Source organism: Lepidochelys olivacea, assembly GCF_965140295.1.
Source record: "Lepidochelys olivacea isolate rLepOli2 genome assembly, chromosome: 9".
In the NCBI taxonomy this organism is placed as follows: domain Eukaryota; kingdom Metazoa; phylum Chordata; order Testudines; family Cheloniidae; genus Lepidochelys; species Lepidochelys olivacea.
Genome location: NC_140419.1, coordinates 25585777 through 25654063, shown reverse-complemented (window position 1 = coordinate 25654063; position 68287 = coordinate 25585777). Strand labels below are relative to the sequence as shown.

The window sequence follows — 68287 nt, the reverse complement described above, 5'->3', positions numbered from 1 at the left end:
GATGGGCAATAGTAGCAAGAGCTTTTCCTGCCTCACTACAGAACTGGAGGCAGCCAGCTCTCTCAGACTTTAACACAGATTTGTAGGGGTAGGGATGGAGGGTGTCTTTGCTGACCCTGCCTCTGAAGATTGTATTCGGGGAGGGACCAGCCAGTCACCCTAAAAGCATCATACAGGAGGGGATGTACAACTACAAGCCTACACTTCCCACCTCTCAAAATCCACCGTAAGCTAAGAAGTGGGGTACAGGGAGAAGTCTACCCCTTAGGACAGTGTCAAGCAGGATTTTTTGTTCGTTTTTGTACAGCAACAGAGGGCATGCAAGGACTGAAAACCTGGAAGCATGCATAGTAGCTGAAAATATTAATTCATATATGGGTATCTGACATTCATCCTTTTTAAGTAATCCAGTAGTCATAGGTTGGGGGATCAGGTTAGACAGCAGATGCTTTTAGATGACCAAGTAGCATCTGTGATCAGGACAGATTTTCTTTCATCTGTACTTAGCCAGAAGATTGCAGGCTCCCCGCACCCCCCTTTTCTTTTTTCTTCTTCCGCCAGATGCTGCTCTTGCTACCATCATCCATATCTCTGTCACTTCAAGATTAGATTACTGCTATGAGCTCCCCGTAGAGCTACATTGTAAGACTATTCAGAAGCTCGCCTGGTAAGTGGAGTGTCCTACTGGGAGTTCTGGATGCCATAAATACCTGTCATGAGTTCTCTGTGATGTGTTCCGGTTTCCAAGTAGAAATTAAGGTGTTATCATTTGTATTACCATAGCACCTAGGAGACCTAGAAATGGACCTGGACCCTATTGTGGTAGGCACGGTACAAAATACAGAGCCTAAAATGGCCTGGGACATGTCTATATGAGAAATCACTTTCCCATGCTATCCTGTGAGAGCTGACTTCAAACTATATGTTCAAACTCGGTCCCTTAGTATATAAGGGAGAGGCATCTGCAGGCAGGGCTCCTCAGCTTTGGAATTCACTCCCCAGCTTGATCTGAAAAAGCCCAGATATGTTGACAGTGAGGGCACGTGTGTCTCTGGGAGCCACTCGATACTAACTGATAGAGGGCACACCATACTGTTACTCACATCTGGACTGACCCACTCATTTCCCCAACACACTGTTGTCATAATGTGTATCTTAAAGGTGTCATGTAAGGGATCTTATGCAAACTGGTAACACGCTGGTCCTAAACTTAGGGTTCAGTGCTCTCTGAAAGGTGGATCATCTTGGCCTGGGAGGCAAGCGTAGCTGGAAACTGCATATAGGTGAGAAACCTGCTAAGACAAAAATAAAAACTTGCTGAAATTACGTTTTAGTCACCAGAAAGCATGTTTTGTTTTACTTGTAACCACACCTATTTCTTTTATTCTTCCTTATTATCACTTAAACCTTTCTTCTTTGTTAATAAACTTATTCTTGTTTCTTTACAAAACCATCACAGGGCTCTGTATTACAGTGAAGTGTGAGTCTTCAGCTAACCTAACGGGCTGGTGTGTGCTCTGTCTCTTTGAAGGCAACAAACTTAATAACTTCTGAGAGTGTCCAGTTGGAGGGACTGGACACTGCAGGCAGACATCTCTGGGGAACTCAGGAATTGGGATTCACTGATTGTTAACTGCAAGGCAAGGTTTGGACTGGCAGAGTCCTGAAGAGTTTGCTGGAAAGACAGATGGGCTAGTGCAGGGGTGGGCGAACTACGTCCTGTGAGCCGTTTTAAGCCAGCCCCTGAGCTGCACCAAGCGGCTTGGCTCTGCTCCAGCGCTCTGGCTGGGGTGCTGGGTTGGGAGCCAAGCGAGTGGTGCGGCCCTGCTCTGGCCGCGGGTCTGGGTCTGGGTCTGCACCGTGTAGCTTGGCCCTGCTCTGGAGCTCCGGCTGGGGTGCTGGGTCTGGGGCTACACCACGTGGCTTGGCCCCGCTCCAGCCGGGGCGCTGGGTCCGGGGCCGCACCATGCGGCTCAGCCCCGCTCCGGCTGGGGAGCAGGATTGGGGCCACACCACGCGGCTCGGCCCCACTCTGGGGGGCGCTGGGTTGGGGGCCACACCCCTTAGTCTCTCCCCATGCCCTAACCCTTTGCCCCAGCCCTGATCCACCTCCCACTCTCCAAACCCCTCGATCCCATCCCGGAGCACCCTCCTGCACCCCAAACCTCTCATCCCCAGCCCCATCCCAGAGCCCACACCCCCTCCCACACCCCAATCCCAATTTTGTGAGCATTCATGGCCCTCCCTACAATTTCTATTCCCCGATGTGGCCCTTGGGCCAAAAAGTTTGCCCACCCCTGAACTAGTGTGTCAGAGAGCTGACACATAGCTTAGCAGCAGCAAAGCTCTCATTTGGTGAGACTGTGGGGACGGTAACATAGTGGCTCACAGTTCTGGATACCCAAGCAGGATGTCACAGCATGTTGCAGGATTCCTTTGTTTTCTGGGGCTTGAGAGAGGCTCATGGATATAGAGAACAGGGTAGGAGCTGAGGTGGTATGGTTGTTTTAGTACGGCTGGATTTTGTTAAGATGCAAAGCTGAGTGAGGTGTATTACTGTATGATTTTTTTTAAATGTCATTTTAGGAGCTTGCAGGGTGCCTAGAACTTTGGACAGGTGTATTTTTGTTTGAGAAATCAAATTAAGTAAATAAATACTAGATTTTGCTACGAACCACTGTGAAGATGCTTCATTTACCTTTGCTTAAATCTGGCATAAAGTCATCAATTTTTAGCTTCATAAAACTTTTTTAGCTAGTTATCTGACTGTCACTTTATAAAATTAAAGATGGCAGAAGAAACCAAATAACACAGTAGGTGGTTGTTTGAAGCTCCATAAAAATGAATCATGACCTAATGCAGTGTGCTGTGTTTTCTTTGTGGTAAATAATTTAAAATATTTTAGCATACTTCAAATGCCCTGGATTCACATCCAGACATTATTCTTTCTAGGGCATTTTGATTTTACAAACATTCAGCTCATGTAAATGAGTAGCAGTAATATTAGCAATACAGCATAGCTCTATCTCTTGTGAGCAATATTGGATTAAAATTGGTCACATCCTGTTTTAATGCAAATTTGAATGTCAGCCTCCTGCTTTTCTTCTCTCTATTTCCTTTGTTAGTGTAGATCGTTACCTGCCCGTGTTTGAGAAAGTGCTCTTAATTTTTAAAATAGCGGAACACAGAGGTGTTCTTCATAGATAGAAGAAAGATGATAATATTCTAACAGGAGGGGGAGTTGAAGGAATGGAAGTGAGAGCACATTATTTAAAAATCCAACTAATTTTAATATAGCCAGAGCCCTGACACTGCAGCATTTTCCTTCCCTAAAGCTGACAACAGTCAGCATCCACCACCACAACAGCACTTTATTTCAAATCCTATTCCACCTGCCTCTCTCAAGCCACACACATTTTCAACCCAGCTAATGGGTATGGCATTGGGAATGTGCCTTTAGGAGCTGAGATTCCCTGACAGAGAGGCTGTGAAGCTCATGCACAGCCAGCTGGAACTGGACACAGAATAAAACAGAGCTCTTGCAAGTACCTTAAGCACTGTGTGATCACTGAACACCAGGGGGAGCTCATTACACTGCAACTCTCAGCCACCTTCATCTTCAACTGTGCTGTGCTCTCCTCCCACACTAGAGTTAGAACTTGTCTACACTTACCGGAGGATAGACGCTGCAGCGATCAATGCATAGGCAGTCGATTTAGCAGACATCCCTCGGCCCGCGCCGCTTCCCGCAGCCCCCATTGTCCTGGAAGGGTGAACCGCTGTCAGTGGGAGCTGTGATCGGCTGAGCCTGCGGATGTGCCAAAGGTTGCCGATCCCCGGTTTAGCAGAGCACAATGTAGAGCAGTCTTTCCTCAAGACTGTGGGAATGCAAAGATGCACAAAGCCCCTTTCCCAACATGTACAGTGCTCAAACTAAAGAATCTGAGACAGAATGTCCAGTTTTCTGTAGAATTCAGAACTGAGGTGCCATGGAAACAGGGGACACGCTACACAGTTTAGGTCCATCTTGGCATAGATTACACAGGTCTAGTCCATACTGTACCTGTTCAGTTGATAGCCACTGGACTGTAGTTTCCAGCACTGCCAATCTGGTGTCCCTCATGAACACTACATTTGTAGATTTAATAAGAGGAGAAAATTAGAAAAAAGATTTATTTTAAATCTGTACATGTTCTTCCAATGTACGATCATAAGATTGGCTATAGAAACAACAAAGCTTTCTGCTTATAATTAATGGGAGAGAAATTTTCAAAGTGGTGCCTAGGAGGAAGTATGTTCAAACACAATCAAGCACTAATAGAATTTTTCCCAAAGCTGAAACTGTGCCAAAAATAATATAGCACCGTGATGTCCATGATTTGGAGCGTCATCATGCTTTGCAAATTGTACTAAGTAATTTCCCACTTACCTATTGGCCATTTTCTTTTTTCACCTAGATGCACAAAAATCCGTGTAGTATCAAATCATTCTTTGGAGATATTGAGATAGCTGGTAATTTGGTAAAATTTTACAAGGGAGCAAGTTCATCGTTATCAGGGGGATGATACGGTGTCCCTATCTCCCATTCTGAGATGGACAAATGAATTTGCCAAATGCAAATATGTTCTATAGCGTGAATATGTAATAGTTGTTAAGTGCTCATGTGTGAGGCTTTTGTGTGGTTCAGTACAAATTCAATCTATTAAGCCTGTGAGTGTTGAATGTCCTCTATTCCCACTGAAATCAATGGGAGCTGGGGGGGCTCAGCATTATTCAGGAGGCACTCATCACCTCACAGCAAATTTATGATGAATACACTGAATTCTTGAAAAAAGAAAAGGAGTACTTGTGGCACCTTAGAGACTAACCAATTTATTAACCAAATAAATTGGTTAGTCTCTAAGGTGCCACAAGAACTCCTTTTCTTTTTGCGAATACAGACTAACACGGCTGTTACTCTGAAACCTGAATTCTTGAAAGAATCCCCAACTGGCCACAAATTCTGGAGGGAATAGATTGCCAATTTTTTTTAAAAAGGCACACTGAATAGACATGCAGAAAATAGCCAAATAAAATCACACAAAATAAACACTGAGAATTCTTAAAAGGAATTTTAAAAAGTTTAGGGCTCATTTGTGAAACACGCCACCAACATGGTTATGTGTTTAGTGAAAGAGAATTCCACAGCTGCATTCTCCTGAGAGGAAGAGAAAGAAGGGATGAGACAGAGAGAAAGGGATCTGTATACCCCATCTTCTCCAGCTTGTTTGTGCAGTGCGACAGTTTGCAGTTCCAACCCTATGACAAAGAGGAAGTTCTCTTGCTTCTTCTAATACAGTGCAGCTATGACCTTTCAACAGCTATTTAGCTAATCTGAGATCTCAGGCAGTGGAGAGTCCCTCAGGTAGCTACAGTATCAAGTAAGAATTTTCATGCCCTTGTAATGTTGGTCTTGCTTCCCAACCCTCATCCTCTTAAAACTAATGAGCTGATGGACGTGAAAGTGATTTTTTGGACTGGATTTAAGCCTTTTGATGAATATAAGCCAAAACAATTAGTGCATCTCTAATTTAGAAGCCAGTGATTTAAATCAATCGACATAGCCTACAGGAGAAGTGCCCTACAATAGTCTGAAACCAGTGGGGGACTAAAAGGAAATGATTTATCATAATTCGATGGACATTTGTAGCACTTACCACCATTCGGTGCTTAAATTGTTTGTCCCTGTAGCAATGTTCAGTTCAGTATACTAGTAAGAGCTGAGGTTGGGTTATGGGTTGGGTTAAAATCCCATTGAGGTTGATACGTGTGAACTCACCCTTCAGTTAACATAACCGTAAATATGAGTCTCCCTTAAAACAAAAAGGTGTATGTCTACCTGCCCAGGAGCTTTTGGGCTGAGTATTAAGTTGGGTAACTGTGTGTTGGAGTGTGAGAAAACAAGCAGATACTGAAGTCACAGACAAGAACAGAGAGAGGCAGAAGAAAAGAGACAAGAAAAAGCCAAGCTGGAGCTTGTAAGCACAGTGTGACCCTGGGAAAAGCTTTTGGGCCTAGGGTTGCCAGGTGCCCGGTTTTTGACTGGAAAGTCTGGTCAAAAGGGGACCTGAAGGATGTCTGCTCAGAACTGACTGGATACCAAAAGTCCGGTTACTGCCTGCAGGGGTGCTGAAACGGGGGTCACTGCCTGGAAATGCCATTGCCAGCCTGCCCCCTGCCCGGGGGTGAGTGGTCATCAACCCATGCCAGCCCCTTCTCAGTCCGAATCCACCTCCTACCTGCTTCTCATGGGCAGGCAGGCTCCATGTCAGCTCCCAGCCCAGCTCTGCAGGCAGCAGGTGAGTCCCGGGGGCGGGGGGAACAATCAAGCAACTGGGGGAGTGGGAGCAGCCAAGCAACGGGGCACAGGGGGGAGTGAGCGACCCAGGGGTTGGGGGCTGTAGTGTCTGGTTTTAAGAAATTTGAAAGTTGGCAACCCTATTTGGACCTGTTGGCTGAAGAGACTTTCGACTGTAAGCGAAGAAATTGCTCCTTTTGTTCTTGGGTCCTGCTGCATTCAGAGACAGAGGACTTGGTACATTCTTTGTAAATAAAGAAAACTGCACCAGGGAAATACATGACTATCACCAATTTCTACTTCTAAGAGGAACATCCTCAGGGCCCCAAACCTTGACTAGTTGCTCAATTGAAAAGGGGCAACAATACGTTTCTTGAATGCTGCTTGACTTATAGCCACATCTTGCATAAACATCTATGTGCATGTTTAAGCCTTTGGAAACCTATTTGTTTTTGTTTTTATATTTCTTTCACATCATTCAAAGAAAGTTCCTCAGGATCTGCTTAAATCAGAAGTCACAGGTTCCAGTTTTTGAAGGAAAAGGAACAGAGAAATCACCTTTGATTTTAAGAAAAAAGTAATTCTGTTTATGGGAGGCAAACAAAACTAGATTGTTTTTCACATGCAAGTATTCATCTGGCCTGTTATGATGTCAGCCAGTGATGTCCTCAGGTACTGATACCAAATTTTTTTAATCATAACCCTATAAATAAGACTTGAATACGGGGATTCTTCTATTCCTTCCAGGTTTTTAAACAATTGTTGGCAGCCTCCAAGGTGCAATTAATTACTGCTGGCTCAAAGACTCATTAGACTTCACAATGATTCTAAGGCCTGGTCTACACTTAAAAATTGGATTAACCTAGCTACATAGCTCAGGACTGGGAAAAATTTTGCACCCTGAGTGCTGTAGTTTGACTCTGATATAGATATGGCTTGGGCGACAGAAGAATTCTTCCGTTGACCTAGCCACCACCTCTCGGAGAGAAGGGTTAGGTACACTGATGGGAAAGCCCTTTCTGTCAACATGGGAAGTGTCTACACTATGGCACAACGGCTACAGATTCATAGCAGTGCCACTGTAGCATAGACATGCTCCAGGAGAGGACAACCTAACTCTCTTGGAAAGAGGTGAAGGGCTGGGACAAACAGGGTCTAGAGGGAGGAAACCTAGGTGTGGCCAAGCCAGGACAGGAGGTCTAGGCTGGGGTTTATGTCATGTTTGTTTGAATTACTTTTATTAATACAACTAAATCCAGGAGAGGAGGACTTTTTGACTCTTTACAATGAATATGTTGACTGTATGGAGCTGAATGGGTACTCCACCAGGTTACAAGGACTTACCTTATCTCCCCATCTGTTTCTGAAATAGATATCTCGATGACAAATCAGAATGCCCAGAAAATAGAACCAAACTTCATTATTCTCAAAACACAGTGTGACAAAGTTCCTGCTCTACCTTGGCGGGTCTTGCGCTTATTGGCGGATTTGCTCGCCTTGGAGCTTCACGGCAGCCCTCAGCTTGGCCGTTTTTCTGAACCCACAGTCCAGGTCGACTCCTCCTGTGTCTGACCAGGAGTTGGGAGGATTTGGGGGGAACCCGGGCCCGCCCTCTACTCCGGGTTCCAGCCCAGGGCCCTCTGGAATGCAGCTGTCTAGAGTGCCTCCTGGAACAGCTGTGCGACAGCTACAACTCCCTGGGCTATTTCCTCATGGCCTCCTCCCAACACCTTCTTTATCCTCAGCATAGGAGCTTCCTCTTGGTGTCTGATAATGTTTGTACACCTCAGTCCTACAACAGTCTGCGTTCTCACTCTCAGCTTCTAGTGCCTCTTGCTCCCAGCTCCTCACACGCACACCACAAACTGAAGTGAGCTCCTTTTTAAAACCCAGGTGCCCTGATTAGCCTGCCTTAATTGATTCTAGCAGCTTCTTGATTGGCTTCCGGTATTCTAATCAGCCTGTCTTAATGGTCTCCAGAAGGTTCCTGATTGTTCTGGAACCTTCCCTGTTACCTTACCCAGGGAAAGGGGACCTACTTAGCCTAGGGCTAATATATCTGCCTTTTATTACTCTCCTATAGTCGTCTGGCCCGACCATGTCACAACAGAAAATATTGATTAATAGCTGAATTCATTTATATAAATAAATACCACATAGATTTATATTTACAAGCCAGGCAAATGTGATACTTAACCTCTCCATGTAAGCAGATGCAAGGGAAGAGTCAAAGCTAATAATTTTAAAAAATCCGATTTTTCAGATTTCATCACCACCTTGCAGGAAGAATGGTCATATAACTTCACTGGAGTTGCTCCATTTGGCCCAATATTTCCACATGATTATCCCCTGGGTCATTTGGAATAAATCAGTACTGTTAGCAGAAAAATCTGTCTAATAGTTTCATGTCTTTTCAACATGCACTGAGAGAACATGGGCATTTCTAAGCATTGCAGTGGCAATATCCCAGTCCTGGTTATAATAAGATCACTTGTAATACCACTCCATCAGCATGGTACTGCTACTCAGTTTACCTTTACGCTCCTAGACCACTTAGCTCTTATTTTGCGCTAATTTATTCCACCTCCAGAGACAGTACTTAAGACCAGAAAATTCTCTACCATTTGAGGCCCTTTGTAGTTTTTGTAATTTCAATTAATCAAACACGTTTCAGTGATAATTTGTATGTATCCAAGGGTATGTTTACACTGCCAGCAAAGGTGTGATCATAGCATGGGTAGGCATACCTGCACTAACTTTAATTTAGCTAAGGCAGGTAACAATGGCAGCGTGCACGTGGCAGCACCGACTTCAGCATGAGCTAGCAACCCCAGTATTTACCCAGGCTTCCTAGTGGGCTTCTCTGGTGTGGCTAGTTCACTCTGAAGTTTGTGCTGCCACATCTACACCACTACTATTACTTGTGCTAGCTAGATTAAAACTAGTAGCATGCCTACTAGTGCTACAATCCCATCTTCATTTGCATTGTAGACATACCCTAAAGTTACCAAAGTATGAACCACCCAGGAAGACTGAAGTCTAGCGGTTAGGGGAGTGGATTTGGGAATCCTAGTTTATATTCTTTGGTCTGCCACAGATTCACTAGCCTAGATTTTCCACTGAATTCTTCTGTTACATGAATGGCAGATATTTTTCATTATTAGCTGATGTTTTAGATGAATATAGGCCCCACTTCAGCAAAGCATCTAAGCACATGCTTGAAATCAATGGGATTTAAACCCACACTGGAAATTATGCAAGATTGAAGGCTTCATACAGAAAATTGCTACATTTCAATCAGGTTTTTTTAAAAGTAGGATAATGCACATTTTTAAAAAAAGTAATGAAATAAAAATGCAAAGACTTTTAGTGTGGTTAAAATTATAATAACATGTACACATAAGTGGCATTTATAATCTGAATAAAATTAGACATTTCTTAGTATAATCTTAGTGAGTTGAAAAATTGCCATGCTTTTCCCAGCCCCTTTTTTTGGGTGCTGTTCATATTAATTTTGTGTCCAACTCAATAGTACATTATCTTGATGTAAAAGAATGAACCCCTACAGGATGGATTCTGGCATAGTAGCATATTCTAAAAAGATGAAAGATAATACATTCCTTTCGGTAGTTTAAAGTGAGAGGTAGAGCCTCTTTTGCCTCGTGGCGTTTGTGCCATTTGTAATGGAATAAAGTGGCATTTGTAATGAAAAAATACTTAACCATTATAATGTGAAAAGACATAATTTTACATACAAGTCTATATAGTAGAACCTCAGAGTTACGAACACCTTAGGAATGGAGGTTGTTCATAACTTTGAAATATTCATAACTCCGAACAAAATGTTATGGTGGTTCTTTCAAAAGTTTACAACTGAACATTGACTTAATACAGCTTTGAAACTTTACTATGCAGAAGAAAAATGCTGCTTTTAACCATCTTAATTTCAGTGAGGCAAGCACAGAAACAGTTTCCTTGCCTTGTCAAATCTTTTTTTTTTAATTTCCCTTTTTTTTTTAGTACTTTATGTTTAACACAGGACTGTACTATGTTTGCTTTTTTTAATCTCTGCTGCTGCCTGATGATGTACTTCCAGTTCCAAATGAGGTGTATGGTTCACTGGTCAATCTGGAACTCTGGTGTTTGTAACTCTGAGGTTCTACTATAGTACAATGAAGATGCTAGCTCAGATGCGATTGAAAATGAGGAGGTATGACAATAAACGGCCTAACTGTACAATTACAACGAGTAATCCTTACTAATGCAGGTAGCAATGCAAGTAGTCAGTGGGACTACTTCTGTGAATAAAGATTATGTGTATAAGGATTATCCCTATAAGGATTTGAAGGCCTTATTAGATTTTCTCAAAATCAACAAGAGTTATACATAGATGTTGTAATTCATATGAAAAGCTTTTGTTTGAGTCTGAGAAAGCAAAATTTAGTCTGCCTGCAAGAGTTGTCTAATGCCATAAAATACATTATGGCAGTGAAACAATACATTAACATGTACCCTCATCTTTGATTTCATTATATTGATAAATGTCGGGAAGTTCTATTGTACGCCAGTTCTAGAAGTCACCCATTAACACAAAACCTATAAACATAAAATATTTGCAGTTATCATTTAATTACCAATTTACAGGAAATAAATGTTAAAATAATGTGAAATTGTAAAAATACCTGACATCATTATGATTGATACCTTTAAAAAAAACCAAACATATTCCTCTGAGCTAGGTCATACAGGACCTGGTTCTGGACTTACATGCATCAACTTCACCTTTGCTGTTAACTTAGAGTTACTCCCGTTTTAGGCTGGTGTTGTTGGAGAAGAACCTGGCCCAGTGAATATACTGTTTATCAGAAATTGCCCTGCATATTTTTTCCTCAGCTTCCAATGCAATATGCTTTACATTATTCAGTAGTTAAAGTTACAAACAGGTGCTCAGGTGCTAGACACACATCATATTTTTCAAGGAATTTTTTTTTCTGTTTCAGTTTATTGGGTTTCTGTTCAGAGACAGAGCTCTTCTCTTTGAAGTCACCTTCTAAAGGTCACTTTGACAACCATCCCTCTGCCCACAAATGTCAAGCTGTTGTTGAAAGATGCACGAAAGGTCAGCCGGAAAAAAAATTCAAACTGGAAAGGGATATGAATATTTTTTACTAGTTATTACAAGAGGGTTTTAAAAAATTAAATCCACCTAGGTTTCTAGAAGTGATAAGTGAGCCCAATGTACAGTGTTTACTAGGCCATGTCTATGCTACAACCTTTGGTCGATGCATGTGACATCGGCATAAAGCCACTGCAGTTAATATATATATATACCTTGGGTGCATGTATATTTGGCTCCTGGCGTCAGTGCTGCGCATACTCCCTATAAGTGCTTGTGTCAATGCACAGTGTGGTGCACCATGGGTAGATATCCCCGTGTGAAACCCAGCATCGTCCAGCACGCTGTCTTTTGGGAAGTTTTGGCACTACATGAGTCGTACTGGGATGACTGGGAGCAAGGGAGTCAACTTCCCAGCATGCAACTGTCTCTATCCCATTATGTCATCTATATCCCATAACCTTCATACCTTTTTTAAAAATCCCACGAACCTGCACAGCCTTCCTCGTTGTCCACCATCCCTGACAGAAGCATGGTGCCTGCAGAGCTCTGCACTATTGTAATAAGCATTGCACACACAGGACGCATGATCCTTTAGTATTTGCAGAGCCATAAGAAGAACTGACTCAGTGAGTAATGTGATCATTTCTTGGAGAACAGATTTCTGTGGGGCATAGGGGGAAACAGGTCAGGGTTGTTGGTGGCATTCACAGAGCAGCTGCAGACAGTGGAGCACCACTTCTGGGCCCAAGAAACGAGCACTGACTGGTGGGATAGAATCATAATGCAGGCTTGGGATGATGAGCAGAGGCTGCAGAACTTTTCTGCCACATTCCCGGATCTGTGTGCTGAGCGCATCCCAGCCCTCCAGCGCAGGGACATCAGAATGAGAGCTGCCATGACAGTGGGCAAGTGAGTGGTGATCACTGTGTGGAAACTTGCAATGCCAAACTGCTACTGGTCAGCGAGAAATCATTTTTAGAGTTGGAAAATCTCCTGTGGAATCACTGTCATACAAGTGTGCAGGGGCATTAATTGCCTTCTGATATGCAGCACTGTGACTCTCGGCAATGTGCAGAACACACTGGATGGATTTGCAGGAATGGGGTTCCCGAACTGCGGTGGAGCAATAGACGGCACATGTATCTCTATTTTGGCATCAGACAACCTTGCAACAGAGTATATCAACAGAATGAGCTCCTTTTCTCTGGTTTTGCATGTGTTGGTGAATCACTGGGGACGCTTCACTGACATCAGTGTTGGCTGGTCAGGGAAGGTGCATGACTCTCACAGCTTTAAGAACACAGGACTGTTCAGAAAACTAAAAGCAGGGACTTTCTTTCCCAACTGGCAGGTTACCACTGATGATGTTGAAATGCCAATAGTGATCCTGGGGGAACCTGCCTACTCCTTGCTCCCCTGGCTCATGAAGCCGTACACCGACCACCTTGACATCCCCAAGGAAAGATTCAGCTACTGGTTCAGAGGTGCAGAATGACAGTTGAATGCGCTTTTGATAGAAGGGACGCTGGCATGGTTTACTCACAAGATTGGATCTCACTGAAAAAAACATCCGAACGGTTATAGCTGACTGCTATGTCCTGCATAATATATTCGAAGCAAAGGGGGAAAAGTTGCTGCGAGGGTGGAGTTGGAATGGCTGTCTGAGATTGAACAGCCAGACACAAGTGCTATTAGAAGAGCTCAACTTGGAGCTCAGGGAGATTTTCAAAGAGCATTTTGACAGTGAGCGACAGTACTGCATCGTTGTGGTCTGTGCTCTACCTGGCCCTTTTGCTTTGGGGCCAGTTAGGAACTGTGTGGTGCTTTACGTACATCTATGAATATAACAGTGTCAATGCATCTATTAATTTTGTAGTGCTTGCTGTACATTTATGATTACTACACTGTTTTTTCACTGATTCTATGAGTTGTCACATTGTAGAATAACAAGTGGGTGTTTTCACAACTGCTTAGCACTCTGCAGCATATGTTGTAAACTAATAAAGATGAATTATTTTCCAAATAATAGAATTTTATTCATAATAAAACCAGTACAAAGAAAAAGTGGTGTAATTTAAAAGCAAATACATTAAAAATGTAATAAATTAATGGAACAGAAATTTACAAGGAGAAAGAAAATTTTACCTACTCGTACTGTAACTGTGGCTTTCCCAGGTCAGTGCATGTGAAGCTGTGGTTGTCCTTAATGTCCCCTGGGATGGAGTGGCAGGGGAAGGGATGTGGCCCCTGATGCCATGTGGAATGTTGGGTGGGATGTAAGGAGATGCTGTGCTGGAGTTCTCTATGGATTGCCAAGGGAGGCGAGTCCATGATTGTAGAACCTGCAGATCCACAAGTGTCTGCAGCATCTATATTTGCTGCCAGAGAAGCCCCCTTATGTCCTGGTGCATCTCCCTCTCCTTTTTCTGCTGGGACTCCTGGGCCTCTCTCCTGTCCACTCTTTCCCTCTCCAGGGTGTATGCAGTGTTCACCCTCCAGACCCATTTCTCACGGTCTGATGCAGCACTGGCTTGCAGAGTCTCATTGAACACGTCACCCCCAGTCCTCTTCTTTCTTCTCTTCCCCCCTGCCCTGCCCCCCGCCCCACCCCGCTCAGGTGTTCCACAGTGTGGAGGGGTACCACTCAAGGCTGCAATGGGAGTGGCTGCAGATAAAACACAGAATTACCACTGTCAGTATAGTCACACTGGAAAGCAAAAGTTAAGATTCAGATCTCTCTTCCCTTGCTCCCCTAAAGTGTAAACAAGACATGCCTATTGACATTTCTGCTTCAGAGTGCTTGTGCACAGCACCACTCACAGAACCAGCCGTGGAGAGTATTCCGGCTGGGGTAATGACAAGGGAATTGCTCAGCTGCATGAAATGGCACTGAATACTGGCATCTTTTTCCACAGGTGGTGGTGATTTTAGCTGATATCTCACTCCTGAGGGTAACAAAAGCACAGAGAGCACAGCGGCTGCTCGCATCCCGAAGCCATCCGGGCCCATATGCTGCTAGCCTGTTTATTGCAATGGTGTCACCTGAAGTTATCACTAACTGGCATGCGAAAGTGTCCTACCACAGAGGAAGAAATAAGGTTGCCATCCCTAAAAGCCTTAGGGAGAGGATTGCAGAGTAATGAAAGGCTCATTGTGATCTCTCAGGAGGATTCCAGGGACATCTCTGCACATAAACAAAATGCTCCACATGACCTCCCCTGCCTAACTCTACAGAGGCATGAACGGAAGATAACTCCACCTCTGGCTGCATTGCTACCTCTTCTAGTATGAGTAAATTAATGAAAAGTCAGCTGTGTCCTGCTGAGTTGGGGAGATGGGGTACCATCAGTACATACAGCATTGTAATGGGAAATACAATTACACAATTACCTTAGGTTCCTTCCCCTGCATCAGGCTCACCCATGTTTGACTGTCAGGACTGACCAGACTGCAGTAAAGTCTCAGCAGGTCCTGGTTCATGACACAGTGGGACCTCCTAGTCGTATGTCTCCCATCCTCCTCCTCTTACTTCTCCACTTCATCCTCGCTGTTCATGCCAGGGGCCTGTGACTTGTGCTTCTCCGAGGTATCCACGGTGGTCTGTGGGGCGGTGGTGGGGCCTCCGCCAAGTAGGGCATGCAACTCTTCGTGAAAAGCAGCAGGTCTGAAGCTTGCCACTGGATTAACTGTTCGCCTCCCTGGCCTTCTGCTATGCCTGCTACAGTCCCTTTGCTTTCACGCGGCGCTGCTGCCGCTGGTTCCCGTCGTGCCCCTTCTCCTGCATCCCCCGAGCAATCTGCTCGTAGGTGTCCACGTTTCTACAGCTGGTCCGTAGCTGCGCCTGCACAGCCGCTTCTCTCCACAGGCCCAGAAGATCCAATAGCTCCTGTCTGCTCCAAGCCAGAGCGCATCTGGAGCGCGTGGTCAGCGGGACAGTTGCAGAACAATGGAGACCTGCTGTGTGGGGGCTTGCCAGGATGGAGAATCACAAAAGGCATTTCAAAAATTCACTGGGCTTTAAAGGGGAGGGAGGGACTTTCAGTGTCTGTGACCTTCTAAGCAATGGAGTTCACAACTGTGACCAGGGCAGGCAGTGTTGGGCCTTGTGGGGCAGCTGCTGGAGACTGTTTGGGTTGCCACAAGTAACACAGTGTCTACACTTATGCTGTGTCAACCTCACTACATCAACCATGGCTCAGTGCTGCTCAGGGATGTTGCCGGCACCCAGTGCCGAGAGGCTGAACAACAGCTTGAGTGGTTCGTTACCCGGTGTGCAACACCCAATAATCACAACGGGGTAGAGAAGCAGAAAAGTTTATTTGCAGCTGCAAAAAGGTACAGGGAGAATAAAATCTCAAATCCTGCACAACAGAGCAGGAAGTTACACAGGCTTTTATACATCCTTTTTCCCAGCATACTTATCCAATAGCAAGCTGCCCCAAGTATCCATATAGCCAGCCAATCCAGTTCCCAGCTAGTTTCCTGATTCTCTGTATCATTTGTTAAACTATACATAAAGCTGCTTTATTCAGCATTGTTCTTCCATATCTCCCCTGTTTGGCCTTGCTTAGTTTCAGGCAGTCTGACTCTGCAACATACTGTTGCAGATTCTCAGCATAACTGCTGTGTGTGCCTCCAGGCTGGGGGGGCCAAGGATGCTTGGGCCTAGTACGCAGAGCTGCTGCGAGTGCCTCCAGGCAGGAGGGGGGGCCAAGGACACCTGGGCCTAGTGCGAGGGGGCTTTATCGACACTCGTGGTCTTCCATCCCCTCGAGTTACCTAGCGGCCATGCCCCAGTGTCCCCAACAGGGAGGTGATGTTACTGTGTCACTGTAACAGGGAACCTATATCGGTGGGAGACAAGTTAAGTGTAGACACATGCACAACTAGGTCTGTGCAAGGCAGCTTACAGCAGCCTAACTCTGTAGTGTAGACAAGTCCTAATATATGAACCAGGAGAAAATGAAGCAAGTTTTCTGGAGCACTTTGCAAATGGCTCGTGTCTGTTGAATAATTAAGACATGGGTGTTCACACTGTTTCAAATGTTTAATTGTAGCAACCATTTTAAAACAAAACATAAAATAGATGTTTAATACATTACCAAATTATTTACAGAATCGTCACTGAAGAAAATGTATTTATTATAGACCAGTAAGATAGTACTTTACAGTTAGGTCAAGTTGAGGGCTGCATCTAGATTGCATTTGAATCCCTCCTAAATACAATCAGATGTTAACACACCATCAGTTAATATTTTTCCTATACACAGTACTAATCTCTCTTGGGGAGGGGGAGGAGGTGGTAAAAAGAACCAATCAACAAAGAAGACTCCAAGGTAATGATGGATTAACCCTTTTTGGTGCCCTGGGGGGAAGATGTTGCCCCTCTAGCCCACTCTCCCTATGGGTATGTTGCCCCAATTGGGACACTACCTAGGATATGGGTGCTGAATTTAGCCAATAAATAAAACTTTAAAATATATCCAGGAACACATTGGACACATGTTCAAGTAATCAGATGGCATCCAGTGGGCAAGAGCAAAACATACCAACAAGTCAAAGCAAAAGGAAAGTGGAGCCACGTTAAGAGAACTTCATCTGTGTATTGCTTTTCAATCTTGGCTACTGGATTTCACCCTTCATTTCCTGTTGTCCTGGGCTTGGGGTAATGTGGCCCATAGATTAATAAATGGCTGCTCTGAGGAAAGCACTTGCTTAAATTTAGTTTGGATTTTTTTCCTGCGCTGAACAAGGCTGTGAGAAAAGTTGCCATCTCATTTTTGAGCCAAGCATTCCAGTTTTAAAGAATGCCATGTCTTCTTGTTGGGCCCCAAGACTTGCATCTAGCAAGATGTTTACAATCTTTTGATCTGGTGCTTTAGACTGGAATTCAACTGAGAAGGGCTTATCAGATCAAACTGTGCTCCTACACTGCCTTCTACCTGCTTTCTGTAGAAGACAGCAGAAAGCAGTAATTTCAGAAATAGCAGGGTGCCTATTCACAATTTGTAGAAAAAATATAGTTGAATAGATCTTAGAATGGATTTTTCTTAACAATATAGTTTCTAGTTAAATCTGAAATGAAGAAGCAGCTATAGTGTTACCACCCTCAATTTCAGTGTAGAAGGGCAGCACATTAAACCACGACTCATAGCACAGTGTGATCCATCTCTATCTTAGCAACCTCCAGTCTTTGGGCCTCATTCTCCTCAGATTTACACCAGTGTAAACCCAGTGATTTCAATTGAATTATTTCTAACTTACACTGGTGTAACTGAGAGGGGAATCAGGTCATTTGAGTTCACACCTCAATATTGAGGGTTAACTGCAAAGAAAAATAAAGTCAGCCCATGTTTTGTTTTGCTTCTTTGTGGTCTCTAAATAAGGTCTGAAAGGGTTTCTGCTTATTTCCCCCCCATCCCCTAGAAATTCAGGCCTTTTCTAGACTTCTCTCCTGGAAAATTTGGGATCATTCTAGCTCTATAAGGGATTAGGGCATCACATATACCATGAAAATGAAAGCTGATTGAGAGGGAATGTGATTTTTGTTTAAAACTCTTAATTTTGTTCATCCCTATTTAACTGAAATGCCTGACAAACAGATGGAAGAAAAGGGCTTGATGCATCATTTTGCTACAGTCCATTTGCTAGACTGATACAAAGGGGTCAAAGAACAAGTGTAACCCCTCCCTTCCGGCTCTACCAGCTCTGCAGCAGGCTCCTCCCTCCGGTAGCACTGGGGGCTGTGGAGGGAGGGATAACAGACCTCTTGAAGGAGGATGTGTGGCTGGGACAGACCTTCACCTCAGCCATACTGTGACCCTGCAATGGCATGTAGGGACTATCGCAGCAAAGGTGCAAGTTAGGGCAACTCTCAGGGTTGTGCCATGGGTTGCACCATCCCTGGCAGCCTCTGCAGAGGTGGAGTGCATGTCACCTACACTTTCTATGCTAGCGCTTGCATGGGGATGACTCTGGCCTTGATAACCTTTAAAGATGAAGGCAGCTGCATTTTATGCAAATTAAGCATGATGGGATGGCTCCTGGCATGCTGCCAACATGACCCTTGTTTGGATCAAGTATGGACACCCTGTAAGATTGGAAAGCTTCTTTTTCTTACATGGGAAGAGAAGGTGGGGGCAGGAAGCGGGTTCCTTAGATTCCATGGGATAAGTAAACTGAACATTGATACACGTGTACACAGGAATGTTGAGCAATTAGAACCTTGTTGAAATACATGTTACCATATCTACAGAATGTGCATGCTTACATTTCAGCTACCCAGATTCAAAAGTTGATATTATAATGGTTAGTTACTTATGTGGTACATTGGAATTGTGTACATAACAGTGGAAACTTAAAGCACTTAGGCCTCTTTTAATCCTGTATTTAACCAAATCCTGTATTCAGCTTTTGACTTTAGCTACTGTTTTCTGATAAATACTTCAGGCACAAGACATCAGTCATAGCAGAATTGTGACAGAAGCACAAAAAATGTTAAGAATCTTTCCTTGGATGGGAATGGTTTGATCATTCAGTTTTCACAGGTTTCCATGGGTAGATTGCCCAGTGCCAACAAGCAACCAAAGCAGCTTCTAAGCTTCTATTCAGAAAAGGTTTTAGAAATTATAGTAACAAAAACCAAAAGCTAAAACACAACCACCACCAGTGTTGCAATTCTCTAATCAATATTATAAAAGCAATTAACTATTTGATGTTTTCCCACCCATACATTTTAAAAAACCTACTTATTGGTATAGTCCAGTGGTTCTCAACCTATTTACCATTGTGGGCCATGTATGCAGCTCTCTGTTATTTGGGCCTCATCCATACAGTGTATCTGTATGGCCCTGAGGATGTCACATGAGCAAGCAGCCCATTGGTCGCAGGTTGGGAACCATTGGTATAGCCAAACAAAATAAAATTTCATGTTACAGAAGAGAAAAGTCATTGTGTTTGATAGATCAATTGAATGAGAGGAGGAGTGTCAGTCAAATCAGATTTACTACTCTAAGTGTCTTTTAATTGCTGTTGCCATCTTCTTCCCTTTTTCTGTATGCTTTATTTAACAATTGTATTTCTTCCTGATAACCATCTCTCTCCATATGCTGCTTTTTACTATTCCGCCTATGAGCTTCAACGGTATCTGGAATTGATATGTTAATATCGCTGTCAGGATTGTTTGATGGTATAAAGAGAGAGTAGGAAGCAGTTTCTCCTAAATCACATGAAACAAACCTGTTTTCTTTCCGTGAATAACGCAAGGACGGGGATCTGACCTGGGTAGAGGACTGGCTGATATTACTGATGATTGATACAGTATCCATGGCCTCTTCATTGTCGCAAATTTCAAGAACTTCTAAATGAATTTTAACATTTGTGTCTGCAAATGTAGTAGGAGAATCCTCAGGGTTTGGCTCATGACCAACACTCTTGGATCGATATACTTCAATTTTCTTTGATGTGGGTGTTATTTTTTGCCCTTCAGTGCTTACCTCGTAGGTAGATAAAGAGAGAGTTTTTCCCGTGGGTGCATGGAGAGATACAGTCCCTTGAAATGCACATAAAGGAATAGCTAAGGCCCCACCTGAGCGCTGGAAAGAAACAGAATTGCCATTATTTAATGTTCATTTCTGAAGTCAAAATCCATTATAAACAAGCCAATTATGCCTAGTTTATTAGCTTGCTTTCACTACTGTGAACATGAGAAGCCTGGTATTTAAATCAACAGTATGACTTTTTTAAAGGGTGAAAACAATAGGTGCTTTAAAGTGAGCAAGGCTCTTTATGATGCATTTTAATATAAAAGGCAAGATTATTATTATAAAAGTGACTATGACTCAGTTATATGCATGGTCACAAAGGTCTTAATTATAAGATTTCTATAGGATTCAAATTTCATCAAAGCCTGGTCCACATGAGGATCAGGACTGAGCTAGCTATGAACATATTTAAAGCACAGTTGGTAATGGGAGGTTCTGTCAGTTTCCCAAGCCAGTATGGGCCGAGGGGGAAGGAGAGGGAATGGTCAGAAGGGTGCTAGATAAATTTTGCCAATCTGTAGCACAGATTTATAACAGAACTAACTTGGTTACAGATAAATTGTGTTAGAACCCTGCTAGCAACTACCATGCTTCAACGTGGTTGTACAGTAACGACCACTGTTCTGCTCCCAGAGCAAGACAGGATTTTAAAGGGTTGCAATCCCCCCTGCAACAGAGGAACAGTCATGATGTTAAAACCATTTGAAAATAAACTCCATTGCAGTCCTGAGGTACCCTGTGTAAAGCTGCAGCTAGGAATTCTTAGCATTTGTATTTGAGTTTACACAGAGAAAAGTCTCTCCAAAGGTTACATTCCTCCCAAAAAACATGTTAGAAAAGGTACAGGCATTACAAAGAGAGTCATTGAAAGAATCTGCATGAAAAGCACTAGAAGAAATTGAGCACTTCTATATGGACGGAAGTAGCACAGCCTCCTGGGGTTCGTCTGTATATTTTGTGTCCCCCTCTGTGCCTGATCCACAGAGAAGGATCATCGATTACAGCTCCTTGCTTCAGAGCCTGGGACTTTAGCTCAAACTGCGAAGACTCAGTCTTTTAACTCTGGAGGTCTCCAGTTCAATCCCTGGTATTGGGCATGCTGGCAACTGTGACAGTAGTAACTGTACTCCTTGCAAAGCTACAGATGACTGAACTACCTGGAACACAGGGATTGGAGAGTTGCCCCTGCCTGCAGGGCTTCTCTACCTCCTGCTCTCCAGCAGATCTGCTACAGTTTGCACCTGGAGTGTCCCCAGGGGGGCAGTGGTCAGCATCTCTAATTAGCCTTATTCCAAGGCAGGAGGAGCTTTGCCCAAGGCAGACTGTCTCAGGCAGATGAATACTTGGGAATTTTGCAGTGGGCCACCCTGGGAGGAGGTGCCAGAATAGTTAAGAGGAGGGATGCAGGGCAGAGGAGAAGATCTCTGTGACTCTGGAAAGCTGCAGAGCGCAAATCCACACCCCCAGACACTTAGGTATGTCTACATTGGAGCTGGAAGGTATAATTTCCAGCCCAAGCAAATGTACCTGCAGCAGCTTTGATTGAGCTAGCACCCTAAAAACAGACGTATAACCCTGGTAGCGGGAGCAGTGAGAGGAACTAGTCACCCTGAGTATGTATCTAGGGTCCTGGATGGGACTGTACTAGGGGTGGCTAGTCCCTCTCGCCACAATGGCTACCCCTTCTATTTTTAGCATGCTAGCTCAGTCAGAACCAGTGCGGGTATTTCTACTTGTGCTGGAAATTACACCTTCCAGTTGCAGTGAAGACAGACCTTAAGGGTCTGCCCCCTCTGCAGGTAAGGCCTCAGGTAGCTCTTTGAGAGTCACCCAGCTTTCCTCCCTGCTCATGTTATGGGTCCAACATAGCTGGCTACAGGAGCAGCTGCTGTACACAAGGCTGAAGGTTCAAGAATCAACCACCAGCCCCAGTGTCTCTTCTCTGGACCCCTTCCCCTCCCGCCACTCCAATGCAGTAGTCTTAGCTTTTTGGTAAACTGGGGGATGAGGAGGGGAATGAAGTAACCAGAGGAGGAAGGGAGAGGAGAAGAATCAGCCAAAAGGGGGCTGGCAATAAACAGAAAGAAAAAAGATGTCAAGAAGGGAAAAACCTGCAAACAAACAGACAACCAGGACTGGAGGGAGAAAATGGACAGAAAGAAATGGACAGAAAAAGAGCGATGTCAGCAAATTTGTTAAGACGTGGAACAAGTTTATAAGGCAGGCAGAGTGGGGGCAGCACCTACTAGCCCTCTAACCCTTCCCAAGGGAGGGCTTTAAAAAGGGACTGGATGGAAAGGCTCCAAGGTCAGCAGAATTTCCCTCTGATTTGTGCTACTGTTGTGATGAAGCCACGTACAGCTGGCAGACATGAATATTGGATAAATCCTACACTGTGGAGAGGTCAGAGTAAAACCCTAGTTCCTCAGTTCCAAAAACCACAAGCCTTCACTGCTTGAGTCAAAGGGACACTCTCTCAGCTAATGCTAGCAGAGGGGCCATATTCTGTCTAATGGCTAACTACTAGAAAGGAACCAGGTAAAATAAATGGAAGCAGGGATGTGTATTGGGATTACTTGGGAACTGAAAGAGGGTTCCTCCATTTTGACTGGCCTTGATTTTCATCTTCTTTCACAGTCAAGCTGAGCAAATCTTTAGTATCAAAGCAGCTTAGCCCATTGACATGAAAGGTAAATTTGCTCTTGAGAGGGCAAGGAAGGCAATTATTTGCTGGTTGTTAAGGAAAAGATCTTGTGATGCAACCTGGTAGAATGAGTCAGGAGTTTTACAGGGCTGCCATGCTGATAATCAAGTTGTATGAATCCTTAACACAGATATGAAAAGGCTGCACTTGCAAAGAAAAATGGGATCCTATTATGCAAGAGAATCTTATTAGACTCAGGCCTAGTCTGGTGCTTGGACAAAGCAACTAGCCTGAAAAGAAGTTGATTTGCCCTGCCAGAAATTGGCCTACCCTGCTGGAAGGAAATAAAAATAATATTTGCCTTCTTTATAGATTTGTCAGAGAAAGAATTTGTCAAGAATTCATCCAGTTTAAATTAAGTAACAGAGGCAGCTTATGTTCTGTGTCTGGGTCCAACTTTTAGTTCTGTCTATAAGTGTGTGAAAGCCAGATTCAATTCACAGTGTAAAACTGAATTCATAGGGAGGGCAGAAACGGTGTGCCTTGCAGCAGTGGACGATAGTAGGACAGAGAGTGAAGTAGTTCATAAATTAATTTCCAAATAACTGATAAGACCTAGGACTCAATTCTCAGCCCTGGCTCTAGCTACTTTCTTTGTGCTGTGCAAGCTCCTAGTCCGCACCATTTGAAGTTCTCTGTTCAAGGGTCTATTAGTGTCTGCATTTCTGGCAGCTAATCTGGTTCAGAGTCTGGAGTACTTTCTAAAAAACACACTTAGGTTGTGAAGGACATCTGGAGTGTATGAAAAAACAAGATCAATAAGGACTGAACATGCTAGCACCTATTAAGTGTAAGGTTAGATTCTCGTTTAAGATATTACTAATTTGTAAAATTGGATGTCTTAAAGACAGAGTAAATCTGAGGCCTTCAGAGTGAATTCTTTCTTGAACAGAATGAGTAATTGCCACTGCCATAGTTCTCGCTGCTCTTTCTGCATAGTTTATTTTTGAGTAAGAGATCAACATCCATCTTAAGTAGCCAAATGTTCATGCCAAATTTATGTTTTTCCAGTGTTCAATGAACTATATAATTTCAATAGTTACATCATAATTTACCTGTGTATTAATGGCCAATAAATATTATTAATCGTTATAGCCATTACAGCTGTAGCAGACACAGAATTTAAAGCATAAACTCACAAACTGCCACTTAAATGGCCAGTAATCTATCCCCTGCATGCTTTAACAGAGCAAATGCTATTGAAACAAACATGTTAAAAATGCAAAATATTATGACAAAACTCCAAATCAACCTAGTACTAAATAAAGTTAATAGGCCTTATATTGTCCCATAGTGTTTACTAATAGAGCTGGGGAGAGAATGGCTCTCCCATCCCAGGAACATTTTTGAGATTTCAAACTTTTTTCCCTTTCCCAAATTGGGATGAAATATTGAAATCTCAAAAAATGTTGTGAAGTGAAAAAAACTTTAAAATAAGTTGGATTTGGATCAATTGAAAATATTTCATTCTGATAATTCTGAAATGTTTAATTTTGATGTTGACTTTAAAACTATCTCTATAATTCACTCACATTTCAAAATGAAAAGCCATTGTGAACCAAAATCCAGAATTTATTTTGAAATGTTGAAGTGGGATGTGCTGTCAGTTTCAAAACATTTTTCCCAATTTTTTCAGAACTGATCTTTCTCATGAAGTTTCAGTTTTGACAAATTGTAATTTTTTTTCAACAAAACAGAAAAAAAATTTCAGCCAGCTCTGGTTACTAACTGCATCCCAGAGCATTCTGGGCTCTCTCTCCCTCTCTATAATATACATATAAAAGCAATACCTGTTACTGCACTAGGAGATGAAGTGAGAGCTAGGACAGAGATCTGAGTATTGATATTCCATATTCATACTGGCCGACCACATTAAAAAGTAGTGCTTCTGCGCTCTACTCTAGTGAAACTTGGTCAGCTCTAATTTGAATGTATTACTGTAGTCTTGCCTGGAAGTGACAGGGCTATGAAGGAAAATGGGGTCCCCTGGAGTGGTTTCAGCCTCCTGGCTAGCCAGAGATGAAAACCCTCTAAGCAGCTGACCTTCTTTGAACACTTGCGGAATCTAGTACCCTATTAACCTACTGAGTTAGCACAAGGCCATTAGTCCTCTATTTAGATCTCAGTAATGCAAACAAGATCTGACACTCCTTCATGTAGAGTTTGTAACTGAAAATGCACTGAACAACGTGAGCCAAAGGTTAAGGTCTATTGTGGATTCACATCTCTTACCTAGGTTGGTTTGCTTGTGTTGCAAATCTCATGCATGAATGAAACAGCCTAAGTAGAAACTGTATCTGACATATCATATTTAATATAAGGGAGAATGGACTTGGAAGAGGAAGAACTTTGTTCGTTCTGCAAGAGAGCAGACCAGATACAGGTCTTTTCTACACCCATGAAACCTGGAGTAACTCCATTGACTTCTGTGGAGTTACTTTGGATGTAAACTGATATGAATAAGAGCAAAGTGTGACCTTGGATTCTATTAAGCTTGATTATCTTTATAAAATAAGGTATTGTTTGCCTACAAGGATATAACAATAAATAGTGCGTCTTGTCATTGTTTGTCTACATCAGAGCTGGCTGTTCTTTTTATTTCTCTAAAGATGTCCATTATGGGTCTACTATTTCTACTTCAGCACCTCTAACTAATCCAATATTAAGTACAGCATTTGGAGTATGACTTCTGTCCAAAACAAGCCTGATTCTGGTACATTCCATGAGGCAGAATTTTGCCTTCTGTATCTTCGTAAACCTGATTTTATGTTTTGATTATAAATCTTTGAATGCAATTTGAATTTAAAAACATTAAGAGCAGGAAGCTGTCTGAGTAATTCAGTGATGGACTCCCATTTATTCTAGTCAGGTTCATTTACCACCCGCAGTGTAATCTAAGTGAAACAATGGTATCTGCAGATGTAGCAGGGATAGGATTCATTCTTAATACAATTAAATTTGAAAGCAATCAGCTGTTCTCTTTTTGAATAATCTACAAGGGCACTCTTCACAAGCCCAAAATGTTTTTGGAGGAAGACTCCATCCTTTCGTCTCTTTCAACATTGCTCCCTCCCTGCGCCTTATATTACAATGGTACACTTAAAAAACAACAACAACAAAAAGAGTATGATTTCTAAAATAAATTTAAAATTCAGACTGCTCCCACACAGTATATACTACAGCTCCTCTTTTAAAAGCATAATTATAAAGGTTCTTTAACTGAGGAATAGGAAGCCTACTGATAGTCTGATTCTCTTGATCACCTTCGGAGAGCGAGAATTTTGAAGATGTCTTGACTTAATGCATCATCCATTTGAATGCATCAGGGAATTATGCATTTGCATGGGGTGAACAGCTATTAGAAATAAAAAAAGCTCTCTCTTCCTAGTGAAAATGCTTTTTAGTATCCATGATATACGGGCAGTCTAGCAGTATATTAGATTTGCATATTAAAGTAGCATAGTCTGCTAGAGTAAGATTTAGAATATTGCTTCCAAATTCTTTAAGTCTAACACTGTGTTGGTTCTATGATGACTTGTTATAGTTTCATGGAGGCAGGCCACAGCAGCCCGATCTGCATGTGTTCTTAACAAATGCTGCCACTACCAGTCTTTTTTTTATTGTAACTCTTCAGGCCAAATGGACACTTGAATTCATTTCAGAAGAGCTAGTCCCTGTGTGGTAACGAGTAGCTCTTTCAAGAGCTTCTCATCACCTTCAACTCCCACTGTCACTGATGGGAACAAAGGATGTTCAGGCCTTTGAGGATCAGACACATACAGCATAGTGTCTCACGAGAGCTGTAGAATGGGGCCTAGGATCTGACCCTTGCTTCACAAAGAACAATTTGACTAGCAGTATGTACAGTGCACCTTAGATCAGTCAAGTTTGTTTTCGACTAAAATGTAAGTGCTTCGATCTGAGAAAAATAAAAAAATTGTTAATATTTTTAAAGATGTTTAAACATGTTATTTCTGCATCTGTGATGCCACGCCAGAAACATACGATTTAGTAAAAAATAAAGATTTGGGCCCCAATTCCATGTGCACAAGTCACACTAACTTCCCTAGGAGTTCCTTGCACTCAGTGTGTATGCAGAATCAAGCCCTTTATTTTCTATTTTATTGTGTGAACAGTGTGTACTTCCATCATGTCTTACCACAGGGCTCTTCATCTGTATGAATTCCTGTCTGGAATAGCTGAAGGCAATCCTGTCTGTTAGAATCTAGGATGTTGTTTTCACTGGAGGACTACATATACCAGTACATTCATTTTTTAACACGAAGAAATGAAAAGTTACAGTGGAATAAATAACAGATGTATTCATACCTCACATACATCATTCATACCTCAATGGAAGTCATTCCGAGCAAAGCAATCTCTGCACAATCCCTGCAGCAAATCCTTTTTTGTTCATGTAAGTCACACACTGTAGCCTATTATGACTGTGGAGAATCGAAAATACTCCTCCTTTTATGAGGCAGGTATGACCCTCCCCCCACTCACACATACAGAGTGAGTTAGATTCTCCCTCCTTTTCTGGCTACTTTGTGCTGCTGAGGCAGAATCTGAGCCTAGCTCACCAGCTGAGAATTCCCCCATGTTGTAGAGCTCTCAGCTGGTGAGAGACATAGCCAGCTCCTATGCCCACCTGGCCAAGGAGCCATGGCAAAGGCAGTGAACAAGGGGGGCAGCTGTGGTCTACCAATACAGCCAACTGGCACATGGCCAAGCTGTTGGTATAAGTTAGAGCTTCTCTACCACCAATAGTCTAGGACTGGTTCAGATTCACCATAAGAAACATGGAGACATGGCTCGCTCTCTGATGGCTTCCTCTTGCTCCTGTGCAGAGCCAATCACAGTGCAGGAAAGAGTCCAGGGCCGTGCCTTATCCATAAGATTTCATATCCAAAGGAAGCCAAGATAGAAAGAATGCTGGTGTGTGCAGCGTATAGCTTGTTTCCAGTGAAGCTAAAGTACAATGGCAAATTCTACAGCCTGACTCATGAGTAACTTGACTGAAATCACAAGAGAAAGGGCTGCAATATAAACCCCAGAGTCTTAGATGCATCCGGACACGTAAACTGCAATTCTTGTTATAACAAAGCTCTATTTATGGAGCCTAGTCTCTCTGCAGCCCGAACTCACTAGAAATGTTGCCTGAGTAGAAACTGATGGATCTGACCCATAATAAAGGTGTTCCGTGAGGAAAAAAAAGCTTTAGAATCTTCTGCTATATTTCCCTTTGCAAACTGGCAAAAAACTACTACTCGATCCACGTTTGCAAGAAATGTTGGTTATGCACACATGAAAGAGTAATAAAGTGATTTTAACTTGCAAGTACATAGTTAAGGGAAGTCGTAACATCATCACCTGCTGAAATAGAGCTTGCTCCTGCAAAGTGTCAGACACCACCTAAAAAGGTACCATATGCCTTTAACTTCCATTGATTTAAATAAGTGTTGCTGAGCACCTTGGGACCTCATGGTGAGGCCATTAATGTTGTGCTCCTCAGCTGGATCTCACTATAATCAATTATGTATTCTGCTTCCTGTGGGAATTATACTTCATGTGCAAAATACTTTTGGTTAGAAGTGTGGGTTGGGAGGAGATGAAGTATTTATTTCGCTAGAGGGAGCCTAGAAAATGAGGCAAAAAGTGTTGTTTGAGGATGATTTATTAATATACCTCAATTTCACCAGGGAAACTTTTCTATGCATATTTGACATTTTATACTGAACACAACTGACCTTATTCTATTCACACATGTGGAACCTGAACTCAGCGGGTATGAGTCTCCACTGCCTTGCACCCTGTGCAGTCATTTAAGCACATGCTTAACTCCTACTAAGCAGCATTTTAGGAAAGATTTGTTAGCAGGAACTACATAGTGGCAAAGGAAAAAATCCAGCTCCGTTCTCTGAATGTCCTTATTGATTATTAAAACACTCTATCCAGAGAATAAAGTCAAATCTGCTCCAAGAGTGTCTTCCGCCAGATAATACTTGTGTTAGCCTTGTGCTAAAAGCAGAGAAAAAGTGCTCTGCAACAAAACAGAGGTTGAACGATGGCTCAAGTAATTTCCGACAGAGTGAATTAGTGAGACAAAAATGACTGCAGCTATATTGCCAGCCCTAAGCATTCAAAAAAAATCATGAATTATGCCCTTCCCTCAATCACGATGTTTGCATAAGAATTGGAGATTAAGAAAAATACATTCTGGATTCTTTTTAATTTTCCTTCTGGTTTTGGAGCCCTTAGGTTCATGTTTTCAAGTTTTTTCTCTACAACCACAAGGGCTAGAAACTGCAATTTAAAAATAGAAGAAGACATTAAAAATATTAAAGGCAAAAATTATTCAGCATTAAGAATGAAATTGTTTTATCCTCATTATGTACTGTGCATCTATGATCTGTATTTATCATCCTCATTCTGAGGACCTTTGCACACCTACGCACAATAGGAGGGGATAAGGCCTGGCTGCCATAAATATTTATTCACACAACTATAAACACTGGGTGTGAATACCTGTTTCAGACTGGAGAATCATCCAGTGAGACCCGGATGATACTGAACAGGGACACTCTAGAAGTGGCTTCATCATTAGTTCATATAGAATTACACTAAGATCTCAGTTACACAAATGCAAATCTACAGTAACTGCACTGACGTCAGCTAAGTTAGAATAGTTTCTCATCAATACTTTATCACATTACAAACCAACAGTCTCCTCTCGAGAAGGCCACATATGAGCCTTTCCTTGTGATCTACCCTGTTCTTTGACATCCTAGTCTCATATCTAAATAGCCCCTGGGGTTTGTTTCCCCCTAGACCACTTCCTCTCCCTCTTCAAAGCCACATGAACAGAGTAAAGGTTGTAGCTAGCCTGCAGTCAGCCACTGTCAAAATAATGTAGGGAGATTTTCACCTATGACCAGCATTAAGTAATTGGGAATAGCAAAATGTTAGAAAACAGCCTTGTAGAGCTCCTTTATTCCTCAAAACAAAAAATAAAGCCAGACTGGAAGCACACGTGTTAGGAACACGTCTTTGGTGTTCCTTCTCCTCCTTCAAGAAAATATCTGAGGTATGCTACATCAAACTCAAAATCTTTTAACTGTGGAAGTAAATTAGGATTAATTGAATTTAATGCCACTTTAATTCTGAATAAGAACACCCACACAGACACTTAATGCAATTTAAGTAATCCATTTTAAATTCACACCCTTAATTTATTTGGATTAATTTTCTGAGTAACCCTGTGTAGACAAATCCCTAGAAGCAATAACCTTGTGAGAAGTAGAGCTTGGCCTGTCATCACAAATTGCTTCCTCACTTTCAACAGCTGTTGTTGACTTGTACCTCCTTGTATACACCTGTTTCCTAGCTCTGCTGGTTAACCCTTGCTTTGCCGGTCTGGAGCTCCAGGGCTTTCTGACCCTGTCACACTTGCCCCCCTTGGGACCTAGATGGGTACTATACCCTGTCAGAGGGTTAAAAATAGGTTTGTAACAAAAAGCTAGTTATAAACTTAAACACAGAGGGTGAAATCCTTGCCCTATTGAAGTCCATAGCAAAACCCAAAGAGTCTACTCCTTAATAATATAAGCTATGTAGTGCTTTTCATTCCTAGCTGTCAGAATACTTTATAAAGGAGGTCAGTCTTATCCCCATTTTACAGATGGAAAAACGGAGGCACACAAAGGCGAAGCGACACTCCCAAGGTCACCCAGCAGCAAAGCCAGGAATAGAACCCTGATCTCCTAGGCCAGTGCCCTGTCTGCTTCCCCTAATGGCAAAATAAAACTGAGTAAACCTCTAAAAGGTTTGTGCGCCTAATAACTTTAAAGGAATGCAGACTATAGCTGAACTATATTTTTAGAATGTTTCCACGGACGCCTTCACTGTTGCTTTTCATGGACAATGTTTTTTCTGTTTACTTTAAAATAGACTCTCTTCAAATCCCCTAAAATAAAAATTAACTGCAGTAACATTTATTACTGCAGTAATTTGGCCTTTGGAAGGCTGACTGCAGTAAATTTAGAGGCTGATAGCTAAAAGAACAGATGAGGTCACCCCAAGTGACTTGGAAACTAGTAATTGGGTAGGACAATGGCAATCTGTCCAGATCTGTACTTGGAGCAAATTCATATAAAAAGGAGCAACAGACACTGTTCAAAATAAGACAGGTTTCAGAGTAGCAGCCGGGTTAGTCTGTATTCGCAAAAAGAAAAGGACTTGTGGCAACTTAGAGACTAACCAATTTATTTGAGCATAAGCTTTCGTGAGCTAAAGCTCACTTCATTGGATGCATTCAGTGAGCTGTAGCTCACGAAAGCTTATGCTCAAATAAATTTGTTAGTCTCTAAGGTGGCACAAGTCCTCCTTTTCTTTTTTCAAAATAAGAGCTATACAAATATAAGTTGGCATCTGTGCTTTTTGTAGTCTGTTGTCTGCAAGAGAAGGGAATGAGCTCAGCAGCCAGCACTCCTTAATAGTCAGCAATTAGATAGTGCTACATGGGGGTATTTAGCCATGCCCTGCATTGGGGAAGCATAGCTGGGAAGTGCAAAATGCATCTCAGAGCCTTTGTGTCTCTCCTAACACTGACATTATCTGGGTTCCAGCCTGGTCCCTAGTAGAAACCAGAATAAGACAAAGGGTACTGTAATGCAGTGGTTCTCAACCATGGGTATACGTACCCCTGGAGGTACGCAAAGGTCTTCCCAGGGGGTCTACCAACTCATTCAGATATTTGCCTTGTTTTACAAAGTTTATAAAACGCACTAGTGAAGTCAGTACAAACTAAAATTTCATACAGACAAGGACTTTTTTATACTGCTCTATATGCTGTACACTGAAATGTAAGTACAATATTTCTATTCAAATTGATTTATTTTATAATTATATGGTAAAAATGAGAAAGACAGCAATTGTTCAGTAATGTGCTGTGACACTTTTGTATTTTTATGTCTGATTTTATAAGCAAGTAGTTTTTAAGTGAGGGGAAACGGGTACACAACACAAATTAGACTCCTGAAAGGGGTACAGTAGTCTGGAAAGGTTGAGAGCCACTGCTGTAATGTACACTAGCTGCCAACAGCTGCTACAGCATCCAGGGAACAGTCAAGCTCAGGAACCACCCTAAACCACCAACAATGTGGAAGAGCAGCACAGATGCTGCACAACTGGATCTCCATATACATAGGGAGTTCTCCAGTTCTAGTTAAACCAGGTCTAGAGCAGCTATGTGCTAAATACATATTAGTGCATCAGGCCTAGTATTTTCAGATGACCCTTGCAATTCATCAACAGCATTCTACAGATCTACATTTTAATTAAAGTTTTATACAAAATACAAGACCATGTTTATTCAGTCTTATATTTAGATATATTTTGTATACAGAAAGTTTTAACTGAAGATAAAGAAACACCATTTAAAAAGTTTTCTTTCATTCTCTTCAACTAAGCAAGATACCATTACTTGACCATCTTCATATTATTCAAATGACTACATGTTTTTTTTCCTGCTGTGAAATTTTACGAGAGCCATTCATCATGGGTCTCAGTTTCTTTACATTTTATAATTGCTGATGTCCTGCAGAATACAAGATGCTCTATCACTACACACTGCTTATGCTAACATTATTATAAACCATCAATATGGTGCTACAAAAAAGGATCTTTGTAGCTCAAATAGATTACATTTAAATAGGTCTTCTGCTGGCTGAATACCTGATGGTTCAGGGGTGCAAAATCGCGTGCATGACATCAGTACCGAATCACTGAGTAAAGAAACAGACTCGCCCAGCAGGACTTGGTGTTAGGTCTGGTTTTTGACAGACATTTACTTTCACTCTGAACACCCGTTTTACATGCTACAGTTACAGTGGAAAATAACCGAGAACACAGGACTGCTCATTTCGATCTGCGTGCATAATTTTTTTCAGGTGAGCAATTGAGAATTTGATCATTTTTCACTTCTTTTGGGCATCTGCTTTCATAATGCTGTTAGGTATTTATGGTAAATCATATAATAAACCATTTATCACACCCCAATAAAGAGTGTGTAAAATCATTAGTGTGCGGCTGCTCTGAATGTGTACCTATCCGAGATCACAGGTAAGTACTTGGAGTGGCTAGCCCCTCCCAGTGCTCCTGTTGCCACAGCTATCCTCTATTTTTTAGTGCGTTAGCTAGATGAGAGCTAGCCTGAGTATGTCTCCTTGAGCTGGGAATCACACCCCCCCTCGAAGTTTAGACATACCCATAGTGTAGAAGGAGCTTAGGTCATTTCATCAGAGTGATATCAATCTCGTTCATGGTATTGTCTGTTTACTCAGAACAGGCTGTCTGATATCAGTAGTGGCTTGGAGCAAGATTCGCTCTCATGTATACAAATATAGTTCTTCAAATACAGATGTGGAGGGATGAAATGTGTACCTTGATTTTGACGATAGCTTGGTATTCTTATGCTTTTCTGTGCTTTTTTGTGGGAGTTTAGTATTCATAAAAAGATGCTTCTTGAGTGTCAGCTCTGAACACTTATTTATTCACCAAAGAACTACAGAATAAGCAGCCACAATGCAAGACAGGCTTCCTCACACTATTGTGTCAATGTGACTGAGCCCTGACCTAGAGAGAGTTTCTCTAGAGCCTCGGCTACACTCAGGTTCCCAGCCCCTTCAAATTTTTCATTGTTACTACCACTAGTGCAATTCCATGGATTCTATCGATGGAGGGAACTTTCTAAGCCTTTTTTGTTTTGAGCACTTCTCTTTTCCAATACCCATCTATAGGAGCTAGTGTGTGGATATATAAGACAGAATGCCTCATTACCCTATGACACCAGTTTTATAGTGGTATAACTCTCATTAACAGCAGTGGAGTTATTTTTGATTCAATACTTTCAAAAGGGAGAAGACAATCAGGCAACAGACTCCTACATATCCAAGTCTCCAACATGCTGACTAGGAGGTACAATATACAGTCTCTTGGAACCTATTTCTTGAAAACATTAAATGAAAATGATTGGTGCCCTTTAAATTGTTTTTCTTTAAGGGTCTTAAAATAACAAAAAAAGGACAATGCTGCTTTCTAAGATACAAATTAAAATGGGTATCCTTACACATGCATCGCTGGATAATGAAGAGTGAGTCAGCAAGCAAGGTGAGGAGGCAGCTTTAAAAAAGGATTATTCATGCCTTTCTTATGTCCTTGAATTACTTCAGGTAAGTGAGCATTACACACACTCTGAGACGCTACCCTGCTCCTCTTCCTGAGTTATCTACCTTGGGGAGCAGTAAAGTACCCTGAAGAATGTTCAGTCTCTTTACAAGTTATGTCCACATGAAGTAGTACCAGAATTTTTGCCAAACTCTGACCAAGCATAAAGTAAGCAATGACAGTTCTAACTGTGAAAGTTTTGGGATGAATCCTTAACTGAGACAAAATTACTGTTACATAACATGGGTGTTTTGCCTGGTAAAGAACTGCTACATTTGGACCTTTGTTGTTTTTCGGTCAGACTGTCATTATTCACCAGCTTCAGTAAAATAGTTTTTCTAATTTTGAAAAAGTTTGCATTGTTCAGAGCTACCTAAACAGATCAGAAATCTCCACAGGTGCTGGAACTAGGGGTGCTGCCGCACCCCCTGGCTTGAAGTGGTATCCATCATATACAGGATTTACTGTTTGGTTCAGTGGCTGTCAGCACCCCCACTACACAAATTGTTCCAACACCCCTGGAAATCTCTGACCTTCAAACCCCCGCCACTACCCCAAACTACATATCCTCAGCTACTGGATTAAGGCATTTGTTCCCTTGAGCCAGTTTTACTTTTTAGCACTATTTATTTTTCAGTTCCGCTTCCCCTCTCTTCTTTCCCCCAGTGCTTTTAGAGCAAGGTCAGACAGTCTGACTCTCAACCTTCAAACCTGTATGACACAAAATGTGACGAAAGGACTGAAATGTTCTTAACATCTGTACCATACATAATGATAGATAATGGTGTGCAACTATAAAATCCATTTTTAAGGATGCCATCTCACTGTGTGAATTAGCTTTTTTAAAAAACTAGAAAGACAAATTCCATCATCTGCAGAAATAAGAATTCCCTCATATGGCTTATCAGCTAAATTTGAACTCCATATTCTGAGATCTCCAGCACAGATCTTTACTAGCTAAGCTAAAGGAGGAATTGTTATCCCCTAGGTGGACCACTCTGTAGAGATGGATTTAACACAAACTTGACTAGTGGATTACAAAACTATTTGCTAGACAATAGTAGTCTACTGGAGATCAGGAATCCCGGGTTTTACTTCTGTCTTTGGGAGGGAGTGTGTCTAATGGGTAGCACAATGACTAGAGACAGTATATCCAAGCCCGCAGATTTTGCACATTCATTCTGAGATGCAGTGTAGCTGAATGGATAAAACTTGGTTCTGTCACATCAGTGACCCAGGTGCTATTCCCAGCTGTGCCTGAAGTGACACCGAGGTGAGATCAGAACTCAGTGCACTTTCCCTACAGGGTTTTTAGATAGAAAATCTGGCAGCGTGGAAGAACACCTTTCTCAACATCTGTAAGTTTGATGATGAGGGAAAGGTACACTGTCTCTTAAAATGAATTATTTTCCAGTTAAAAAGGAAGATTTTAGAATGTATGAGACTGGAGTTACCTGGTGACTTGGGGAATACTGCATATACCTACCAGCATAAGCTTTGAACACACATTGCATTGGAACAGAACTGGAAGAAATATATTAGACAGTTTTATAAGACAGAAAGGGGTACATTTTCAATGTACTGTGTATGGATTTAGCCACTTGACTTCCATTAACATTAGTGGGAGAAGCAAGATATCCCTCGATAATTTTGATTGATCTACACTCTGATTTAGTACAAAACACTGCATCTGTTAATTCTGCCTCTATCCATATCTTTTCAGCAGAGACCTTGCTTGAAAAGAAAAAATTACAGAAAAAAAAATTACAGAAGCTTTATTTTTGTGTTAGTATTTTACCATAGTTAAAACAGAGGCAGAAACATAGCTCTTGGGGCAACAAGGTAGTCAGGCAAATCTACTAGAAGGTGACAGAGGAGCAAGGAAGGAACTTGAGAAGGAAGGGAGAAGAGGACAGAGAGGTGTCGGAGTATTTTTGCGAATACAGACTAACACAGCTGCTACTCTGAAACCTATAAATAGATGAGAAGTGACAAATAGGAGCACATGCCAATCTAAAGATAGATAACATATGAACTAGTATTACAAGATATGCATGTTCTCATTAATCAGATTAGCATTTAGTTTACCATGCTGATAACTTCCACTCGTTCCTGGATCACAGTGAGCCACATTCTGATCCCCTCACTCATCCTGTATAGGTCCTTGCTCCATAAGTAGTCCCACTGAGGTCAATGGGCCATGCAGAGTAGGGTGTTTCCAGAAACAGAGCTCTATATAAATATGGCATTTAAAGAAACCAGAAGAATCACCAAGGAAATTGTTCTATTTCTCTCTATTGTGACTGAATAGAAAATTAATTTTGAAAAAGGTTAATTTGTGGTTAAATTTCCTGATAGGGAAATTTGTGAATACAGCTGCCCACAGGTCTCTGAGCCTGAGCCACGCAGTAGATTTAATTTTGAGTAGATTTAATTTTGAGTCCTCCTCTGCTTGCCTCTCCGGGGACCAGCTATGTCACCGGGTGCTGATTTGACCAAAAAGGAGCAAGTGAATATTGTATTACTGTTATTTATATGGCACCAGCAGGGTGCTGGATCCTTTACAAACAGATGAGACTATCCTGTTGCACATGCTAAACAGACACAATACAGAAAAAGGATAGGAGCAGGTGCTATCTATAGCTCGTAAAAGATTGCATTCCTACAGGATTTAGGTGCTCCAGAGCAGGAGAAGCTTGCTGCCCTAAGTCTATTTTACCCTAATTTATTGAAAATATGAAGGTTTTTAAAGATTATTTTGATGAATTGCATCTTAGGGACAAATTTTGCTCCTCCTCCTCCATAGCTCCAAAAGTGGTTCAGTTCTGATGTGCAAGTGGGGGGCAAGGAAATGCAGTGGGCGCACATCTCCTGTGCAGTATGGAGCTGAGAACCAGGGTGGCTCCCTACTTGCCAGCATGCAGGATATGGGTCAGACTGGGATTATGGCAATGCAGAGGCTCCAAAGTATCTGCCGCTACATAGCTCCGCTCAGCTTCCCTTTGCAGAGAGGGTGCATTATAGCCACTACAGCTTCAGGAATCCCCCCCTCCAGGCTAAGGCTAAAGCTCTTTCTCCCTTCCCATCACAGCTACTTGAATCTGGATCTCCATCTCTAAGTGATTGTGTCCTATATCTTACATTTTTGTACGGCTGGAGATCATTAGCTTTCCAACACCTGTATTTTGCCTGGCAGAAACATAACTAACTACTTCATTCTCAGCCTATAGCTATCAAGGCTGCCACACTGAGTGGGGAAGTCTTCTTGTTAATAGCTCCATTTACACCAGCTGAGGAGCTGACCTCATGTTTGCCGGACCTTGTATTCAGCCACCCAACGATTCTGACATTGCATGGTTTCACAAACTTTATCAAGCGGTTACTAAACAAAATGGCAAGTAAATAGGAATACGTACTGCTTCCTACCTTAATTTCCAAATTTTATTTCTAAAGTAACCATTTATGAATTCCAATACAGAGCTAGATCTGGTCTGGTTCTTAATTGTGACTAAGTTATTGACAATATAGGCTCTTTTAATATGGGATTATTTCTGCTCCTTGATTGGTCATGGGAAACTTTCAAAGCGAGAAAATAATGAGCGATGAGTAACAAACAGTGAAGAGCCTTGTTCACATATGTATCCAAGTATTTGGAGGGAAAACAGCCATTCCCCGAACGTTTGCACAAACAAACATGGACATGATCAAAATAAACACTTTGGGGAACATTTCTAAATATTGTTTTTAAAGAACCATCTATCAGAGAAAACACAATTCCACTGAGATTTTCAAATCTGCCCATGGATTTAGGTGGTCAATTCCCATCAGTGTCAATAGAAACTGTGCATCTACGTCCCATAGCATCAGGGGGGCAGCCGTGTTAGTCTGTATACACAAAACCAACAGGGAGTCCGGTGGCACCTTCAAGACTAACAGATTTATTTGGGCATAAGCTTTCGTGGGTAGAAAAAAAACACTTCTTCAGCTTTGAAATCTCAACCTTCATGATTAGATTTAAAGTAACAAAAATTCACAATAATTCAGACAGCCTGCAAATCGAATTCCCAATATACCTGAGCTAAATCCCATAAAGAGGTTAGACTGAAAAATAGGAGCCTATTATACTTTTTATAAAAAAGCAATGATGAGTTTACTTCTAGTTGAAACTATCTGTTCTGGAAGGCTTAGAAGTGGAAGAAGAAACGTTTCGTGTTCTGTCAGACATTTTCATTCCCTGCTCTCTCAGACTTGCTTCCTTGCACCCAGCAAGTAGTGTTAAGATAAGTAAGGGGCCCAAACCTGCCATCTTACATGAATACTAGCACTGACTACTTGACTTCACTAGGTCTACTGGTGTCATGATTGCTCGTAAAAAATATCACAGGATAGGGCCCAAAGGGCTAATAGCCTGCACATGCAGTAAAGAGAATTGTTGAAGCTCAACCCATAGTTCTAATGGCATTATGATGATTCTCTAATTCTGTTAATGTTGCTCAAAGAAGAATAATCCTCACACAAAATGGCATAGAAAATGCATGCAGCAAACATAGCTGTGACAAAAAGAAATAAGTGGAGTTACAGCAATATAAAGCTGTTGCAATGCACTGGTGATATGGACCCATCAAATGAATCCCTGAGGTAATTGCACTGAAGAGAAAATGAGTTACACCAGAGAGGAGTTTGGTCTAACATCTGGAGTAGGGTACGACTAGAATAGTATATATTAGACCAGGGGAGGGCAAACTACGGCCCGTCAGGGCTTTCAATCCAGCCCGCAGGATTGCCAGCCCCATGGCACAGCGGAGCTCAGGCAGGCTGCCTGCCTACCGTGGCCCTGCGCTGCTCCCGGAAGCGTCTGGCACCATGTGCCTGCGGCCCCTGAGAGGGGGAAGGGCAGACGGCTCCATGCGCTGCCCTCGCCTGCAGACACTGCCCCCCGCAGCTCCCATTGGCCGGGAATGGGGAACCACAGCCAATGGGAGCTTCAGGAGTAGTACCCGCAGGTGAGGGCAGCGTGCGGCAGAGCCGCCTGCCCCACCCCACCCCACCCCCAGGTGTTACTGCCGGACAGGTCTTAGCCCCTCTGTGCGCCGCTGCCGCCCTGGAGCCGCTCGAGATAAGCAGTGCCGGAGCCCGCACACTGGACCCCTCCTGCACCCCAAATCCCAACCCCCTGTCCTCAGCCCCCTAACCTCCTGCCTTGAGCCTCCTGCTGCATCCCTCCTGCACCCCAACCCCCCTGCCCTGAGTCCCCTCCCACACTCTGCATCACCTGCGCTGAGCCCCCTGCCGCACCCCACACTCCTCCTGCACCCTAACCCCTTGCCCTGAGCCCCTTCCTGCATACCACTCCCCGCCCCCGTCCTGTACCCCAACTCCCTGCCCCAGCCCTACATTCATGGCCCTGCGTACAGTTTCCCCAGATGTGGCCCTCGGGCCAAAAAGTTTGCCCCCCCCTGTACTAGACCCCAAATGGGTACAGTAGGTGTAGGTCAACTCTCAAAGATAGAGTGAGACAACAGTCTGTGAAAGGACCCAGTCAAATCTACTCCATGTTCATTTTGATGGGAGCCCATATAAAATGTACTGCAATACATAATCAGCAGGGACAGCCCGAAACATTAGAGGTTACTATAGAGTGACCACAGAGTTCTGAACCTTTATTATAGGAAACCATCATTTTTTTTAAATAAAGGGGAAGGATATTCTGTATATATGGCCCAGTTTCTGGGTATAAAAACTGCTCCTTTGTAGTAACCATTTTATACCCTGCTCCTTTGTAGTAACCATTTCTTTCTGTGCTGTTAAAGAGCAGTTATGTAATCACTGGAACTGGCTGACTGCAATTAGTTGGGTGAGGGAGAATGAGGGTGGTAAATTAGTTAATGGTCTCCCTAAAAGGTAGACTCGAAAAAGGAGGTTACCTGGGTTAGAGAAGTGCATTCTTGATTTCTATGCTGCATTTAAATAGTGCTTTTTAAAAGGCTCCTAGGCGTTGCCGTTTAACAAAGTGGACTTACAACTATTTTGCTCTAAAGTAACATGGGTATGTGACTGAGTGTACTCCCCCTTCCTTCTCTCCCCCATGTTGCTTTTCTCTCACCTTGTATCCAGACCTTGAAACTGGTGCACAGCACTGACCTGGCCATAAGGAAAACAATATGACAGAACTGATAGCATTCTTGTCTGATAATGTGCACTTACACTGTGAGCACGTGCCCCAGTTAAATGGCGGAAATGTGATGCTTTCCACTCGCAGACAGGAAGCAACATGGCAAACCATGCTCCTCCCTAGCACGAAAGCATGAAGACCAGTTGCAATGCACCTCCTGAATGTAAGATAGCCAGTATAAAGCTAAATGAGAGTTGATCTCTGCTAATCACAATGTACTGTACTTACATCTCCAGATTATTAAAACATTGTATATAATATATAAACAGCATTTATATTAAATTATTGGTTCCCTTCAGTACATTTCCTGGTAGTTTGTTCGCTCTAATTTTAAATTTGCAACTACACTTCTGTACGAGGAAAATAAAGCCAACCACATCCATGAATTTTCTGTCCATACCTTATCACTAGAATGCTCCAAAATCCATTACTCAGACATCACTGTTACTAGGAACTAATTGGTACGACAGAGCCAGTCAGCAGATGCTCAAATAAGTGGTTTCCTTTCCCCTCGCCAAATAACATTACATGATTTTGAAAGTTCTACAGTTATTGTTTTTCAGAATCTTTGGAAACAGCTATTGAAAAAAAAAACCTTTAAAACTAGGTAACACCTGCCCACGTCCTTATGGTTCAGGTCCATTGCTCCAACAAGTATAACCCGCAGAATACTGGATATTTAGTTTTTGAAGAGTTAGCCCAAAGCTAGTTTTTAAGCTGAGTGTCCCATGTCCTTTGCTATTTGGGCATTCAACACATAAAAATGTACGTCCACTTAGTTGGTTGCAACAATATTTAAAGTTCACTTTTAACCTTTTGTGCCTTGTACTAAGTTATTAAAATTCTTCTTTACAGATCTGAGAGCTGATCCCACCCCACTGAAGTCAATGGAGATATGCAGATTTATACTAGCTGAGGACCTGGCCCAATATTGCTTAGCACTTACACTGTACCTTGCTTTTTCAAAACACTTTGCAAACATTAATTAACCTACATGGTTGTTTTATTAATCATGTACAATCCTTTCTCCCAAGTCAGCCCAAGATCCCAGCAGATTAATTCTGCTTTTAATCCTGGTGGGAATCTCCTTGTCTTGCCCTTCTCGCCAACGGGGCAAATGTCAGCATTGTGGAGATCTGCAAGTTAGAGTTGAATGTCAGAAACAAAGAGATCCTGTAACTAGCATCTTGAACTTTAGACCTTCGAAGCATAATAGCCTGACAACCACACACACTGTTAGAATTTGGAAAATGTCAGTAGAGCACAAATTGGGATTCTGGGCAATGGCAAGTGGTGAAGTAGTCTGTCCAAGAAGTGACAAACACAGTCTCCAGGGCAAAGGAAGCCAGCCACATGCAGTCACTGCTAGCTGCTTCACAGAGAGATGCTGGCATTAGCTACAAGCAGAAGTCACAACAGGACGAGCAATTTGAAAGGACAGCCAAAGAAAATGGTAGAGGAGTTCTGGTTGAAAAAGTGACTGGAGGCTACCTCAAGGACAGTCACAGTTAGTGATAAGCCTATTACAGTATGATCTGACTTCGTCAACTAGATTATACAGGATACGTGAGCAAAGGCCAATGCATTAAAACTGCTGAATGGTCATTTACTTTTTGCAAAGAGCACAACTGTTCATCTCTGCAGGCTGTAAGTGACCAAACACTTGCATTTTAAAAAAAGGGAGAGTAAATCCAACATATTCAAATAATCTCTTTATTTTATGAACAGGTAGGAGCCATCCAGCCCCAAATATCTGCCCCTATTGATTTAACTTGAGCCCACTATGGCAGCACCAGCAGGGTTTCAGGTGACTTCAGGATTCAAACAAACAATGGCACACTCCTCCATTTGTAGGTCCTAATGAAAGCCTTTCAGACCCATAGACTTTAAGGCCAGAAAGGACTATCATGATTATCTAGTCTGACCTCTTGCACATCGCAAGCCACAGAGCTTCACCCATGTACTCCTGTAATACACCCATAACGTCTGGCTGAGTTACAGAAGTCCTTAAATCTTGGTTTAAAAACTTCATGTTACAGAGAATCCACCATTTACTCTCATTCAAACCCGCAAGTGACCTGTGCCACATATTGCAGAGGAAGGCGAAAACCCCCAAGGTCTCTGCCAATCTGACTTGAGGGGAAATTCCTTCCTGATCCCCAATGTAGCTCTCAGTTAGACCCCAACCCTTTGGAAAAGTCAACTCACACCACATTCCCCATTCTGCAGGGAATGCTACACAAACAGGACCACGAATCCCAAACAGTCCAAGATCAGTGTCCCACTCACCATGCTGTTGAGCGTTGGCTCCTGTAGGCAGGGTTCTCAAAGGAAAGGCAAATTCCTCCCTGGGAGCCAAGACCACACCCATGACCTAATCTTGCCTTTTTAAAAAGCCTACTTTTTTAATCAGACCCAGTTGTCATCTCCTCCCTCCATACCTAGGCAGTTAGATATTCCCTTCGGGGTATGGCAGGTACTTTTCCTCTTTTCCCAGGAATCTTATTAACCCTTTTTTCCTGCTTTCTGGCAAGTGGGATAATTAAACCCTATCACCTACCCCGGAAATGTGTTCCAGGAGCTTACAGAGTCTTCCACTTATTCCTATAAGATCCGAGTTACCCAGAAAAGAATTTTCTGTAGTATCTGGCTGATGAATCTTGCCCATATGCTCAGGGTTTAGCTGATCGCCATATTTGGGGTTGGGAAGGAATTTTCCTCTAGGGCAGATAGGAAGAGGCCCTGGAGGTTTTTCGCCTTCCTCTGTAGCATGGGGCACGGGTCACTTGCTGGAGGATTCTCTGCTCCTTGAAGTCTTTAAACTACGATTTGAGGACTTCAATAGCACAGATATAGGTGTGAGGTTTTTTTTGTAGGAGTGGTGGGTGAAATTCTGTGGCCTGCATTGTGCAGGAGGTCAGACTAGATGATCATAATGGTCCCTTCTGACCTAAATATCTATGAATCTATCACTTGGATAGGCAACTGGTCATTTTATATGTGTGACCACTGGAGGGCAGTGGACCTACAATAATTCACACAGCCCAGTAGTGTCCTAAAATGTCACTGATGCAGTAACGCAGCTTTTTAAATTTTAACCATCTTTCTTGAGCATTCTCGTCTTTCATTTTACGTGTAATATTTTGCTCATTCATTTAAGGAGAGAGATTCTTGTTTTTCTTCAGCATTACAACCCTGTATAAAAGCCAGTAGGAGACTACCTTATTGATTAAATGGTGTTTTTCCTATAGCCAATGAACTAATTAAGCACTCCTTAGTGTCAAATGCAATCAGAATAAAGGTCTGAAATTTTGTTATTTACAAAACAAGTGACCTGATTCCTGAGGTTTCAATCAAATAAAACGAAGGATCAAATTGACCAGTAATTCAGTAATGAAGAAAGCTCTGTATTGTCTTTTGCATTACATTCTTTTGCCTATGCTCCATGTTTGTTCTCGGACATCTCATCGTCAGATCACATCCTTCAGGATTTAACCAAAGGAGCCTGGTGACATCTGAAAGTGAGTAGGCAAGACCGATATTTAAAAGTGTCTCAGAACCAATTCACAGCAGTGATTAGACTATCAGACACAAAACAGCGTAGGCAACGCTCCCCTCAAAGAGCCTCCATGGGGTTTAACTTGAAAATGAGCCACATTCATGGTTATTAAAATATCATTATTGGCATTATTTAAGGCAGGCCAAAAATCGCTGTGCAGAAGCATGACCACTTCGAGCTAGAGAAGGAGTATACAAGCTAGGGGCAGATCATGGGGCTGTGCAATAACAACACATGCTTTACCCTTTATCACTCCTAAAACCTGTCCTGGAATGTTTTCCACAGCTCAACATGTAAAGAGTCTTTGGACTGTAAACTCAACAGTCCTGGGGGAGACAGGATTGAGGCACAACACTTGCTCACTACAGGTGCCATTATAGATATAGCTGTTGAGGGTTGTATGTATCCCTGAAGCCAGTATTTGGCCTTTAGTTCATAATCATGAACTTTTAAGGAGGCAGGAAACCCAAGTGTGCATTGACTGCATTACAATACCAACGATCTTTTTATTCAATACAGATGAACTAGCTAACAAATATTTTCTCCCTTCTGTTAGGCACAACATGATTTTCTTCAGCATCACTTCTTGCTAGGCCTTTCCACCCTCCTAAAACAAACACATTAATTATGGAAAATCAAATAGTCGTACCCATTTCTGAGTCCCCCTGTGTCTTTGATGCAGTATACAAGACATTAATGTGGCGTAGGTTTGTTCTATACCCGTGCTTATTTTTTTGGATTCCATTTCAAATGATCAGTGCTACTGTTACAAATGACAGCTTTAAGTAGTCACCAGTAACAGGAATTCTTTTAGGTGCTGAACTCAATTATAGTCAGAAATCAATGCAAAAATTCCTGTGTCCCTAACACCCATGAAGGTGCAATGGCATTAGAATCGAGCTCTCATAGCAAAATATCACCATGTTAAGGAGATCAGTATACATTTTATGTCTCAACAGTTCTTGATATGTCATCAGCATGGTAGAGAGTACACGAATGAGTGCTGGGCACGTGGAAGAGGAAGCATGTAGGCCCCAAACATGCAAACTGATCCACATGGGCAGATCCCAGCCACCTTGCAGAAACTAGAATGACTTCAGTGGGAATCTCTGCAGGCATATGAGTCAGACCAGATTGCAGGATCAGGACCAGCCCAGTTTTACATGACATACATCTTATGCCCTTGATGCTCCTCTTACTCTAGTCTAAGCCATAATTAACTGCATTCAAGCCAATGAAATTAAACCACCGTAAATTGAGTGTGAGAGCAGAATTAGGTCCTTTATCTACAGGACAATAAGAGACCAGTTTATGGACACCTAAGTAGATCATTAAACTAAAATGATGTATATAAGGAGTTTATCTTGAACCAGTTATTCCACAGTGCACTAGAAGACTAACCAGCTCCTGAGCACTGCTCATTGTTAGTAACTATCCAAGTTATAAAGCAATCAAAGGGATAATCATACTAAGACTTGCAATGCTGTGGGTCCAAAAGAACGGTAATCTTGATACCCATATTGAAATCCACAGTCAACTGCATTTCACTCAGTTGTATGAATAAATAAATGCCTGGCATGTCACCCAAAGGACATGTCACATTTCATTTGGGTCTTCTGCTAAAACGCCTACCATGAGATAGATTCCCATCTGACAGTCTGCCCAGAGTAAGAACAACTAGTGTCAGAGTCACAGTTCAGCCCCTTTCCTCTCTTGCTTCATGGGGGAAGAAAAGTGCCAGTCCTTTTCCTGGTACAGCTTACTTCCCCCTCTGTGCCAGCTCAGATGCACTGGCTGGCATGTTAAGGGAGGGAAATCCAAGGCTCCATGCACTCTCTTCCCATCTGAGTGGGAGGAGACTGACGGCAGCTGCAGGCAGGAGAAGAAGAGGGTTCTTTATGTCCTTTACTCTCCTGTACAAGCATACAGCAAGGGCCATAATCTTGCCCTGTGTGGTTAATGCATCCATTCTTACACACAGAAGAGTCTCATAGGAAAAGCTACACGTGCAAAAGTGCAAAACATTAAAGGGTCTATATATTGTTTAATTATGAATTGCAGAATGTATTAATGCTCATTTTAGACATTTCAAATAGGTTTGATTTTGTTTTCCTTTCTAGAGAACTAACACATCAGAGGTGAATCAACTAAGATCACTGATATATATTATAGCTGTTTTGAACTGCTGGGTCAGTTTTTATAGGGGCCTTCACTGAACTTCTAAAATTAGGCACACCAATTTCTGCACACATGTTCTTCACTCCCGTATTTCTACATATTCATTTTTTCATGCTTACACATTTTTGCCCATCCAAAATTTAGGCATGAAAAAGTGTTGACACACATTTAAAAACTGCTTTTGAAAATTTGATCTTTTGGTTAATAGGAGCATTGTGTCACAATGTAAACTTAAAATCATTTAAAACCCTTCACACTGAACTTTTTATTATAGTGTACCACCTCAACACATGTAGCACTTTAGGAAAATCCATAGACTACTGGTTCAAATGGGACACAATTCCAAGAGCAGAATTAGAAAATAGATGGGAAGTGAGAAGAGGCTGCCAAAATATATGGCTTTAAATATTTGGAATTTTTAGAACCTGTTTAGCTGAAGGGAATTTTTCAACAAAATTAGAAATGTATTTTAAGATGCTTTTATACAAGAACTCTTTAAAACTCTTCAAAAGAAGAAAAAAAGAATGAAGAACAAAACCATGCTCTACCTGACGGGGAGTCCTTTCAGATTTGCTCCTGCACCACTCCCAATCTGTGAGTTCTGGTTTACGGCTCTCCTCATGAGACAGCCTTCTTTCCTGCGCTTCAAAAAATGTTGATTTGTCAAAGTTTCTGACCTCCTCTCTTTTAAAGGCTCCTAGTTTGTCAGAAAGAAGACGGTCCATGCTTTTGTCCTTGGCAAGTTCTTGTTTAGTCTCCGTACTTTTGCCCTTGCTGAAATCTTTAAACATGGAGCTATCCTCGATGGGTATGGTGCTGAACTCAATTTTGGCAGATTTAAGGATTTTGCTGCTAACTTTCTGAGATTCTTGTATGTTTTCACAGTCATAGTTCATCAGGTTATGATAGGATATAGAGTTATCGTCACCATCATCATCATCATCATGGTGGTGGCTTTCATGGGATATCTTGTAGATTCCATAACCTTGTTGGAATGACAGGTTGAATTCAAAACCCCTCCTTTTTGCTAAACAGAAAGAGAAAAGCTCTAGTTAAAACATAAAAAAGTTACATACAAGAAACACAGTTAGAAAATGTATTTTAAAAATGCCTAATTTTATCTGTAAATTTAAAACTAAAATACAAGTTGGTTACTTTTAACAACAGACTTTTTGGTATCCATAATATATGAATTATTATGGAAAATTAAATACTAATCATAGCATTATAGACACTCTGGTAATTAGCTCATTTATTCCTTTGTCAAAGCATGGTAGAATTTCTATGTTCTGAAGGTGGTTCTTTGCCAGAAAATAGGAATAGTTTCACCCATCATTTTTTAAAGAACAGGATTTGCAAAGCCTTATAAAAGTTATACTAGAAGTAAATAACCAAATTATGGTTCATTTCACAGTGTATCTCAGTTTCAGCTAATGAGAAATTCCCCAAACCCCAAAAAGATAACATAGCATGCTTTCAGAAAAATACACTTAGAATAATAGAAATATAGGACTGGAAGGGACCTCATTAGGTTATCTAGTCTGGTCCCCCACACTGAGGCAGTACTAAGTATTATCTAGACAATCCCTGACAGATGTTTGTCTAACCTGTTCTTAAAAACCTCCAGTGATTCCACAGCCTCCCTATGTTCTACTTCTGAGAATCAATCAGAACTGTACTTCAGTGCCAAGAGGAAAATAAGAAAAATACATTTCTACATTAGAAAACAATCATGTAGGTGAACTAATTCCATAATCAGTTTACTTTCATACAGAGACAATATATACATTCCACATATAAAATTATATTCTAACATCAGGACTCTAATTATTTTAGTTGATATAGTAGTTCAGGAATTAAGGTAAGAGTGCTCTACCTCCACATATCCCCTTAATTACTTCTCTCCTCTACCATAAATTCCCTCCATTTCTTCACCCTGCATTCCCATTTTCATAGTACTAGACACAGAAATTAAAAGGTATGTCTCTTATCAAATCATGAAAGCATTTTCCTCACAAATCTATCTAAAAACATTTTAAGACACAGAGTACAGAGAACCATTTATAAAATAGTATCTTTATTCAGCATATAGAGTCTATTTCTCAAAAGATAGTATTAAGTGTGAAATCACAAACTCAACCATTATTCTGTTAAAAATCCAGAATAGCTCGAACATCCTAAAAACATGTTTAGCTCGAACATCCTAAAAACAAAGCATTTCTATTTACTAGGGCTGTCGATTAATCACAGTTAACTCACAATTAATTCAGAAAAATTAATTGCGATTAAAAAATTAATTGTGATTAATCACAGTTTTAATTGCACTGTTAAACAATAGCATACCAATTGAAATGTATTAAATATTTTGGATCTTTTTCTACATTTTCATATATATTGTATTCTGTGTTGTAATTGAAATCAAAGTGTGTATTATTTTTTATTACAAATATTTGCACTGTAAAAATGATCAACACAAGAAATAGTATTTTTCAATTCACCTCATGTAAGTACTGTAGTGCAATCTCTGTCGTGAAAATGCAACTTACAAATGCAGATTTTTTTGTTACATAACTGAACTCAAAACCAAAACAATGTAAAACTTCAGAGCCTATGAGTCCACTCAGTCCTGCTTCTTGTTCAGCCAATCGCTAAGACAAACAAGTTTGTTTACATTTACAGGTGATAATGCTGCCCTCTTTTTATTTACAATGTCATCAGAAAGAGAACAGGCATTTACATGGTACTTTTATAGCCGGCATTGCAAAGTATTTATGTGCCAGATATGCTAAACATTTGTATGCCCCTTCATGCTTCGGCCACCATTTCAGAGGCATGTTTCCATGCTGATGACACTTGTTAAAAAAATGTGTTAATTAAATTTGTGACTGAACTCCTTGGGGGAGAATTGTACGTCCCCATCTCTGTTTTACCCACATTCTGCCATATATTTCATGTTCTAGCAGTCTCGGATGATGACCCAGCACATGTTGTTCATTTTAAGAACACATTCACTGCAGATTTGACAAAACACAAAGAAGGTACTAATGTGAGATTTAGGTTTAAGAATCTGAAGTGTCTTCCAAAATCTGAGAGGGATGAGGTGTGGAGCTTGCTTTCAGGAGTCTTAAAAGAGCAACATTCTGATGCGGAAACTACAGAACCCAAACCACCAAAAAAAAAAAAATCAACCTTCTGCTGTTGGCATCTGATTCAGATAATGAAAATGAACATGCGCACTGCTTTGGTTTATTATCAAGCAGAACCCGTCATCAGCATGAACACACGTCCCTTGGAATGGTGGTTGAAGCATGAAGGGACATATGAATCTTTAGTGCATCTGGCATGTAAATATCTTGTGATGCCGGCTACAACAGTGCCAAGCGAGTGCCTGTTCTCACTTCCAGGTGACATTGTAAACAAGAAGCGGGCAGCATTATCTCCTGCAAATGTAAATAAACTTGTTTGTCTGAGCGATTGGCTGAACAAGAAGCAGGACTGAGTGGACTCGTAGGCTCTAATGTTTTACATTGTTTTATTTTTGAGTGCAGTTATTTATTGTACATAAGTCTACATTTGTAAATTTAACTTTCATGATAAAGAGATTGCACTACAGTACTTGTATTAGGTGAACTGAAAAATACTATTTCTTTCGTTTTTTTACAGTGCAAATACTTGTAATCAAAAATAAATATAAAGTGAGCACTGTACACTTTGTATTCTGTGTTGCAATTGAAATCAATATATTTGAAAACATAGAAAACATTCAAAAATATTTAAATCAATGATATTCTATTATGAACAGTGCGATTAATCACGATTAATTTTTTTAATTGCTTGACAGCCCTACTATTTACATTATTATATAATTGTTTCTTTACCATCATCATAAGTTTACCTCTGTAAGTATTAGATTAGATTCAGAGCAAAGCTGTATCTGGAATTAATAGTTTTCTTGACAAACTGCAGTCACTCTCCTTGGGATAGTGGTTAAAAGCTCATGGTCTGGATTTGAAAGAAGAATCCAATTCAGAGAGAACAAATGACTTGAACCAAAAGGTGCTTTTCTGAAGATCATGAACCTTGTTCTCCTCTCATTTACTCCCATGAGAATCAGGAGTAAACCCACTCAAGTCAATGGAGTTACACCGGTATAAACAGGGAACAAGAGTTTAATCCAAAACCAGTTGATGTCAATGAGAATTTTTCTACCGATTTTAATTTTCTATGGATCAGGCCCTTATAGCGAGAAGATAATCAGGCGCTACATCTGCAAGTAGCTCTCACTGCTGAATGGCTAATACAGAAAACTATTATAATTATTACATGTGAAAGTAATTGCAACACATTGCTGTGGCTTTGAGGTCCTGTCAACATCGAAGGCCTCTCAGTGGCTGCATGATGGATGTGTGAGCAGTAGGATCCGAACGGCCTTTTCTCTCATTGACAAAATTCCTGTAATTCCGGGGCATGAAGTCACTCAGAATTCAGAGGTGTTTTTGCCTGTTTTTAAAATGTGTTTAGCACAGTCAATGTATTTTCTTAATGCATGTCATATTTTGGCAGATGGGTTTTTCTAGGGGTGGGGAGGAGGTTAGGGGAGGAGTCAGAGTTTGAACTCATAGTTTCCATTAGAAGGTTTGACAATGACTTGCTGTGTGGTTTTGGGCAAGTCACTTAACTTCTCTGTGCCTGAATTTCCCTGCCTGTAAAATGGCATAATAATGCTCTCTAGCCATCTTATAGGTATGTTGTTAGGCATATTTGATTAATGTCCATGAAAACCTTTCAGATCCTCAGATGAAATATGCTACAGGAGTGCAGAGTATTGTTACTGTTGCAGACAACTTTCTATGCAATCTACTATAAAATTTACTCTAACAGTCTGTTGCCATATGGAACATCACTTAAACCAATATCCCATCCTTCAACCTCCCACACTTACTTTTCCTTTCTTCTGAAGAAATGGCATATGCATTCCTCCTGCAGTTAATGATGCAGCCACAGGGCAGGTGGATCCAGCGTTCTGACAAAACAAACACAGGGGTGACCGTGGCAGCTAGTAAAGTCAGCAGAAAACTGAATGTCTCAAAGGAAAGGCTTTGAAAACCAACTATGTGCTGGACAGCCATCTGTATCTGAAAGGCAGAACATTAAGAAATTAAATCACTTCAGTCACATACTGTATTTCCAGGAATAACAAAAACATCACATTGTTAATGTGACAAAAATAGAGGTCACAGATTTTCATTGATTTCCTGCTAGGCTTTGTGACTTTGACAGATGCTAGAAGACAAATGTCCTCATACAGTCCCTCTCCCTCTCTCTCTATTTCTCAGAATGCCTTATGCTGCAAATGAAATTATAAATATTGATGCCTGAGGTCTGCCAAAGAAGCAGCTCAGATTCCAAGCAATTCTTAGGGATGACTGAGCCAATCCAGTGAGGCGCTGAGCATCCCCCACTCCCAAAGTCAATGAGGTTTGAGGGCACTCAGTGCCAGGCAGGATTCGGCTTCACGTGCATGATAATTCTCATTCTTTATGGATAGGAGCTGAGAGGCTGACTCCATACACATCCATAGGACAAGGATGACACTGAACAATTCCCAACATGTTCACATGCCCAGCAAAGGACTCACTTGTAAGTATCCTTTGTTATATTTATCCTTTCCATACATTGCATCAAAATGTTGTAATGCTTCAATAATTACAAAGATACAAACATTCTTCATCACTTCTCAGACAAGCTTCAGTTTCTTACCCAAAGATGACTGGCAAAGGGCGTGACTCAGAACTGTGAGGATGGAGGAAAAACAATCTGCCTTAGTAAAACTCACAGATCTCAGAGAGTCAACCCAATGCCTGCCAGACTGCTTGAAACACAAAACCTGATTCACCCCTACCATTAGCCTAGCTCTGTGCTGGATTCAGTGGCGTTACACTGAGGTAAAACTGGAAAAACAATGATGAATCTGGCTTTTCATTTTTGAAATGCACTGATTTTGTATGACTGTATCAATCCTGATGAAAGCCAGACAAACACAGCTCTAGTTGAAATGACTTCTATGGATGTGATTTATGCTGTTCATAATTGCTGGATGACTGTTTCAATTAATATCACACAAACTCTCTCCCTGTGTAAATAAATCATTACAAATATGCAAAGAAGTCTGACTTTTTACCATTGTGGGAAGCCAGAGAATGACTTTTGTCAACGCAAGAATCAGCGAGAATCGTTTCTGAGCAAACTCCACAGTGTAGCTCCTGCTCTGCACGCTGTTTGTGCAATGGGAGTCCAGCCCACAGCGCTCAGCTGGGCTTTGCCTGAATACTATCTCCGAGCTGGGACAGGCATTTCGGAAATGCTTCAGGGTTTTATCCACGGGGTCCTCCAGAGAAAGGGATGGGGCGGTGCTACAGGCTGGGGGCGTCCCAGGGGTAAAATAGCCTCTGGTGATTTCCTGGTAATTGACATAAAGACGCTGTTGCTCATCTGAGCACAACAGTTGGTAAGTTAGAGGGACAGAAAGCACGGTGAGAAGGCAGAAGCACAGCGAGTAGACAATGAATAAAAACAGGACATAGGAACTGGTGCAATCTGTGAGGCAACCCCAAGAGGTGGGAACATAGGTGCCCCAACCACAGAGAGGCAAAATGCACACCAACAAGCTGACAGTCCAGATAGCGAGAATGGCCCATATCATGCTCACTGGCTGTTTGGAGGTCCACTGACTCCACATCACAGTTTTGTTGATCGTGTAGAAGTTGTAAGAAACTATAAGAGTACCTTTCAGATTGCTAGAAATGCCCTGAAATAAATAAAGCAGCGCTGATGTGGTACACAGAGGCTGGGGGAGTGCCTCACTTGACCACTGCATGAGCATAAAGATAGTGACTGGCACCACACTTATCAAATCATCCACAGACAAGGAAATCACAATCATTGAAAGTGTGGTTTTGTTTTGAATTTTCAGTAAGGACACTAGTGAATAAATGCTGCCCAGCAGGGTAGTGAGCGTAATTATAAACATCAAGCAAAAAAGAAAGATATTCAAAGTTCTTTGTCCATTGGTTACATCCATAATGCCATGATTTTCAGTAAAGAGGCTTGTCCCATTCAGTGGGAAATGACTAGATGTTACCGACATGGTTGTTAGGGATTTTATTTTGCCTTCTCACCGACTCCGCAAGTTTTCGTCAGATGAATCGGAACTGCTCCACATCACAAGTTTCTTCTTTGTTTTCATAGACTCTCCTTTTTGACACTTGATCAGGATACATTCAGATGTGTGTGTCCTCTAAATCCAGGATAGCTCACACCCAAAAAGCAGGCTCCATCAAATCAAAGGAAACATTAACACATGTACCAAAGAGCGCACGATGCTGACAAAAAAGCAATTCCTCCTTAAAACAGACTTTGGGGGTTGAGCTGGTTCTTTATAATCCTTCCAAGTGCAAGAGGATGATTAAATTGGGTTCTTGCGGAAATAAAATACCATTCACTTTTGACATATAGCAGACAATGTGCCTTACTCGAGAGTTCAGTTGAAATGAAGGCAGAATGTCAGGTATGCTCAAGCCAAACTGGTTCAGGGAGAAACATAGTAGAGAATGAGAGGCTCTTTGATTCAGCCTGCGCTGTTCAGAGCTGCAGGAGGGAGGAGTCAGATCCAAGCAGGATAGCAGAAAGGGGGGAAATTAGTATCTTTCCAGGCAGAGCTGCCTCTTAGCTAGATCAGAAACACAAAACAGAGTCCTTGCTAAGCCCCACCTCCAATGCTGACACTAAAATCCAATGCAAATACTCAGACCTGATGTCAGCCATAAATGTCATCCCTGAAAGCCCAGGGCTGCTCCACAGCTGTGCATCACAAGCTGGAGAGCTGCTTTTATTCTTACTATGTTTTCTGTAGTCTGAGCACAGAGAGGGAGAAAGCTGCAAAAGCCTTTTATAAAAGATGAAACTGACAGTGTATCCTGTTCTCCCTTTTTATTCTTACTCCAACTGTACGTATGTGTGTAACTATATATTTATACATTGACAACATTGACAAAAGGTTGTTACAGACAGATAGCAATCAGCAGCACAAAATTGGCAAGTTGTGTGCTAGCTTTGTTATGGATCAGCATCAGTTTGGGGGGTACATAAACTTTTATTCCATAGAAGATTCAAATACAAAGAGCATCAAGTACTGAATGACTACTGTCTTTTGACTAAGTACAGGCAAACCAGCAGATCGTGTGCCTTTGGATATGTACCGATATTTTACATTTAGTAAATGTGATGCTGATTAAACTGATAAATTGACAGTATTGTAAAGAGTCAACGGAGGCAGGCAGGTGGAATGCAACCTTTTTGCAGAGCTCTGCCTCTCCACTCTGATCAGCAACAGTGCTGCTATTCAAATACTGGCTTTGGGTGTATCCATAGCACGACAGACAGTCTCTGTTTAATTGTATTATCGTTTAAGGCTAAGACTGCTGTAGACTGGCACTAAAATGTGATTGACACCCCCACATTCATTTCACTTGTGATGTATGCCAGCAAGGGCCTCTTCTACAGGCTTTGTATTGCTCTAGCAGGGCAAAACAGATGAAAACACGACTTGACTGGCCAGCTGATGATCTGCTCATCACAGGAGGGCACGGCTGGGAGAAAGGGGTATTGCTGCTGTCCAGTGATTCCCCAGATACTGAACAGCCCCTTGAGGGCTACAATAACTCAGAACAATCTTGAGACTACGCTAAGGTCTTGCCCACACTAACAGCGGCGTGTAGGTTACATGTAGCTGTACACCGCAGTAAAGAGCAGGACACTACACTGCTAAAAATAGGTGGTAGGCACTGCTTGGGCACGCAGAGAGCCATGTAGGGGACATACTCTAAGGTTCTGGCATGGCTTTACTTGCCTAAGTAGTGCCTCTCCATCTACACTGCTATTTGTACCCATGCTAGGGGGTGAGTGCAGTGAATGTACTTGACACGCCACCATAAGGAGTGTAGACATGCCCTGAGTTGCTCTTCAGGACTGAACTGGTACCCCGAGGATCAGAAAGCTGCAAAAAGTGGCTAACAGACACCCCACTCTACAACCCTCAAGTTATGTCAGGCAAGGCGCTAGATCTGCCGCATACACCTTGCTTTTGTCAAAGTACAGGATTGCAATTTATCTGTCCTACCTGGGCTGCTCCAACTAAAGGCTAGGACTCCTTTCCTTAAAAGTGTATTTACAAATCACAATTGCCTCTACCCTGAATCAACTTTAAGTCAACTACAGTTCTCTAAACCTTGAGATTAACAGGCCAAGTCTGTCTGGGATTACTGTCACAAGACAGGAGGAGAAATAGGCACCACCCACCCTTGCATGGGCCGTCATTTTTACTTCAACTGACACACTCTCAATAGCCTTCATTCTTCTGTAACCTATGTAGAGGGCAGGTAGGTCAATTTACTTAACAATTCTGTGCTATCGGACTCCTCTAGCTGACAAAGTCTTTGCATAGAACATGAATTTCTATTTTTGCAAGAGACTACAGCGGGATTTTCTAAAGGAAGCCTCCAAATACCAAAAGTGGAAATTATAACAGGATTCACTTTCATTCTCTCCTTAGGAATCCAGTACCAGTCTTTATCATGACTAAGGCTGTGAGTCTTTCACGGAGGTCACAGATTCCATGACTTTCCGGGACCTCCGGGACTTCTGCAGCGGCCTGTGGGGCTGACCCCAGGGGCTGCCTGAGCAGCTGTGCACTGGCTGCTGCTCAGGTGGCCCCAAGGCAGCTGGTCCCAGGCTGCCCCGGAGCAGCAGTCTGGGAGCAGCAGTGGCGCCCTGGGTCCCCCCACCCTCCAGCAGCAGCAACAGGGCCCTGGGTCACCCTCCCCGCCCGGAACAGCAGCAGCAGTGCTGGGGCTCCAGGGCGTGGCCCTGCCCGCCCGGCCCGGAGCAGCAGCAGGAGCAGCAGTGGGGGTGGAGCAGCGGGGGGGGGGGCAGCAGTGGGACAGGAGCGGTGGTGGCAGGACAGGGCCCCAGGGTGATGCCCTCCTGCCCAGAGCAGCAGCCGCAGCGGTAGTAGTGGTGCCCCAGGTCTCTATGTCCCCCCCACCCCCCGGAGCCATGGCGGGGGCCCAGGGTGCCGTCTCCCCCTGCCCTGAGGGGGAGCAGCGGGGCCCCTGAGCCCCACCAGCAGCAGCAGCATCTGCTGGAGCATCCCCCACCCTCAGTGCCTACGATACAGTTAGGGGTATTTTTAGTAAAAGTCATGGACAGGTCAGGGGCTGGGACTTTTTTTTTTTTTATTGCCCCTGACCTGTCCATGACTTTTACTAAAAATACCCCTAACTAAATCGTAGCCTTAATCACAAGACAGTTACGTGCGTGCACCCAGCTGATAATTTCAAAATCCTTTTTATGAATAACAGTAAAAAATACACCTCTTTTGCAGCACAGCAGTTACAGTGTACCCTAACTAGAAATTTATTTTCTTTTAAAATGAAGAGCATAACTCAGGGCCCAGACACTAAATAAATACAGGGATTTCTGACAATGGGAGATCTTCTACTTTAACGTAAGCTCACCCAGGGTATTACACTGGCAATTAAATAAAACATTTGATTTACTATATAACCAGTTGTTTCATCATCCCCAATATTGGGCACAAACAACACTTCAAATAAGGAAGAAAACAAATGGACAATGACTGTAGCTGTTAGGCTCACACACGGTGTTTGGTTTCAAGATGTAGTGCAGCTGCTGAAGACATTTGGCATCCAGTCTGGGATCCTCCTTTATGGTGTGGTCCCAGTCTCAATCCCACTGACTTCTTTAAAATTACAGGCAACTGCACTGAGATCCAACCCATGGATTCTGTCTGGGTTATCCCTGGCAACTCTAGCTTGTCCCTGCAGGGCTAGGCTAGATCTGACCAGTGCTCACCAAGGCTGTAGGTTTTGTAGCCCTGACATAACTCACTACTGATTGGCTAGGAGCTTCCAGCTTCTCTCTCGGGGTACGTGTGCACATGCAGGAAAGCCTGCCCTTAATGAAGCTTCTGCACCAGCTTCAAAACAACTACTGAGCATGGTTAACAATTTCCCACACTCCCTGTAGCGTGCTGAAATAGCAACTACTTCTTTGCAGCCATTCAAGGCTCTTTACTGCCACTTTGTCTGAGAGCAAGTAGAAACAGCAGCTGTAATTACAGCAGTAAGTGTTTTTGGCTGACCACCATGAAATAATAAAAAGAAATGGGGGTTACACTTACATTCTCTGCATATGCTCCCGCTGCCTGGGTGGACTTCATCTGCACTGTTCTCTCTTGTCACATTTCTGCCAAGGGAACTCAGTATTCTTAAGAGGCTTTCTTGATGGTACTTCTCTTTTTCCTCTTGGTAAATTTTTCTTTGCTGCTTCTTGCATCATGCTTCTGCTATGTGCATTTACAGTAATTGTGATAGCTGTTCCAGAGCTAGCTCAGCTGTCAACTTCAACTTCTCAGAGTTCCTTGTTTAAAATGTCACCTACCAAACAGTCTCATATGTGGACTTCTTGACTGAATGCAAAGTCACACGGCTTTGTTTGTTCAAAGAGGGCCTTCACACTATCTCTGGCCATCTAGACCCTTTGGTAAAAGCACTCCCATCTGTGTATTTTCCATTCCTTTTTGGAATGAAACGCTCATTAGACTTTTTAAGACAATGTCAAGGTATTTTTTAATCCCCTTCCTCAGCAAAGGTAAACAATTTATAAGTATTTTCAGCCTCACTCACCACTCAGTAAATTAAATGAGCGGATATGCACCTCGCCACTCTGGGGTAAGCTTTCTTTGAAATATGGTGAAGCACATCTTCCACTCAGGTCACTCCATGGCTTTATAAAACTGAAAGTCTTATGGAAGGATGAACATTAGCATTTTCTTTTCCTCTTATTGATGCTAGTTCAAAATGTGTCAACTTCTGACACAATGTCATGGAACAATGGTAAAGACTCACAGAATGAGTCCCTTTTTGTAACACTGAAGAAGTAACTTTGCTGGAATAAGAAAAACAGTATTATTCCTAAAACTGCACGCTTGCTCTCTCTGCTTCATTGTAGAGCTTCTGTTCCGCATCCTGGCTTCCTTCTATGGTTTTAAACAAACAGTATACATATCTTCATACCACCCACATTGCTTTTTTAACCTCTTAAGTGGCATCTGTGTATATCAGAGAGTGCAGGTCCCTTGGGAGCTCCTAGTAATGCGAAGCAGGTTCAGTGAAGTGGTTCTTTGGCGTCCATCTTAGGACAAGCTTCTGGGTGGGAGAGATAGAGCTGGACAGAGAAGCCACACTATGCATGCACTGGTACAAGCAGTCCTCACTCACGTCTGAAGGGACTGCTGACATTCTGTGCCACAGGATGGCGAAGAGAAGTCCGAGCTGAAGATCTTCCTGGGCTTCAAAAACACAGTAGCAAGAAGATGGCAAATTCCCCTGCTGCTAAGCCGTCACTGGGTGTGCTGTGGATTCAGACTATGGTCAGGCAAGGGCTGTTTCTGTAGGTTGCTTAAGACATTTACTATTTAATTTATGGCATGCATTACTTAACCTGCCAAATTGCAAGTTCTTTATCACTTTCCCTATACCTGTGCCACCTTGTGGGATATCACTTGGTAGTTTATAAATTCCAATCTGCCTATTAAGTGTTACTTATGTTGCAGCTGCCCTGTGTTGGATAGATGTCCGTTATTGGAGGAAGCACCAGGTGCTGATTTGCAATGAACAAAAGGACAATTTGCACAAAGGCCACAAATCCCTGGAGCATAATGACTTGGGTGTAAGGGTCACTCTACTTTCCAGCTATGGATGCTCGCTACTGTAATAAAATCAGTGCTGTGTCAGGAATCAAGTCCTCTGTGCTCATTGGTAACAGACACAGCAGTATTGTGCAGACCTATAAAGTATCAGATATATGCAGAACCCATGACTAGGCTGCAGAATATCAGCAGGCCAGTTTAAAATTGTTTTCTCATGTTTGCTGAACCACTGAATTACACAAATATAAAGAAAGATAGAAAGAATAACACAGATAGCACAGCATGCATCTGTCTTTCAGTGCTTTCAGCCTTATTGTGTTGAATCCAATTATAAAACGTGCAATAACTCATATTTATAAACACGTACCTGGAATATAAAAGCATTACATCTTCACTCAGAATATAAATGATAATGCCTAGTTTAGCACGTACAAGACCTCCAAGGTTAGGGAGGCTATGCTCTCTGCATTATTTATACACACTCTTTTTTAATAGTGTAAACTCTTGTCGTTAACAAATGGTATCAGAGAGGCAATATATTAAACATGGAAATCTCATCTATGTCCTGATTTCAAACAGTATTGCAAAGCAATGCCTCTATTTAAAGAAAGAGTCAGCAGTACTTGACACTCCGTAGGATTTCTACCAGGCACAGAGCATCTAAAAATTCAAGAACATCTGTAAAGAAAATCAAATGTTCATCAATCATTTATAAAACATAGTCAACAAATAAGTTATTAAAAATGCATCATTTTTTAGGGTGAGTTACACATCTTCTTTTCAGTCATGACAGTGGTCTTGTCACTGACTTACAGTTTTGTTTCTCTTTGTCACTCAAGAATGATAGGGTTATTATGCTATGAAAATTGAAAGCATTTCCCTTTAAGAGGTGATTTATTCTCTATGGCTATAGTTACATGTTATGTATAAACATCTTTGCAATCTACTCTGCAAACTATTATGAGATAGACAATTTCTTACCCATCCTAGCTATTGGTTTAATAGGTTTAAAAATGTACATATTTAAGCTTTCTTTAAAAAATATCTATCATACTTGGTCTGTTGGGAACAGACATCCCTATAGAATATATCAAATGTTTAGAAGCTGCAGCTTCTGTTTAATCCAATTACTTGACCCTGAAGATTTAAATTGAGGGTGACTTCCAATACAAAGGCAGGTTCTCTTAACTTTAATTATTTTCCCTCTGTGGTTTGCATGGTATTATTGCATAAGAAAGAGGTGGCTGCTAGATAAAGGGTGGCTACTGATCAAGAGTAATTAGAACAGTATAGATCAGGAGTAACTATTTAAATTAAAGAATTGAGCTTAATTCAGCAACCCATTACACACATTGGGTTAGACTCCAGAACCTTTAATTTACATTGAATAGTAGCTAACTTCATATATGGTCCTGTTGAAGTCAATGGGACCATTTGTGGAGTAAGGTTCTACTCACTGAGAGTAGAAGTGTCATAAGCTCACCCATAGATAGATACTTCTATTTGCAACTGACTTGAGCTCAGAACCAGGCCCATAATGTCACTGGTTTGACAAATAGCCCACCTGTGTGTTCTGACTACAGTTGTGAGGTGAATTTTCTTTTCCAGGCACCTTCACAAGTCAGCAAAAGAGAATGCCAGTAAAGGAAGTGCCAGCACTTTTGTCAACTTGGCGTCAAACAAGATGGCTGTGAGGTGGGTATGATTCAATTTAGGCTAGGTAAGCACAGAGGTCAATAGTGTTGTTCCTCAGGAAACATCAGCAGTAGCAGGATAAGCAGAAGGGATGACTGGAAGAGGCAGCAGAGACGTGGATGATTCTGGGGGTGGCCATTGAGAAAGGAGAGGAGAGAGAATCAAATCTGGGTGGGCAGTAGGGAGAGAAAAAGTCATTTGGGTTTAGGGAGGGGTGTCCTCCAATAAGTGACATGAAAGTGGGGAGAGCAGAGCTGGTGGCTCAGGGCAGGGGATAAGCCTGAACTCTGGGCAGTAGGGAGGGATCGGAGATTCTAGAGCAGGGGCAGGCAAACTTTTTGGCCTGAGGGCCGCATCGGGTTTCCAAAATTGTATGGAGGGCTGGTTAGGGGAGGCTTTGCCTCCCTAAACAGCCAGGCGTGGCACGGCCCCCATCCCCTATCCGACCCCCCCTTTTTCTCACCCCCTGACGGCCCGCCCCTAGACCCCTGCCCCATCCACCCATCCCCCCCCGGCTCTCTATCCCTTGACACCCGCCCCGGACCACCCGCCCCTAACTGCCCCATCCAACCACACCTTCTCCCTGACCACCCCTGGACCTCCCACCCCTAACTACCCCCTGCCGCCCCATCCAACCAATCCTCTCATTCCTGACTGCCCCCCTGGGACCCCTACCCTATCCACCCCTCCTGCTCCCTGTCCCCTGACTGCCCCTGGAACACCCACCCCTAACTGCCCCCCGCTGTCCCATCCAACCCTCCCTCCTTCCTGACTGCCCTGCCCCGGGACCCCTGCCCCCCTTCTATCCCTCTGTTCCCCACGCTCTGACTGCCCCGACCCCTATCCACACTCCCGGCCCCTAACCACCACCCTGAACTCCCCTGCCCCCTTACCGTGCTGCCTGGAGCACCAGTGGCTGGCGGCGCGGCTGCATCAGGACAGGCAGCCGCGCAGCACAGAGCACCGGGTCAGGCCGGGTTCTGCAGCTGTGCTGCCCCAGGAGCTCGCAGCCCCCCCGCCCAGAGCATTGCACCAGCGGCGCAGTGAGCTGAGGCTGCGTGGTGGGGGAGACAGACCATGTGGGGGGTGTGCCTCCCGGGCCAGGAGCTCAGGGGTCAGGCAGGACGGTCCCACGGGCCGTAGTTTGCCCACCTCTGTTCTAGAGGCTGCCAGTGTGGAAAGGCTGAGCAGTCAGGGCAGTGCTTCTGGGAAGCTCACAACACCATTTCTGCTGAACACCTACTAGCTCAGAGGGCTGACAAGGGAGGCACTGGCAACCTTTGGAGAGGCCAGGCCTCCACACACCTCCTCACAGCGACTGTTTCTCATGCAAGTTGGTTGCAGCTGTAACTATGGAGGAGCAACCAGCCCTTCTTCACGTTCTCTCATTCTATTCTGGGCACTGCGTGCACACTATCACATGCATTCCTCCCCTTGCTGCTGCTTTTTGGGCGCCACACAGGGATGAGACGGAGATAACAGGAGTCAAAGCTGTGGCAGAAGCAGTCTTGCACACATGGTGCTGCTACAGCAAATGTTCTGCCTTCCCGGTAGCTGGGGCCTTTGCCCTGACACATCACACTCGGACGAAATGGTTTCCCCTCCGCTATATTGGTTACATTCCTAAACTGTGTCCTTCAATGTCGTATCCACCTCCCCATTACAACCACCTCATGGTCATTAACTCCTTCTCAGTACCTTTCTGATCCTCTCTCTTGTTACTGCTCCTGGGTCCCGGGGGATGCAGTATACTCATCTACTTCTCAAGAATTGACACATGGAAGAAATCCTGCTCTCAACATTTTACGTTATCAATATCGCCTCTGTGGACAGCCTACACCTCTGCCTTATCCCCCATTTCTTGGTTCTCCAGGCTAAGGTTTAATAAATTAGAAATTTGGTGCATTGGAAGGGAAACATTGGGAAAACTACACTGAGACAAGGAGCTTTATTCAGATGTCCATAGTAGCAGTGTAAATCAAATTAACTGCATGGGCTTCACTCCCATCTACACTGGTATTACTTGGATCAGAGCCTGGACCCTTTTCAAAAAATGTATTTTTATACTTCCCAGAGAGCAATCTAACTAAAACCTCTGCTTCGAAGAAACAGAGCCCAAATGGTTTCTGCTGGCCCTCCTGGCCACAGTACCTACTCTTACAAAAATAAAAATAAAAATACCCCTCCAACTAAAGGAGTAGCATCTTATGAATGTTTTTAATTTTGCTGCACACATTTCATACAGCTCTATTAGTAAGTTCAGATCTAACCACAGGGCAGAGCTCTTTTGGTCTATGGGGTTGTCTCATTGTTTCCTTGACCTCCTTTGTCTGTTTGCATCCATCTTTGTTTCTTGTCTTATAATTACATTGTAAGATCCTTGGAGCAGGGACCATTATTACCCTGTGTTTGTTCAGTACCTAGCACAATAGGGTCCTCTAGGATTCCAAGGTGCTTTGCTAGTACCAATAATGATATAAAGTAGGTAGAGTATTAAACTTTTAAAAATGTCCCTAATTTAGGTACTGCTGAACATACGCAGTGTACTGGACAAAAATCACGTCAGTTGCTGAGCAATTTAGGAGGCTTGTCTGGACATCAGCACTTCACAGGTACCGTGCTGCATTCTGACAGAGCATAGAAAATGAAGTGGAATGCAGCAGTGAGAGGGTAACTGAATGACCCAAACAGTTTGAAAGGAACAATCACTTCCTTTGTGAGGAAACAAAACAGAAAAAGTCATCTGCTTTGGAATGACCTAGCTGTGACCCCGTCTGAAAACAGCAGGAAAACCAACTTTAAGGCAGCACCGTCTTTGCTAGTAATAAAATTAAAAATAACTATGTATAGAACTCCCTTTGCTCATTTCACTGACTGTCATATAGCCCTGCTATGTCTTCTGCCACCCATTCTTTGGCACTTCATTTCTCTTTTACTTTCTTCCCCTCACATTCTTTTCTCATGTTAATTATCAAGGAAGGCTGAATCAGTACAGATGGGAATTAAACACTGGGATTTACTACAGCTACAAAGAGTGGATTTAAAATCAAGGGACACTTTGAAAGATGTAAAACTCTCAAAACCAAATTCTGTGTACAGAGCGTTTGGAATGTGCAAATCTTTGCTATGATAGGTGAGCTCTTCACTCTCATGTCAGTCTCATATAAGGTCACCCCCATTTTACAGTATCCCCCCTCTAGGTATGACCTATTTCCTGAGGGAAAATTGGTATTCACTATAAATATATTTGCAGCAAAGCCTGGGAGGGGTACTTTGTGGTCTAAGTACCATGTTTGGAATGCCTACTTTTCCACAGACCATAAAATTAAATCCCATCAGAAGAGATTTGACCTTTCATGGTGGATAAAATGTATGTCATGAGGCTTGTTGCAATTGGCATCTAGGATAAGACCCTAAAAAATGAGGTCCTGACTCTTCTACTTGTATAAAAGATCACTCAGTAGACTATTCATAAAAGTGATGAATTGCCTTGGTGTTCAAGGCCAAAATTTCACCTACATGTGAGCAGAGAGTAGCACAAATCTGCAGATCTGGTCCAAGATTCGAGGAGGGGAAGCAAAAGTGGATGGGAACCTGGGAGGCAGTGACCATGAGATGGTTGAGTTCAGGATCCTGACACAAGGAAGAAAGGAAAGCAGCAGAATACGGACCCTGGACTTCAGAAAAGCAGACTTCGACTCCCTCAGGGAACTGATGGGTAAGATCTCCTGGGAGAATAACATGAGGGGGAAAGGAGTCCAGGAGAGCTGGCTGTATTTTAAAGAATCCTTATTGAGGTTACAGGGACAAACCATCCCGATGTGTAGAAAGAATAGTAAATACGGCAGGTGACCAGCTTGGCTTAACAGTGAAGCCTTGCTGATCTTAAACACAAAAAAGAGGCTTACAAGAAGTAGAAGATTGGACAAATGACCAGGGATGAGTATATAAATATTGCTCGGGCATGTAGGAATGAAATCAGGAAGGCTAAATCACACCTGGAGTTGCAGCTAGTGAGGGATGTTAAGAGTAACAAGAAGGGATTCTTCAGGTATGTTGGCAATAAGAAGAAAGCCAAGGAAAGTGTGGGCCCCTTACTGAATGAGGGAGGCAACCTAGTGACAGAGGATGTAGAAAAAGCTAATGTACTCAATGCTTTTTTTGCCTCTTTCTTCACGAACAAGGTCAGCTCCCAGACTACTGCACTGGGCAGCACAGCATGGGGAGGAGGTGGCCAGCCCTCTGTGAAGGAAGAAGTGGTTCGGGACTATTTAGAAAAACTGGACGTGCACAAGTCCATGGGGCTGGATGCATTGCATCCGAGAGTGCTAAAGAAATTGGTGGATGTGATTGCAGAGCCATTGGCCATTATCTTTGAAAACTCATGGCGATCGGGGGAAGTCCTGGAAGGCTGGAAAAAGGCTAATGTAGTGCCAATCTTTAAAAAAGGGAAGAAGGAGGATCCTGGGAACTACAGGCTGGTCAGCCTCACCTCAGTCCCCGGAAAAATCATGGAGCATGTCCTCAAGGAATCAATTCTGAAGCACTTAGAGGAGAGGAAAGTGATCAGGAACAGTCAGCATGGATTCACCAAGGGAAAGTCATGCCTGACTAATCTAATTGCCTTCTTTGATGAGATAACTGGTTCTGTGGATGAAGGGAAAGCAGTGGACGTTTTATTCCTCGACTTTTGACACGGTCTCCCACAGTATTCTTGTCAGCAAGATAAAGAAGTATGGGCTGGATGGATGCACTACAAGGTGGGTAGAAAGTTGGCTAGATTGTCGGGCTCAACGGGTAGTGATTAATGGATCCATGTCTAGTTGGCAGCCGGTGTCTAGCGGAGTGCCCCAAGGGTCGGTCCTGGGGCCAGTTTTGTTCAATATCTTCATAAATGATCTGGAGGATAGTGTGGATTGCACCCTCAGCAAGTTTGCAGATGACACTAAGCTGGGAGGAGAGGTAGATACGCTGGAGGGTAGGGATAGGATACAGAGGGACCTAGACAAATTGGAGGATTGGGCCAAAAGAAATCTGATGAGGTTCAACAAGGACAAGTGCAGAGTCCTGCACTTAGGACGGAAGAATCCAATGCACCGCTACAGACTAGGGACCGAATGGCTATGCAGCAGTTCTGCAGAGAAGGACATAGGGGTGACAGTGGACGAGAAGCTGGATATGAGTCAACAGTTTGCCCTTGTTGCCAAGAAGGCCAATGGCATTTTGGGGTGTATATGTAGGGGCATTGCCAGCAGATCGAGGGACGTGATCGTTCCCCTCTATTCGACATTGGTGAGGCCTCATCTGGAGTACTGTGTCCAGTTTTGGGCCCCACACTATAAGAAGGATGTGGAGAAACTGGAGAGAGTCCAGCGAAGGGCAACAAAAATGATTAGGGGTCTGGAACACATGACTTATGAGGAGAGGCTGAGGGAACTGGGATTGTTTAGTCTATGGAAGAGAAGAATGAGGGGGGATTTGATAGCTGCTTTTAACTACCTGAAAGGTGGATCCAAAGAGGATGGATCTAGACTATTCTCAGTGATAGCAGATGACAGGACAAGGAGTAATGGTCTCAAGTTGCAGTGGGGGAGATTTAGGTTGGATATTAGGAAAAACTTTTTCACTAGGTGGGTGGTGAAACACTGGAATGTGTTACCTAGGGAGGTGGTGGAATCCCCTTCCTCAGAAGTTTTTAAGGTCAGGCTTGACAAAGCCCTGGCTGGGATGATTTAGTTGGGATTGGTCCTGCTCTGGGCAGGGGGATGGACTAGATGACCTCCAGAGGTCTCTTCCAACTCTGTTATTCTATGAGGGGAGAAGACGACTGCCAGCTCTGCAGCAATTTGTCTCTTCCTTGCAAACATATGGAAATCCCTCTGGATATGGGCTCAGTGGACGTGGAGGGGACAAATTGGGATGGAGGAACAGAGGCTTTCCATACCATCGTCCCCTCCCAACCTGTGGAACAGGCCAGCACAGATTAATTCTAAGTGGGAGTTCCAGGGGCAAGGACTCGGTGGTGAAATCCCTAGCACCATGGCTCCACCACTCTGACTCCTAATTAAAGACAGTCTTTCTCAGGAAAAGAAAGAGCATCAGGGCCTGACCAGGGGTCAGGGGCATAACATTGTATTGGCACTTCTTTGGGGCAACTTGCATAAATGACTCTTGGCTTTGCTGTGACTATCTATTGGAGAGTTCACCCAGTGAGCACTTTTAGCCCCTCTGATTCTGCACACAACACTAGCCAGATTCACTGATATTTTTAAAACTAAACTCAATTTGTACTGTTTAAAATAATCAATCCTTAGTAGAGGTAGTTGAAAAAAAGGGGGGGCAAATCAAAATTGTGTGTGGCAATTTCTCCTGAAATTTACTAACTCTGATAAGCTCAGTTTTAGTTTTAAAATAAAATTAAAGAGAGCCATCAACAAAAGGTAAAAATGGAAACAAACAAAATAAACCCAGAAAATAAAATAGGAGACATAGAAAGTTAGGTTGATTTTGTTTTATAGATTCTGTAAATCTAAAGTTAAAAGAAAACACAATGAATTTCTTTAAGCTCTATTTTTGCCTCCTTAGCCTAAGTTAATTTGAAAGGGTGTTAAAATTATTTTGGGTTGAAAAAGTGTATGCCAGCTGGTTATCTTTATAGCTGTGTTCTAGATCCCTAAAAATGGTGCATCCTAACATAACAGAATCCCTCAACACCTTCCTGAAAGAACCTTTGTGTATGTCTTAGAAGCGTATTTTTCAGGGTCCATGGAACATATTTTATTAGGAAAGGGCTACTAATTAATTTTGATTGATAGGAAAAGGATCTATTAACTCTGCTGATGTAAACCATGGCTAGGCTGGAACTAGAAAGGATGAGAAAGCAGCAAAAGAGTAACTGAGAATAAGTGAAATTTTTTCTCTTCCAGAATAAAAAGACAAAAGAACAACAGAAGAGTCTAAAGATTTAATTAAAAGTATGTATTTTGTCAAAAGGAAAGTGTATTCATGGAGTCTGAAGCACTGGAAAGAAGTGGCACTGAAAACTGGCAAAAAGCTAGGTGTGCTTTTCTATTATCCCTCACTAGGTGGCATGTGCGTGAGAGAGAGAGAGAGAGAAAACTCTCTTTTCACAGTCTGGTACCTTTCAGTTGTACATTTTTCTAAGTGGCTCTCCCTTCCTCAAGGTTTTCAATACATTTTCTTTATAATATTTGCAAACATCCTCCTTCAAGGCATTGAGTACACCCATCAAAGCACAGAGCATCCTGAGTTCCACTGACTTCAGTGGGAACTCATGGTCCTTAGCATCTCTCAGGATCAGGCCCTTATTACTTGAGTCTTTTTCTGCAGTAGGCAGAAGTCAGGCCCTTCTGTTGTATTCAGACTGAAATGAATGCGAGGCTGCATTCTACAGTTATGGTTGGGTGCAAAACAAACATTTGAGATGGGGCAGCTGGTGGCCACCCCAATATTTAGAATGCCTAATGCTTTCCATTATAAAAGAGTCTTCAAACCTTTTCTTTGAGAAGCTCTCACATTATCCTTTATTTGCAACAGGTCTTTGCTATTCAGCAGAGGGAATATCCTCAGATTACATAAGTGTCTTTTCTTTGCCCCATGAAATTCCGTCCAGCTTTTTCAGGGATATAAACTGTTAAAACCACCCTCTCTCTTTCATTCCTCAGCCTGCCAAAATAAGCTGAACGTGAACGTTCTAAAGTTGAGCTGATGCTACCCCAAAGCATCAGCAGTAACACACTGTATTGGGAATGCCGGGGAGCTGCCAAGCAGCTGTAGGGGTGGGATGGGAGAAGACAGCCAGGCTGAGCTCCCCAACAATCCTGGACCCAGCATATGGTTCCAGTGGCCCATGCCTTACTTTGGGGGCATCACATTGGGCAGAAGACCGCTCTCCATAACCTCTACATCTCCTGCTGGGTGCAAGGGAGACAGTCACGCTGAGC

The 68287-nt window shown here is 42.5% G+C and overlaps 1 protein-coding gene across 1 annotated transcript; it reads right to left on the bottom strand.

The window, feature by feature from the left end:
- Positions 1–16520: 16520 nt before the first annotated feature.
- GPR149 (G protein-coupled receptor 149) lies at positions 16521–53398 on the bottom strand. The gene is made up of 4 exons (XM_084640192.1): positions 52020–53398; positions 50781–50973; positions 46387–46865; positions 16521–20050 (listed from the first exon to the last, which is right to left on the bottom strand). The coding sequence occupies exons 1-4, from the start codon at positions 52983–52985 to the stop codon at positions 19478–19480; spliced, it is 2211 nt and encodes a 736-aa protein (XP_084496318.1). The 5' UTR covers positions 52986–53398; the 3' UTR covers positions 16521–19477.
- Positions 53399–68287: the final 14889 nt, after the last annotated feature.

What these genes read in the sequence shown, in the direction of transcription:
- GPR149 (XM_084640192.1), bottom strand. Translation starts at nt 52,985, where the DNA reads ATGTCGGTAACATCTAGTCATTTCCCACTGAATGGGACAAGCCTCTTT. An exon ending in TTCTCTGGCTTCCCACAATG is followed by an intron (nt 50,974 to 52,019) that starts GTAAAAAGTCAG and finishes TCTGCCTTTCAG; the next exon opens with ATACAGATGGCTGTCCAGCA. An exon ending in CTGAAAGGACTCCCCGTCAG is followed by an intron (nt 20,051 to 46,386) that starts GTAGAGCATGGT and finishes GTTTCTTTCCAG; the next exon opens with CGCTCAGGTGGGGCCTTAGC.